Genomic DNA, 60,948 nt, shown 5'->3' with positions numbered 1-60,948 from the left:
AAGCCAAAAGAGCAATGAGCAAGAAAAGATAGACATATATATTTACATAACATAGGCCCTTGGCCGAATTGTCGTGTAGAGGTTCAAAATACACCCCGCGGGTGGAATTGTGCGAATTAACAAAGTTCTTCAAAGACTACTGAAGCAGACAAAACAAAGATACAACGGCAGCTTAGGAAGCAGCAGACGGACTCGGAGGGTCGGAGGAGGCGCCAGCGCCAGGCGTCGGGGTGACCGACTGGCTAGTCTCGGCTTGATCGCCTCCGGCAGCAGTCGGGTCGGTTGCACGCGGCTCGTTGCTGGAGGCACGGTCGAGCTGAGGCTGGCTGTCTGCTCTGTCTTCTGGTGCCTCCGCCTCGCCTCCGTCCTCCACCTCGCCCTCTTCCTCGACGCTGGAGCCAATCACCTCCGCCGAGTCCTCGCCGTAGTCTGGGTTCATCCCAAACCACTCCGGCGGTACCTCCTCGCCATCTTCAGACCGCTCGGGGACGAATATGCTGGTGTCGGTGTACTCGGCGATCGCCGCAGCACGCTTGACGAGGGCGCCTTCTGCGGCCGCTAGCTCCGGCTGGGCCTCCGACCGAAGCGTGGCCAGCCGGTCTAGGTCCAGCCCCAGATACCATGCCTTGACGAACTCCAAGGCCTGGCGCGCTCCAGCTCAGGCCGAAGAGCCCTTCCAGGCCTCAAGACGACCAGCCGCGACCTCCAGCCAGTCGGCCGTCAGGCTGGGGGTGCGCGGAGCCTGCATATCCAGCCACAGGGTGGCAATCGCCTGGGCACCGACACGCTGAAGCTGGCGCAGCATCCGGTGAGCCGGTCGGAGGCGAGCCTCGATGCTCAGGATGTGCTCGTCAAGAGTTCGAGGGGCATCGGCGGCAATCTCTGTGCCCTCCGCCCTCCGACCTTCACGGTCAGCCTCGATGGCTTGGATGGCGGCCTGCGACTGCCCAGGGAAGAAGTCTGCAAAGACGCGAAGAAATGAAGAAGCTAGTCAAAAACCAGGAGTCGGCACGACTTAAATCGGCAGCTCGAAGAAAGAAAATAAAGAGACTCACCATCAATGATGTCTTTAATCTCGTGGAAGCCGGAGGACAGCAGCGCCTCCTTGTCAGACCAGGAGGAACGCTCGCTCGCAAACTCGGCCAAGAGGGCGGTTTCCGTCTCCTCCGCCTCCCTCTGCGACTTCACAAGCAGCTCCTTCTGCTCTGCCAATTGAGTGGCCAGCAGATCACACTTTGTGGCGAGCTTGCTGCACTCCTCCTCTTTGGCGCGCAAAGCGGAGTTGGCGTCGCTCAGCTGCTGTTGAAGAGCAGCGTTGGCCCCTGACAAAAAGAAAGAAAGAAGGCGTCAAGCCACCAGTAAAGAAGGTCGCTGGGGAGATCCGGCCCGACTGCTCAGCAGTCGGCCCGAATCTCGGGAACTACAGCCCGCGGGTGCACCAGCGCGCCCTCGCGAAGAAGGAAAAGGACTTACTCCGGCTCTCCGACAGATCGGCGGTCCGCTTGCCCAGCTCTTCAACGTTACGGTTGAAGGCAGTGACACGGAGGTTATGGTAATCCTGCGAAGAACGTTTCAGACAAAAAGTTAATACCCAAAGTTCATCAATTGAAGTTCCGGGCTGCCTGCTTAGCAGCCAGCCCGAAACTCGGGGACTGCACTGTCGGATTTCGGGTTCCGGCAGACCCTTGAGGTTCGAACACTGGGGTGCGCGCGGAGATTTCACCTCCTACCTTCCTGCACCCCTCGGCCACGCTAGGATCATAGCTATGAAAAGAACAACACAAGGGACACAGGGTTCATACTGGTTCGGGCCACCGTTGTGGTGTAATACCCTACTCTAGTGTGTGGTGTGGTGGATTGCCTCTTGGGATGATGATGATGGACAGTACAAGGAAGAACAGCCTCGCGAGGGTCTGTTCTTGGCTGGGGCGATGAACTGCTGGGGGGAGTTCAGCCACCTTTCTCTATCTCTCTCTCTCTCTACCACCTCTCTACTTGTCGAGCCCTTCGAGGAGACTCAGCCGAACCCCCCTGCTACGCGGGTGGCCGGTCCTATTTATAGTGGCCCTGGTCCTCTCCCCAAATATTGAGCGGGAAGGGAGCCAACAATGGCGGGCTAATTTGAAAGGGGACAACAAATATCAACTATCCTGACAAAAGTAGTCTTCGCCTGCGCAAAGCTCTGGTGATGACGCCGTCTTGGGCTCCATGGTGACCTCTGTCTCGTGGTTCTCCTGGTCTTGGTCTCGTTGCACCGAAATGGCAACCTTTGCCTGATGCCTCGGTACTCCACGGCTGCGCTTGCCCCCTTTGCACCAAAGAGGAAAGGAGGACGCTGCGCGGGCTGGCACCCGCCTGGCACCCTGAGTCGTCATGGCTTGCGTCACGGGCACCTCGCGAGGTACCCCGCCTTGATCTCTCCGCCTCCTCGCGAGCCAGCCTGACGAGGCCATGCCTGAGGAAGCTCCGTGTCGTCCGCCCCGCGAGGCTTGGTCCCTCGCGAGGGTCTTGAGTTTGTGTTGGTGAAGATGGGCCGTGCTGGGCCCCCCTTTGAGCCACGCCGCAGGCCGCAGGCAGGCAAGTCTGGGGACCCCCATTCCTAGAACGCCGACAGTAGCCCCCGGGCCCAGGGCGCGCCTGGACTTGGCCATGCAGGGAGGCGGAAGGGCAAGAGCGAAGCGCCACGGGCCCTAACAGCCTGCGGCCTTGGGCGCCGCGTGGCGGTTGATTGGACGTGGGCATCTCCACTTCCCCACGGCGCCTTGGCAACTGCACGGATTGGACAAGTCCCTGCATGCAAAGCGGGTCATAATTACCTACGATCGTGGGGGCCGTTGGTTGGCCATCGCCAGCCATAAGTACGGACCGGCGCGCTCCCTTCCAGTTCACCCCCTAGCTTCTCCTTTTTCTTCATGGCCTCGTCGAGGAGGTTCTCAGCCGCCGAGAAGGGGAAGGCTTGCCGGGTTGAGCCCGCCTCTCCCCCACCCAAGCGCGGCCGAGGGCGCCCTCGCAAGCATCCTGTGGCCACCACGGTGGCTCCCCGCGGCCATGGAGGCGATCTTCAGCACGGCGACGGGCGGATTGCTGCAGCTGGGGGGCGCGCTCCGGCTGCGCGTCCCCCCAGGCCGCGCGTTCGTGCTGCTGAAGTGCTGCCGGAGTTCATCGTGTGGTCGGCGGAGCCGGCTAGCACCCGGCTTCCGCTTCCTCGCTTCCTCCTCGGCGAGCTCCCGGCCGGCGCCCCGGGCGGCCTCTGGCTCCAGGCCGACGGCTGCTGCAGCCGGGCCACATGGGTCTCTCTGGAGGTCTCCGCGGCCGGGAGCCTGTCCCTGGCCCGCGGTTGGCAGACGTTTGCCCGCGCGCATGGCCTGAGCCGTCGGTGCACCCTGCACTTCAAGTTCGACGGGGACGCCACCCTCTACGTGAGGGTGTTTGGGGAAGATGGTCGCCGCGCAAGGTGTTGCCCCGAGGGTGACGACCGCGGCTGGGAACCCAGCTCCGGTGATGATGGAGAGAGCAGCGCTCGCATGGCTGGCGGCGTTCGGGATTCCCCAAGCTTCTCCAGTTCTTCTTCAGGCGGCGACTCCTCTAGCGGTGGCCGCGATCAGCCTCCACGTCGTCATGTCTGCTTGGGGGGTGGCAACGTGTCCGCCCGCCGCCGCGCCCTGGTGAAGCGCGAGAGGGAGTCCGCCTGAGCTCCGGAGGCAGCTCGGGCCTTCCCTGCGGGCCGGTGTGAGGCGAGCCGTGCCGGATTTGTTCTTCCTTTTCCCTTTTTCCTGCGTAACAAAGACAATAGTGTGGAGCCCCGCGGGGGCGTGTTTGGGTTATTGCTTGTTAATCATCGTTTTTCTTTCGTTACCATACCTTCCGGCTATGTGCCCGAGCGTGGATAGTTCCCGGCCCCGGCCGTGGGGGGGGGGGGCGACCGACCTAGGCCCTTTGTTTGTGTTGCGGTGCCCGTGGGGCACGGACTGGAGGGGTGCTCCTGTAAGGTGCCCAAGTCGTGAACTCTTTGAGTGACTAGGATAGGAACACTCGCGAGGGCGCTCGGCTCTCCCCCTCGTGAGGCCTTGCACAAGAGAAACTGAGGCAGGAGAGCGAAAAGCCAAAGAACCGCAAGCCAAAGACGGCAGCAACTTCAATAAAACCCCAAACGAAGAGGAACAAGCCAACTGCGGAAAGCAAATGAAAAGCCGCGTCCGGCACCTAGTCTAGTCTTCGACGTCTTCTCACCAGCGCGGAGCTAAGTGCCGCCACTGGGCGTGGGAGGGAGCCCCAGGGCTGAGGCCGGCGCTCCTGAGACTCCGGGGCGTGTACAGCCCCAACTCATTATTACGTGAGAGTGTCACGGGCGGCGAGCTTCACAGGCGTTGGCCTTCTTCACAGGCTCCGGGCCTTTTCCAAAACGCGATAGCTTCACAGGCACTCGCCTTGCTTCACAGGCTCCGGGCCTTTTCCAAAACGCGATAGCTTCACAGGCACTTGCCTTGCTTCACAGGCTCCAGGCCTTTTCCAAAACGAGATAGCTTCACAGGCACTCGCCTTACTTGACAGGCTCCGGGCCTTTTCCAAAACGCGATAGCTTCATAGGCACTCGCCTTGCTTCATAGGCTCCGGGCCTTTTCCAAAACGTGATAGCTTCACAGGCACTCGCCTTGCTTCACAGGCTCCGGGCCTTTTCAGGGGTAGAACCTCCGGAGGTGCTGGATGTTCCATGCATTCTGGACCGGCACTCCCTCTTGAGTCTCCAAGCGCGTGGAGCCGGGCCTGGAAACATGAACAACCTTGAACGGGCCCTCCCACATGGGAGAGAGCTTGTGCAATCCCTCCCTGGAGAGAACCCGCCTGAGCACGAGGTCTCCTACCTCAAGAGTCCTGGGGCGGATGTTGCGGCAGTGATATCGCCGCAGTGCTTGTTGGTACCTCGCCGCTCGCAGTGCGGCTTCCCGGCAACGCTCCTCCCCTAGCACGAGGTCCGTCCCCCGCATGGCGTCCTGCTGCGCCTCGTCGAACGCCAGGACCCGCACGGAGCGACGTCTGACCTCGTGAGGGAGGACTGCTTCTGCTCCGTAGACCAGGAAGAACGGGGTCTCTCCAGTCGGCTTGGTCACGGTGGTGCGGATGGACCACAGCACAGACTGCAGTTCGTCGTACCAACCTCTGCCGCAAGCCTCCAGCTTCTTCTTGAATGTCCTGGTCTTGAGGCCCCTCAGGACCTCCGCGTTGGCTCGCTCGGCCTGGCCGTTGCTTCGGGGGTGCGCCACTGAAGCGTAGCATATCTGCGTTCCAAGGTTAGCACAGTATGTTTTGAAGAGGTTACTGGTGAACTGCGAACCGTTGTCTGTGATGATGCGATTCGGCACCCCGAACCGGCTCACAATGCCCTTGACGAACTTGACTGCAGAACCCGCAGGAATGGTGCGGACAGCCTCCACTTCTGCCCACTTGGTGAACTTGTCCACGACAACGTAAAGGTAGCGGTAGCCCCCTGGCGCCCGAGGAAACGGACCCAAGATGTCGAGCCCCCAGACTGCGAATGGCCACGAAAGGGGGATAGTCTGCAAGCCCCCTGCCGGCTGATGGATCTGCTTGGCGTGGAACTGGCGGGCCCCACAAGCCTTCACTAGTTCAACGACGTCATTGAGCGCGGTGGGCCAGTAAAACCCACTGCGGAACGCCTTGCCAAGAAGGGTCCATGATGACGAATGATGTCCGCAGTCTCCGCCGTGTATATCTTCCAGTAGTTCCTTCCCTTGCTCCCTGGAGATGCAGCGCAGGGATACATCATTTGGTCGCTTCCGGTAGAGCTCTCCATCTTTGATGCAGTATGCCGTGGCCTGGCGCGCCACTCGCTCTGCTTCCTCCTCCTTCTCCGGCAGGGTCCCTTGTGTTAGGTAGCTCCGGAGCTCCGTGATCCAACATCCCTCCTGAGGTTCCATCTTCAGGAGCAGGCGTGCTCCCGAGGCCGGGCCACAAGCCGGAGCTCCTGAGGCAGGTGACTGAGGGAGCTCCTCCCTGGGCTGAGCCATGTTTGATAATGACGGTAAGGCTGAAGGCTTGAAGAGCTGCTCCTTGAAAATGCCAGGCTCCCGAGGTAACCACCTGGATGCACGTTTGGCGATGTCATCGGCTTCCTAATTGGTGCCACGGGGCACATGCTGCAACTCCAACCCCCAGAACTGCTTCTCCATCCTGCGGACCTCTGCAAGGTAGGCCTCCATGTGCCCATCCTTTGGCTCGTACACCTTGTTGGAGAAATTGACAAGGAGCTGCGAATCGCCCTTGATGGTGAGGCGTTTCACCCCCAGGGCAGCTGCGGCCTTCATGCCTGCTATCAAACCTTCATACTCCGCTATGTTGTTGGAGACCTTTTCGCCTTGCTGGAAACAAAGCTGCACGGCGTAATAGAGCTTGTCCTGGGTGGGCGATATAAGCACCGCCCCAGCCCCTGCGCCGTGTCTGGAGAACGCCCCATCGAAGTACATGACCCAGCCTTCTGGCGCCTCGCTTCCCGGGGACAGGGACCGATCCTCGTCGGCCTTGAGGCCTGGCGCCTCCGTCCATTCTGCCACAAAATCTGCCAACGCTGCTCCCTTGATGACTCTATTCGTGCTGAATTCGAGCTGAAACGCTTGCAGCTCTATGTTCCACTCAGCGACCCTCTGAGCTGAATTGGGGCTCCTGAGCACCCTCTCCAGGGGGTATGATGAGACGATCTTGATGGGGTGACCCTGAAAATAGTGCCGCAGTTTGCGCGAAGCCACCAGTAGCGCGAGGAGGAGTTTTTGAGGCATGGGGTACCGTGCTCTTGCATCCCGCAGCACTGTGCTGACGAAGTACACTGGGTGCTCAACGAGGTGGAGTGCGTCAGTGCTGGTGGCTCCCTTCGGAGACCGTGGCGCCTCTTGAGGCAATGGGGCCTCCTGAGACTGGCCATTTGGAAGAGGGGCCTCTTCCACCTCTGGTGCGCCCCTCTGCGGCGGCTGATCCTCCTCAGCCGTGATGGCGGTTTCTGTGGGCCTTCCTTGTCCCTGTTCTGCCTTATCCCGGGCTGCTGCCGTGGTTTTGATCCGGCGCTCCTCTCTGACTGCTACCAAGGCTGCGCTGACGGAGTAGGGAGTGGCGGCGAGGTAGAGCACCAGGGGCTCTTGAGGGCGCGGGGTCACCATGACCGGTGGGCTGGTCAGGTATCTCTTGAGATCCTGGAACGCCTTGTCGGCCTCTTCAGTCCACTCGAAGGGCCCCTTTTTCTTCATTAGCTGGAAGAAGGGCAGGGCTCGTTCCCCGAACTTGGAGATGAAGCGCCCTAGCGCGGTCACGCGCCCCGTGAGCTTCTGCATTTCTCTGAGGGTCTTTGGCGAGCTCATGTCTTCCACCGCCTTGACCTTCTCCGGGTTAGCCTCGATGCCTCGGTGGGACACGAGGAAACCCAAGAGCTTGCCCGAGGGGACTCCGAACACACACTTCTCTGGGTTGAGCCGTAGGTTCACTGCGTTGAGGCTCGCGAAGGTTTCCTCCAGGTCTTGTATCAAGGTCCTGGCCTCCCGAGATTTTACCACGATGTCATCGACGTAAGCTTCAACATTCTTCCCGAGCTGCTGGCCCAAGGTGATATGCATCAGCCGCTGAAAGGTCGCCCCTGCGTTACGCAGCCCGAATGGCATGCAGGTGTAGCAGTACACCCCGCACGGGGTTAGGAAGGCCGTATTCTCGACGTCTTCCACCGCCATCTTGATCTGGTGATACCCAGAGAAGGCATCCAGGAAGCACAGCAGGTCGCATTCCGAAGTGGAATCAACGATCTGGTCGATGCGGGGGAGCGGGAACGGATCTTGCGGGCACGCTTTGTTGAGGTTGGTGAAGTCGACACACATGCGTTCCTTCCCTCCCTTCTTCAGCACAACAACAGGGTTGGCCAACCAATCTGGGTATCGGACCTCGCGAATGACCCCAGCGGCCTCTAATTTGCGGGTCTCTTGGACGATGAAGGCCTGCTTTTCTGTGGACTGCCGCCTGGCCTTCTGCTTCACTGGGCGCACGTTGGGGCACACGTTGAGGTGATGCTCGATTATGCTCCTGGGGATCCCTGCCAACTGGTCCGGCTCCCAAGCGAATACCTTCTTGTTTGCGCGCAAGAACGCGACCAGGGCCTCCTCCTACTCGGGTTTGAGGTGGGCGCCTATGGTGAAAGTGGCGTTGGTGGACCAGTCCTCATCGACGGGTACCTGCTTGGTTTCTGCCTTGTCTTGGGTGAACAACTGCTTCTTCTTGGCGGGCGCAGCCCCCTCGGGCTCGGGGGCCCCCAAGTCGGCAGGCTGTGCCGACGCTGCTGTCCTGAAGACGAGCTTGAGCACCCGCAGAGCGTCACCGGTATCCCCGTGCACGGTGAGGATAGCGCTGCTCCCGGGCATCTTCATGAGGTTGTACGCCGGGTGCGTCTCGGCCATGAACTGGGCCAGCGTTGGGTAGCCGAGGATGGCGTTGTAGGGGAGGCCGATGTGGGCGATGTCGAAGTCGACCAGCTCCGTGCGGAAGTTGTCGTAGGTGCTGAAGGTCACTGGGAGCCGGATCTGCCCCAAGGAGCTGGACGACCTGCCCCTAGCGCCTGAGAAGGGCCGGCTGGGCTGCAACCGTTCCAGGGGTATGCAGAGGAGGTTGAAGGCCTCGACTGAGAGCGCACTGGGGCCCGCCCCGCCATCGATAAGAGTTCTGGTGACGGCCACCTGGCAGATGGTGGGGGTGCATAGCATGGGGAGCGCGCCCGAGCTGGCCGAGTTGGAGGGGTGGTCCTCCGGGCTGAAGCTCAGGCCGGTCTCGGGCGCCGCCCGACCCAGGGGAGCCCCCTGCCGTGTGGGAGCGGCGCTGACCCGGCGGATGAACGACTTGACGTGGTAACTTGTAGGCGGCGCCTGTGAGCCGCCCAAGAGGGCCGCGACGACTGGGGGTGTTGGTGCAGCGCGATTGGCGAGGAAGAGGTTGCAGGGCTCCGTGGGTGCGCGGAGCACGCGGGACGAAGAACCAGCTGGGGTGAGCGAGTGAGTTGCGGTGCGGCCGTCTTGCCGCATGGACAGATGCCGGGACGATGCTTGCCGCTCGTCCCCCGCCGGGCCGGTGGCGGCGTTGACGGCAGGTGACGGGGAACGGCGAGGGCACCCGCCGACAGGGGCTGTCTGGGTGACGTGGGAAGCGAGGGCGGCCCGACGCTCCGCGCGGGCCCGACGTGCGTCAGACATGGGATCGATGGTCGGAGGAGAACGGAGCGGTGGAAGACGAATTCCGGCGCACCCCTACCTGGCACGCCAAATGTCGGATTTCGGGTTCCGGCAGACCCTTGAGGTTCGAACACTGGGGTGCGCGCGGAGATTTCACCTCCTACCTTCCTGCACCCCTCCGCCACGCTAGGAGCATAGCTATGAAAAGAACAACACAAGGGACACAGGGTTCATACTGGTTCGGGCCACCGTTGTGGTGTAATACCCTACTCTAGTGTGTGGTGTGGTGGATTGCCTCTTGGGCTGATGATGATGGACAGTACAAGGAAGAACAGCCTCGCGAGGGTCTGTTCTTGGCTGGGGCGATGAACTACTCGGGGGAGTTCAGCCACCTTTCTCTATCTCTATCTCTCTCTCTCTCTCTCTCTCTCTCTCTCTTTACCACCTCTCTACTTGTCGAGCCCTTCGAGGAGACTCAGCCAAACCCCCCTGCTACGCGGGTGGCCGGTCCTATTTATAGTGGCCCTGGTCCTCCCCAAATATTGAGCGGGAAGGGAGCCAACAATGGCGGGCTAATTTGAAAGGGGACAGCAAGTATCAACTATCCTGACAAAAGTAGTCTTCGCCTGCGCAAAGCTCTGGTGATGACGCCGTCTTGGGCTCCATGGTGACCTCCGTCTCGTGGTCCTCCTGGTCTTGGTCTCGTTGCACCGAAATAGCAACCTTTGCCTGATGCCTCGGTACTCCGCGGCTGCGCTTGCCCCCTTTGCACCAAAGAGGAAAGGAGGACGCTGCGCGGGCTGGCACCCGCCTGGCACCCTGAGTCGTCATGGCTTGCGTCACGGGCACCTCGCGAGGTACCCCGCCTTGATCTCTCCGCCTCCTCGTGAGCCAGCCTGACGAGGCCGTGCTTGAGGAAGCTCCGTGTCGTCCGCCCCGCGAGGCTTGGCCCCTCGCGAGGGTCTTGAGTTTGTGTTGGTGAAGATGGGCCGTGCTGGGCCCCCCTTTGAGCCACGCCGCAGGCCGCAGGCAGGCAAGTCTGGGGACCCCCGTTCCCAGAATGCCGACATACACCCAGTGGGTGCGCTGGCGCGCCCCCACAGAGAGAAACAAGAAAAACAAAGGCCAAAAGGAAAAACATACCCGGACGGCTGCCCGCGACGCCAGGTCCGCCTTGGTGCAATTCTGGAGAGCATCGCCCTCGGCACGAAGCTTCGCCTGGACGTCCAGAAGCGCTTGGTTCAGCGGCCCTGTGCCGCCTCCTCGCACCCACCCAATGGGCGCGGCGCTTGTCACCTCGGCGTCTGGGATCGCCGAGCTGGCAGCACCGATTTCCAGGGGACGGGGCGCCGAAGTCGCCTTCTCCAGACGGCGGCGCGTTGGCGAGCCGACTTGGAGGAGTAGCCTCGCCACGGCCTCGTCTTCGGTCGGCGGCACCGGAGGGCCCGCCGGCTGCTCGCCCTGCGCACCTTCAGACAACGGCGGCGGCGGAACGTTCGCATCCGGCGTATAGGGGTCGCCGCCCTCCCCCTCCACGACGGGGCTCTCCCCGCTGGCTTCCCCAGTCTGCCCCGTGAACTCTAGAGGCAGCGGCGTAGAGTTCAACGGGGTGACGAGCACTGCCGACTGGCGGCGTGCGGCTTCCTCAGCCTGCTGCTTCGCCGCGGCGGCGGCTTCGGCCTCCGCTAGTTTTTTCTTAGCGGAGGCCTCCGCCCTGTCGGCCTCCGCCTTCTCCAGGCGGAGGGCCTCTTCTTTGTTGCGCTTCTCCTGCGCATTCCGCTCCGTCGCCTCCCGGAGGTCAGCAGCAGGGTCAATCCGCCGAGTGGTGGCGGACGTCTCCGCTGACCCCATGACGGAGGCAGCGGTGACCCTCTCAAGAGAGAGGGAGCCCTGAAGCAAGAGGGGCAAGCAGAGACTCAGACAAATCACGAAGAAAGAATAAAACTTTGAAGACAGAATTCTTACGCGGAGACCAACGGCGGCTTCTTCACTTCCTTACGGAAGCGGATGGCCTTCGCGACTGCCTCGTCCCGCCGGGTCGCCACAGCCGAACCCTTGGGCTTCTTAGGCCGACTGCCGAACAAGGTCGGCACGGCCCTGCGCTTCTTCCCTCCGCATGGAGCGCCCGGCGCGGCAGAAGAACCCGCGCCAGGCTGGCTGGCTCCTGGCCGATGGCGAGGGGCGACTTCTCCCTCGGCGTCATCGTCAGGCCAGTAGGCGAAAGTGGCCGAAGGCCTGAAGTCGCCCACTGTTCCTCCTCGTCCCTCGGCGTCATCTTCCAGAGCCGCCGTCCCCAGATCGGGGTCGTCGACGTCGCTCTCCACCCGGTCGGCGAGGAACTCGCGGGCCGGCCCCGAGGTGCCGGCTGGAGGGTGAAGGAGGGGATTCTAACCAAAGCCGACCGGTCAAAACAAAACTAGGCAAGAAGAAGACAACCCAAAGAAAGAAAAGAAAGGCGACTCACCACGGGCGGGGGGTTGGCGCGGGAGTACGGCTCCTTGCCGAATTGCCAGTCCTCCAGGAGCCTGCTGTCCGAGAGGTAGTTCACCATGATGGCCACCTCTTCGTGAGGCATGTCCTTGGTGCACATCCGACTCGGGTCGCGGTGCCCGCTCATCAGGCATATCATATGAGGGCGACCTTGGAGTGGGAGAACTCGGCGCGAAACGAAGGCGGCCAGCATATCTGGACCAGTCAGACCCTCCGACTGCGTCAGCACTCGGAGTCGCGTGATGGCGCCGGCTCCCGAAGGCGTCAGCGACTTGGCCCGGTATGACCAGTTGGGCAGTCGCCCAGCCGGTGGGCCGGTTTCGAAAGCCGGCAAGTTGACCCAGTCTCCCCTCGCGGAGGCGTTCTTGACGTAGAAGTAGGATCTCTGGCACATCTTTACCGACTTGATCAGTGAGATGGAGGGGAAGGGATTGTCGGCCCCCGACCTTCGCACGACGATGAAAGCGCCGCACTGAGCTGGCACGCCCGCAGCCTGGGTGCCGAGCTTGGAGAAGAAGAACTCCCCCCAGAGCTCGAGGGTGGGGAGGACTCCGAGGAAGCCTTCGCACATGGCCACGAAGGCGAACAGCAGCACCACTTCGTTGGGGGTGAGGTGGTGCGGCTGGAGGCCGTGGAACTCCAGGAAGGACCGGAAGAAACTGCTCGCCGGCAGCCCCAGCCCGCGCAGGCAGTGCGAGCGGAAGATGACCCGCTCGCCCTCCTGCGGTGCGGGGGAAATCTCCCCCTTCGGCGCAAGACGCACCTGCACGCGATCCTCGCCGGGAAGCCGACGGGTCCGGCGGAGGAACTCAATGTGGTCTTCATGAACTTCGGAGCCGTCCCAGGTGCCGGAGCGCACTGGGGGAGGCGCGGCGGCGGAGGAAGAACTCATCGCGAGCTGTCGCCGCAGCGTTCGCCGGAGCTTGGGCGTGCGGCGGAGCGAAGAAGAGAAGAGGAAGGAGGAGAGCGAGGAGCAGCAAGGAGGAAGAGAACGAGGAGTAGTGGGAAGGAGGGGCGCGCGTGCCCCCCTCTTCCCCCTACTTATAGCCTCGTGGGCTGCGAAGCCGAGGGGGCGGACGTGGGGATTTACTGCGCCCACAACCCCACGACCCCCACAATCCATGATAAAGTTACTGCGCGCAGTAACTCCACGAGAATCCCAACCGTCCACCGGGGCCGCAGCGGATCCGCTCGGGCGCCGAGGAGCGGTAGTGGCAGGCCCCGCCTATGGGCCTATCCCGTCGCGCGCGTAGGCTGGCAGGACGGCCTAGCCACGTGCCCTCGCGTGACAGGCCAAGAACGGGCGGCGGCCTGGAGGCTTAGCTAGCACGCCACTTAAATCCTGCCGCGACGTTCGAAATACTGAGCGAGTTGGAATTGAGTGAGTCCGAGTTGAGCAAGTACGACTCCTTCTAGTCGGCCCGGCGGAAGTCAATCAAAGACCATGTGTTGAGCACCCAGAAAGAGAAACTGCTGAGGCTTCTCAGCCGATCATCCACGGCGCCTCACCAGCTTCGGGGACTACTGTCGGAGTAATGGGCCACGGGTAGGCCAACCCGAGTCCCATAACCTTTCAAGACATCGGGGCAGGTGCGCCCCTCAAGACCCCAGGACAAAGAGCCGCCTCCTGAGGAGTCGACGGCAAGGCGGCCGACTGCCCGCTCACGGCCGAGTCCCAGGGATGACTTCCAGAGAAGCCGGCTTTGGGGAGTCGGCCTGTGACTCCAACGAACCCCATGACCTCATCAAAGGGGACGAGGCAGGGGCATGGCTATAGCAAAGCCCACCCCCGCCCCTCACCAAGGGCAGGCATGGCCACAGCACGCCGTACCCTGGAAGATCTCCGTGCGGCGTGGCCCTGTTGCCATGCCGGCCCTGACATCAGCACCACAGGGCCGAATCCTGCACCCACGACGGCTTGTCTGTACGGCCTGGAGGCAGCAGGGCCCACCGGTCAGTGAGACCTCGGGAGACGGCGGGAGAACCACCAGTCGGACCCGTCGGGAGTCGGCCCGGGGGAGTCGGCCGAGCCCTCCCCCGGGGCCCACGCGCCATTAATCAAGATGAGATGGGGAGTGGCAACAGTGATCGCCCGCCAGGAGGCGGGGCTGTTGCCACGACCTCATGATCAAGCCCGCGTCATCGGAAGTACGGCTACAGTAATCAGCAGCCGGCAAGACCCGCCCGCGGCGGACGTGGCCTGTCGGCTCCGTACCCGGCCAGTCGGCGGGGCCCGCCAGTCAGCGGGCCCCAGCGGTCAGCAGAGAAGACGGAGGCCAGAGACACTGACGGCTAGGCCCGCGCCCAGCCGGATTACCATTGTACCCCTGGGGGGTAGGCCTATATAAACCCCCCAGGGCACCCATGCAAAGGGTTGGAACCCATTAGCTCTAGACCAAATCATATAGGAGGGAGAGAGCTAGTCTTGCCCTCTCCTACCACCAGAAAACAGCTCAAGGAGCAACTGTGTAAGCACTTTGCCATAGTGATCATGCGGAGACCCCGTAGAGCAGCAATAGGGGTATTATCTCCCTGGAGAGCCCCGAAGCTGCGTAAGATTCGCCGGTGTGCATGTCTTCGCCTCATCCTGTTTCCAGGCACCAACGACGTTCTACTCGCCCCCACCATGATAAGCCATCCGTTGGCATATGTCGCACCAAACCCCCGACACCGATCAATACAATTCTAGCATGAATAATAAACATTTATCATGAATAAGGAAACATAAAATAACAGCTTTATTATTACTTCTAGGGCATATTTCCTTCAGTCTCCCACTTGCACTAGAGTCAATAATCTAGATTACATTGTAATGATTCTAACACCCATGGAGTCTTGGTGCTGATCATGTTTTGCTCGTGGTAGAGGCTTAGTCAACGGGTCTGCTACATTCAGATTTGTATGTATTTTTCAAATCTCTATGTCTCCCTCCTTGACTTGATCACGGATGGAGTTGAAGCGTCTCTTGATGTGTTTGGCAATTTCTCCAGTATTGTCACAAAATATTTTCATTGGACCCGATGCACTAGGTATTACACCTAGATCGGATATGAACTCCTTCATCCAGACTCCTTCATTTGCTGCTTCCGAAGTAGCTATGTACTCTGGTTCACACGTAGATCCCGCCACGGCGCTCTGCTTGGTACTACACCAACTGACAGCTCCACCATTTAATATAAATACATATCCGGTTTGTGATTTAGAGTCATCCGGATCAGTGTCAAAACTAGCATCTACGTAACCATTTACGACGAGCCCTTTGTCATCTCCATAAACGAGAAACATATCCTTAGTACTTTTCAGGTACTTAAGGATGTTCCTGACCGCTGTCCAGTGATCCACTCCTGGATTACTTTGGTACCTCCCTGCCAGACTTATGGCAAGGCACACATCAGGTTTGGTACACAACATAGCATACATGATAGAACCTATGGCTGAGGCATCGGGAATGACTTTCATTTTCTCTCTATCTTCTGCAGTGGTCGGACATTGAGTCCTCAATTTCACACCTTGCAACATAGGCAAGAACCCTTTCTTTGACAGATCCATTTTGAACTTCTTCAAAACTTTGTCAATGTATGTGCTCTGTGAAAGTCCTATTAAACATCTTGATCTATCTCTATAGATCTTGATGCCTAATATATAAGCAGCTTCACCGAGGTCTTTCATTGAAAAACTCTTATTCAAGTATCCTTTTATGCTATCCAGAAATTCTACGTCATTTCCAATCAACAATATGTCATCCACATATAATATTAGAAATGCTACAGAGCTCCCACTCACTTTCTTGTAAATACAGGCTTCTCTGAAAGTCTGTATAAAACCATATGCTTTGATCACCTCATCAAAGTGTATATTCCAACTCCGAGATGCTTGCACCAGTCCATAGATGGATTGCTGGAGCTTACACACTTTGTTAGCACCTTTAGGATCGACAAAACCTTCTAGTTGCATCATATAGAACTCTTCTTTAAGGAATCCATTAAGGAATGCAGTTTTCACATCCATTTGCCAGATTTCATAATCATAAAATGCAGCAATTGCTAACATGTTTCGGACAGACTTAAGCATCGCTACCGGTGAGAAAGCCTCACCATAGTCAACTCCTAGAACTTGTCAAAATCCTTTCACGACAAGTCAAGCTTTGTAGATAGTAACATTACCATTAGTGTCAGTCTTCTTCTTGAAGATCCATTTATTCTCTATGGCTCGCCGATCATCGGGCAAGTCCACCAAAGTCCACACTTTGTTCTCATACATGGATCCTATCTCAGATTTCATGGCCTCAAGCCATTTATCGGAATCTGGCTCATCATCGCTTCTTCATAGTTCGTAGGTTCGCCATGGTCTAGTAACATAACTTCCAGAATAGGATTACCGTACCACTCTGGTCTGGATCGTGCTCTGGTTGACCTACGAGGTTCAGTGGTAACTTGATCTGAAGTTTCATGATCATCATCATTAGCTTCCTCTCTAGTTTGTGTAGGCATCACGGAACATATTTCTTTGATGAGCTACTTTCCAAATTGAGAGAAGGTACAACTACCTCATCAAGTTCTACTTTCCTCCCACTCACTTCTTTCGAGAGAACTCCTTCTCTAGAAAGGTTCCATTCTTGGCAACAAAGATCTTGCCTTTGGATCTGTGGTAGAAGGTGTACCCAATTGTTTCCTTACGGTATCCTATGAAGACACACTTCTCCGATTTGGGTTTGATCTTATCAGGCTGAAGCATTTTGACATAAGTGTCGCAACCCCAAACTTTAAGAAACGACAGCTTAGGTTTCCCAAACCATAGTTCACATGATGTAATCTCAACGGATCTAGGCCCTATTTAATGTGAATGCAGTTGTCTCTAATGCATACCCCCAAAATGATAGTGGTAAATCAGTAAGAGACATCATAGATCGCACCATATCTAATAAAGTATGCTTAAGATGTTCGGACACACCATTACGTTGTGGTGTTCCAGGTGGCGTGAGTTGTGAAACTATTCCACATTGCTTTAAATGAAGGCCAAACTGATAACTCAAATATTCACCTCCATGATCAGTTCGTAGAAACTTTATTTTATCGTTACGATGATTCTCCACTTCACTCTGAAATTCTTTGAACTTTTCAAATGTTTCAGACTTGTGTTTCATTAAGTAGATATACCCATATCTACTTAAATCACCTGTGAAGGTCAGCAAATAACGATACCCGCCGCGTGCCTCAACACTCATTGGACCGCATACATCGGTATATATTATTTCCAATAAGTCATTGGCTCGCTCCATTGTTCCAGAGAACAGAGTTTTAGTCATCTTTCCCATGAGGCATGGTTCGCAAGTATCAAATGATTCATAATCAAGTGATTACATGAGTCCATCTGGATGTAGTTTCTTCATGCGCTTTACACTAATATGTCCTAAATGGCAGTGCCACAAATATGTTGCACTATCATTATCAACTTTGCATCTTTTGGCATCAATATTATGAATATGTGTATCACCACAATTGAGATTCAACAAAAATAGACCACTCTTCACGGGTGCATGACCATAAAAGATATTACTCATATAAATAGAACAACCATTATTCTCTAATTTAAATGAATAACCGTGTCGCACTAAACAAGATCCAGATATAATGTTCATGCTCAACGCTGGCACCAGATAACAATTATTTAGGTCTAAAACTAATCCCGAAGGTAGATGTAGAAGTAGCGTGCCGACGGCGATCACATCGACCTTGGAACCATTCCCGACGCGCATCGTCACCTCGTCCTTAGCCAATCTTCTTTAATCCGTAGCTCCTATTTTGAGTTACAAATATGAGAAATCGAACCAGTATCAAATACCCAGGCGCTACTACGAGCATTAGTAAGGTACACATCAATAACATGTATATCAAATATACCTTTGTTCACTTTGCCGTCCTTCTTATCCGCCAAATACTTGGGGCAGTTCTGCTTCCAATGACCCGTCCCTTTGCAATAGAAGCACTCAGTTTCAGGCTTAGGTCCAGCTTTGGGTTTCTTCGCGGGAGTGGCAACTTGCTTGCCATTCTTCTTGAAGTTCCCCTTCTCCCCCTTGCCCTTTTTCTTGAAACTAGTGGTCTTGTTAACCATCAACACTTGATGCTCCTTCTTGATTTCTACCTCCGCATCTTTGAGCATTGCGAAGAGCTCGGGAATTGTCTTCCCCATCCCTTGCATATTATAGTTCATCATGAAGCCTTTGTAGCTTGGTGGCAGTGATTGGAGAACTCTGTCAATAACACTATCATCTGGAAGATTAACTCCCATCTGAGTCAAGTGATTATGATATCCAGACATTCCGAGTATCTGTTCACTGACAGAACTATTCTCCTCTATCTTGTAGCTATAGAACTTGTTGGAGACTTCATATCTCTCAACTCGGGCATTTGCTTGGAATATCAACTTCAACTCTTGGAACATCTTATATGCTCCATGACATTCAAAACGTCTTTGAAGTCCCGATTCTAAGCCGTAAAGCATGGCACACTAAACTATCGAGTAGTCATCAACACGCGACTGGCAGGCGTTCACAACATCCGCAGTTGCTGGAGGGTGGCACACCTAGCGGTGCATCAAGGACATAATTCTTCTATGAAGTAATGAGGATAATCCTCAAGTTACGGACCCAGTTCATGTAGTTGCTACCATCATATTTCAACTTAGCTTTCTCTAGGAACGCATTAAAATTCAAGGGAACGGTAGCACATGCCATTGATCTACAACATAGATACGCAAATACTATCATGACTAAGTTCATGATAAATTAAGTTCAATTAATAAAATTACTTAAGAACTCCCACTAAGATAGACATCCCTCAAGTCATCTAAATGATACGTGATCCAAATCAACTAAACCATGTCCGATCATCACGTGAGATGGAGTAGTCATCAATGGTGAACATATCTATGTTGATCATATGTACTATACGATTCACGTTCGAAATTTCGGTCTCTAGTGTTCCGAGGCCATGTCTGTACATGCTAGGCTCGTCAAGTTTAACCCAAGTATTCCACATGTGCAAAACTGTCTTGCACCCGTTGTATGTGAACGTAGAGCCTATATATCACACCCGATCATCACGTGGTGTCTCAACATGACGAACTGTAGCAACGATGCTTATTCAGGGAGAACACTTTTATCTTGAAATTTAGTTAAGGGATCATCTTATAATACTACCGCCGTACTAAGAAAAATAAGACGTATAAAAGATAAACATCACATGCAATCAAAATATGTGACATGATATGGCCATCATCATCTTGTGCTTTTGATCTCCATCCCCAAAGCATCGTCATGATCTCCATCATCACCGGCTCGACACCTTGATATCCATCGTTGCGTCGTGGTCGTGTCACCAACTATTGCTTCTACAACTATCGCTAACGCATAGTGATAAAGTAAAGCAATTACATGGCGTTTGCATTTCATACAATAAAGAGACAACCATAAGGCTCCTGCCGGTTGCCGATCACTTACAAAACATGATCATCTCATACAATAACATTTATCACATCATGTCTTGACCATATCGCATCACAACATACCCTGCAAAAACAAGTTAGACGTCCTCTACTTTGTTGTTGCAAGTTTTACGTGGCTGCTACGGGCTTCTAGCAAGAACCGTTCTTACCTACGCATAAAACACTACTAGGGAAAACCTTAGACACAGAATCTTAGCAGTAGCGCTGGACAAGAAGGGGCGCTACTACTTATTAGCTGTAGCGCGGGCCATAAACAGGCGCTACTGCTACCAACTTAGGAGTAGCGCGGCTCGGTAGAACCAAGTGATACGTCTCCAACGTATCTATAATTTTTGATTGTTCCATGCTATTATATTATCTGTTTTGGATGTTTAATGGGCTTTATTATATACTTTTATATTATTTTTGGGACTAACCTACTAACCCAAGGCCTAGTGCAAATTGCTATTTTTTTTGCTTATTTCAGTGCTTCGCAGAAAAGGAATATCAAACGGAATCCAAACGGAATGAAACCGTCGGGAGAGTTATTTTTGGAACAAATGTGATCCAGGGGACTTGGAGTAGACGTCAAGAAAGAAGCAAGAAAGCCACGAGGCAGGGAGGCGCGCCTGCCCCCTGGGCGCGCCCCCCATCCTCGTGGGCCCCTCGCAGCTCCACCGACATACTTCTTTCTCCTATATATATATATCCATATACCCCGAAAACATCCAGGAGCACCACGAAACCCTATTTCCACCGCAACCTTCTGTACCCAAGAGATCCCATCTTGGGGCCTTTTCCGGAGCTCCGTCGGAGGGGGAATCGATCACGGAGGGCTTCTACATCAACACCATAGCCTCTCCGATGATGTGTGAGTAGTTTACCACAGATCTTCGGGTCCATAGTTATTAGCTAGATGGCTTCTTCTCTCTCTTTGGATCTCAATACAAAGTTCTCCTCGATCTTCTTGGGGATCTATTCGATGTAATTCTTTTTGCGACATGTTTGTCGAGATCCGATGAATTGTGGGTTTATGATCAAGATTATCATGAACAATATTTGATTCTTCTCTGAAATCTTTTATGTATGATTGGTCATCTTTGCAAGTCTCTTCGAATTATCAGTTTGGTTTGCCCTACTAGATTGATCTTTCTTGCAATGGGAGAAGTGCTTAGCTTTGGGTTCAATCTTGCGGTGTCCTTTCCTAGTGACAGCATGGGCAGCAAGGCACGTATTGTATTGTTGCCATCGAGGATAAAAAGATGAGGTTTATATCATACACTACTGGAATCAGCAGATTTGCCGTCTGCCGACACTTTGCCGCCAGCTAGCGGATGACAAAGAAAGGCTTTGCCATCAGCCACCGGAGAACAGACGACAAAGAGGCATCAGACGACAACGAAAGGCTTTTCCATCAGCATATCTTTGTCGTCCGCTAGTGGACGACAAAGACGCTTTGCCGTCTGCTAGCTGACGGCAAAGAGGATGGGTGGCGGGCTTACGAGGATGACCTAACGGCCATTTTCTTTGCCGTCTGCTGGCTGACGGCAAACTTCTTTGCCGTCAGCCAGTAGACGGCAAAGAAAATGGCCGTTAGGTCATCCATTTCCCCCTGGCCCCACCCCACTAGGTACGCTCTTTGCCGTCTGCTAGCAGACGACAAAGAGCTGTGACCTACTAGCAGAAAAGGGGTCGTGCCCGCACCTGTGCCCCCCTCTCTGATCTGTCCGTCCTCTTCCCGAGCCGCCGCCACCCCTAACCCCTGCCGCCGCCCCTAACCCACACCACCACCGCCGTCGCTGGCCGCCCCACGCCACCCCCGTCGCCGGCCACCCCGCCCCGCCCCGCCTCGGCCTCATGCCTGAGCCGCCGCCGCCCCGCGCCACCCCCGTTGCGGGCCGCCCCGACCCCGTCCCGAGACGTTGCCGCCCGGCCGTGTCGCCGCCCGCCCCGCCCTGCCCGTCCAGCCGAGCCGCCGCCTGCGCCACCCCGCCCGCCCGGTCGCGCTGCCCCCGTCCCGAGTCGCCGGCCGCCCCACACGGCCCCGCCCCCGTCCCGAGCTGCCGCCGCCCGACCCCGCCCCGCCGCCGCCCTGCCCCTCATCATGGTGAGTTTTTTCCTTCTGTTTTTTAGATTTAGTTTATGTTTGTTTAGTTTAGGTTAATTAGGTTAGTTTAGTTTAGGTTATTTAGGTTAGTTTAGGTTAATTTAGTTTATTTTAGGTTACATTTAGTTTATAGTTTTGTTTAGGTTTTTTCCTGTTTTTAAGAATAATCAAGAAAGATGAAATAAAAAGAAAAATTAGAAGAGGAGGAAGAAGAAGAAGAAGAAAGAACAATAAGTAGTAGTAGAAGAAGAAGATGAAAAAAGAAGTAGAAGTTGAAGATGAAAAAAGAAGTAGGAAAAGGGGGCGCCCGGGGACGAGCGGGTTAATTAGGGGGTTCCTCGGTGTCGATGGAACCCTAAATAGCAAGTATATCATCGGTGCGAGATACATGTGGCCGTCGGTGTCGAACACTACATCCATGTCCCAAAAGTGACGCCGATGTCCGGCGTCCCAAAGCAACTGTTCTCGGCGTCGATGGCGGTCGAACACCATCGCGAATTTGTCTGGTAGCGTCTGCGATGACGATTAAAAGGCAAGTGTTGAAACTTGAAATACCCAAACTGACTCAAGTCGGTTTGGTTGTTTGAAATTTCAAAACTTGGCTTTAATCCTCATCGCAGAGGCTGCCAGACAAATTCGCGATGGTGTTCGACCGTCATCGGCCACCAGAACTATTGTTGTGGGACGCCGGGCACCGGCTTCACTTGTGGAATGTGGATCTAGTGTTCAACGTCGAGCGCCACATGTATCTCGCATCGATGATACTTGCTATTTAGGGTTCCATCGACGCCAAGGACCCCCTAACCCGCTCGTCCTGTTGTCAATATTTAGTTAGGTCGACGGAAGAAACAAAATTGCTATGTTACTCATCTTTGGATTTAAATGTGCAGTTATTTCGTTGCTGCGAGGGTCTAGTGTTCGACGAGCTCCGCCCCTGCGTTCGTTGGTGAGCACAAGTGACATCTCCCGATGAAACTTGCTAGCTATAGGTGTCAATCATTAGTATGCGTAACCACTATGCGTCTCCCATTCGAAAGGGTTACATCTATGAATATGCATGCATTTGCATATTATAATCATGATTCTTTCGAATTATCCAACGTTATCCATGGATAGCCCGAGCATGTGTAGATTGGGTTCGTTTTCCATATGCTATACTCCGGATTCGATGTAGAATTTCGTCTGTGCCTCCCTGTTGTTCTCCGGGTACACATCCTCTCTGCTTATTGCCGAGACGTGTGTCAGGAGAACATCGGGGAGGTGCTGCCAAAATTTTGCGTCGGATCCGGAGTAGCGCATGGGAAAATGAACCCAATCTACACATACTTGGGGTGGGCTTAGGACCTATCTTTACCTATTAGCGTGTAGGTTGCATGGACGTAATAAAACTGACAAACTCCATTAACTGATGGATATGGTTTGCTTAATTATGTATATATTTCTTGTGTGTCCAGTAGGAAGTCAATATGAGTGATCGTGCATGGATGTACACCGGTTACACTAGTCAGAAAGTATGGACCGAGGAATGGTTAACAGAAACCAAGGGGTTTGTTAGAGCCGCATTTGCAAATGGCCAGGAATTAAGCTGGTGCCCCTGTGCCCGTTGCGACAACTATAAAAAGAGGGACGAGCTTGAAATGAGTAAAGACCTGCAGAAGTTTGGTTTTACGCCTGGTTACACGGTCTGGACATTACATGGTGAGTCTGCCCAACGTGCTAGAGCCGAGGTGGTTCGTCGTCGCACTGACGAGCATGGTACCGGGACCGCAGACATGGTGCAAGACTTTGACGATGCTCGGGACTCAGACGAGGAGATGGAGGAATCTGCAAAGGCCTTCACTGAAATGTTGGAGTCCTCAAAACGTCCTCTCCACGAGCACACTGAGCTTTGTCAGCTGGATGCCATCTCACAAATAATGGCTTTGAAGGCTCAATTCAACTTGGGCAGATAATGCTACGACGCGATGATGATAGTATTCGAATGATTTCTACCCAAAGGCCATGTGCTACCTCCAAACCTGTACCAGTCAGACAAAATCCTCTGTGCTCTTAAGATGCCCTATGAGAAGATACATGCCTGTGAGAAAGGATGTGTCTTATTTAGGCTTCAGTATGAGGACTTGAACTATTGTCCCATTTACAATTCTTGCAGGTATGTTGTGGTAGACAACGGTATGGGTGAGAAGACGCAGAACAAAATACCCATTAATGTTCTTCGGTATATGCCAATCGTACCAAGACTTCAATGTCTTTTCATGGTCGAAGAGACGGCCAAACAGATGACATGGCACAAAACGGGCAAAAGAACCGATCTAGATGCAGATGGGAATGTGATGATGGTGCACACATCGGATGGTGAAGCGTGGAAGCGCTTCGATGCATTACATAAGGAAAAAATGACAGATCCAAGGCACCCTCGAGTCGTCGTCAGCACAAATGGGTTCAGTGTGTTTGGTCAGATGGCAACCCCATACAGCTATTGGCATGTGTTTGTCATTCCACTCAATCTCCCCCGGGCAGATTATGCAAAGAAAGAACATTTTCCCGACGTTGATAATTCCAGGGCCCAACTATCCAGGGAAGAATATGAATGTGTACATGCAGCCGCTTAAGGACGAATTGCAAGAGGCTTGGGATAATGGGTTCAAGAGATACGACACCTTTAGCAAAGAGAACTTCATAATGCGTGCCTGGTACATGTACTCAACGCATGACTTGCCGGCGTATGCGCTATTCGTTGGCAGGTGTGTGCATGGAAGGTTCCCGTGCCCCACATGCAAGGGAGCTCTTGAGTTTCATTGGCTGACGGCAGGGCGGAAGTATAGTTGCTTCGACTTGCATAGACCGTTTCTACATCCTGGCCATAAGTTCAGGAAAGACAAGAAGAACTTCATCAAAGGTAGAGTTGTCAAACACTCTGCACCACCTGCGTTGACAGGCCAACAGACCCTAGATCAGTTAAACGCTCTCAAGCCAGACCCAGAGTGTCCAGGGTATTTCAAGGGGTATAATAAGGAACACGCTTGGACTCACAAGACATGCTTCTGGGATCTGCCTTACTTCAAAGACCTCCTTTGCCCACACAACATCGACGTGATGCACACTGAAAAGAATATCGCCGAAGCCATTTTTGGTACATTGTTCGGCATAGAGGGGAAATCAAAGGATAATACTAAGGCTAGAGTCGATCAAGAGGAGCTATGTGATAGACCGTTACAAAACATGAAAGAACCGAAAGGAAAGGGGAACTGGACGAAGCGAAAGGCATGGTTCAATCTTGGAAGGCCAGCTATGAAGGAAATTATTTTGTGGGTGAAAATGTAGTTGATGTTCCCCGATGGGTATGCAACAAATCTAAAGAGGGGAGTGAGTTTTCAAAAGTTTAAAATATTTGGTCTAAAAAGTCATGATTGGCACATATGGATTGAGCGGATAATGCCGGTGATGTTGCGTGGCTTCATCCATGAGGATGAATGGCTAGTACTAGCAGAGCTAAGCTATTTCTTCCGTGTTCTTTGTGCAAAAGAACTATTGCCTGGCCTCCTAGAAGAAATGGAACAGTTGGCGCCGGAGTTGATCTGCAAGTTAGAGATGATATTTCCGCCAAGCTTCTTTAATCCAATGCAACACTTGATTTTGCATCTCCCGACTGAGGCACGATTGGGGGGGGGGGCGTGCAAAATCGTTGGTGCTAATCAACTGAGAGGATGCAAAAGATGCTTCGAGCAAAATGTAAAAATAAATGTAGAATAGAAGCATCGATGGAGGAGGCATTCATCACTGAGGAGGCGGCAAACTTCGTGACATCACACTACGAAGCCAAAAATCGTCATTTGCATAATCCGAAGCCTCGGTACAATGCTGACGAACCTCAAAAGGGTCAATCCAACCTCAGCCTATTCAAAGGGAATCTCGCACTAGCCAGTGATTGGAAACCAGTAAGGTTGGATGTTGAAGAATGGCAGACCATTTCGCGGTATGTCTTCAACAACCTAACAGAAGTGCGGCCGTACATCGAGTAAGATCTCGGTACATTGTTTCACAACTTCTAATTCCTTTGAACTTCTCTTATTCCTGGATATTAGATGCAGTCGATACGTCGCCATATTCTTGTATGGAGCGGTGATCCAAAAGGATTCTGTCGAAGAGTATGAGCTTTTGGCAAAACAAGGAGCCGAATATCCCGGTTTCATCTCTTGGTTCAAAAAACGGTAATTTCCATTAGACCCTTTCATTTCTTTGGCTAATTTGCCACTAATGCAACAATCCTTTCGTATTAAACTTGTAGGCTAATTCAGAGGTTATGGATGACGAATTGAGACAAGTAGCTAATGGTTTTGACTATAAGGTACGTTCATTTGACAAATATGACATCAATGGGTATCACTTTCGTACCTATGGCAAAGAGCTATCTATGGCCGACCGAAAGTCTACAAATTGTTGTGTCTCTGCTATCGGCGAAGGAGGTATCGAGTATTATGGAAGAGTTAAAGAAATTTATGAACTTGAATTCTATGGTGAAAACCCACCAAACGTCGTAGTCTTCAGATGTTATTGGTTCCAGCCGAGGGAGACTAGAAGGACTCATGAACATATAGGGCTAGTCAAAATCAAACAAAGCACCCATTTGGATGTTCTCGATGTCTATATTACGGCTCAACATGCAACCCAAGTTTTCTATCTACCGTGGGCCTGTCAAAGTGATCCAAATCTCAGTGGTTGGGACGTCGTTTATGAAGTGCCGCCGCATGTTAGATCACCTCCCCCCAATGAAAAGGATTATGAACCTCACATTAACCAAGACACATATGACGAAGGAGAATTCTTCCAAGAAACACGTCTTTCCAAAAAATGTTTCAAGAACCGCTCTACTCCATCCTAGAACATTGAAGTAGACAACGATAGTGAATCCGACTTCACCCCTGAGCCGGAACAAGAAGAGCTGGAAGAAGAAGAATTTACTGCTGTAGATGACCTGTCAATGCTTGAACGATTACGTAAAGGTGGCCTTCCACATGATGATGCATTTATTAATGATGATGATGATGAGCACGTCATTACCGATGCTGATGATGATGCTTTATTAGTGATGATGATGATGATGAGCACGTCATTACCGATAGTGATTATTAGGTATTCAAATTTTATGTTGTACTTGATTTATATAGTTATTTGTATGATTGTATGATTTATATAGTTGGTATTTATAATTTTCTTACTTTGTATGATTGTTTCTTATACATAGTGCCATGGTATTGATGTCCGCCCCGATCGGCCCTCGCCCGCTTTATGATTCGGATGTGGTAAATTCTCTTTCATAACTATTTGTTGCATTTCGCATTTATGACAATTATGGCCATCAAGTTTACATAGAGATATTTTAATCTAGGAGGTATGTGAACCGGAATTTGAAACGGCCCCTCTTGTCGAGAAGTTAAATTTAGTTGAAAAAGAAAATGAGTATTTGAAAGGAAAAATTAAAAGAATTGAAGAAGAGAAGATGACATTGGAGTTGTATGTTGCCGATGTCATCGATGATCACAAGATGAAGGTGAATGCAATGCGCTTGAAGATGGATGCAATGCGCCTGAAGCTTAAGAAGATTAGAAAATATGCCGTTGATAATGAGGCTTGGTATCATTATGCCGTTGGATCAATTGTTACCTTAGTTGCGATCTTCATCACATTTGTTGTGATGAGGGTAAGTTTTCTCTAGTGTTTTGCTTTACAAATGGATACTTAGCTTATTTTCCTCCTAAATGGCATAATTACCTAAGTTAGATAAAAAATGAGCTATACTTAGCATACTTAGGTAAAAAAATGGCATGATAATCTTTGTTAGCTCCAAAATGATATAGACTTAGCTTATTTTCCTCGAAAATGACATAATAACCTTACTAAGCTCCAAAATGACCTATTTACCTAGCTTAGCTCTAAAATGACCTACACTTAGCATTTTTACCTAGCTTAGCAATAAAATGACATTTTTACCTGCCTTAGTTAGAAGAAGAAGATAAAGAAGAGGAGAGGAGAAAAAGAAAGAGAAGAAGAAAAATCTTCTTCTTCTTCTTCTTCTAACTAGTCTTCTTCTTCTTCTTCTTCTTATTCTTCTAACTTTCATCTTTCCCAATTTGCAGATTTGCTTTACATGAGGAAGCTTGGATTCATGGAGTGTACTATTCTTCTGGTGCTTCCTTGTTGTTTATGAAAACTTGTTTGGATATGTATGTCTATATGGATATGTTGTTGGAAACTTGTTTCTGGTTTTGTATATATGGATATGTTGGACTTTGTTGAACTATGTTGTTGGATTTGATGAAATATGTTGTTGGACATGTTGGATATGTATGCATGTATATCTGTGTTTGAAACCATGCCTAATTGATGGGATTTAAATAAAATCAGGGGATATATAGCCTCTTTGCCGTCTGCTAGCAGACGACAAAGAGGACACGTGGCAGTCACCTGTGCAAACTGGGAACACTGGCTGCCTATTTGGTCATTTTGCCGTCTGCTGGCAGGCGACAAAGTGACCAACTATGCCGTCTGCTGGCGGACGGCATAGCTAGACACGTCGCAGCTTCCAAGTGCTGCCTAGCTGAGCTCTTTGTCGTCTGTCAGTGGACGGCATAGAGCTTCGACTCTTTGCCGTCCGCTGGCAGACGGCAAAGAGCACCGTTAACCCCCTAATGGCTCTCACGCCACCGCACTGCCGTCTGCTGGCCTCGGATGGCGGATGGCATAATCCTTTACCGTCCGTTTCTAGGAAGCGAATGGCAAAGAAGGCCTTTGCTGGCACGTGTTCATCCGGACAGTTTGCCGTCCGCTAGCGGACGGCAAAGAATTTTGCCGTCCGTGATCTATGCCTTTGCCGTCTACCATGGCGGACGGCAAAGAAGCTGATTCCAGTAGTGATATTGCTTGAGTTTATCCCTCTACATCATGTCATCTTGCCTAATGGGTTACTCTGTTCTTATGAACTTAATACTCTAGATGCATGCTGGATAGCGGTCCATGTGTGGAGTAATAGTAGTAGATGCAGAATTGTTTTGGTCTACTTGTCGCAGACGTGATGCCTATATACATGATCATGCCTAGATATTCTCATAATTATGCACTTTTCTATCAATTGCTCGACAGTAATTTGTTCACCCACCGTAATACTTGGTGGATTGTTCCGCAATATTCCTATCATGCGCCCATTCTCATATTCATTTTGATAATGTTCAGTACCTGACATGCATGAAAACAAGTGAGATTATCTTTGTAATGCAGAAGTGATTCTAATCCAATACTGCCTCCCTGTAAACCCCTTTGTGCTATCTCTGCAATTCTTCTAAGAGATGCCATGCATGCTGTAACTCGGTGTGTGCATTAATATAATGTGGCCTACTACTTGAAATATGAGATCTCCAGAAGTGATGATACTTCGCAGATGATAGCTTCAACATATAGTAAAGAAGAACAAGTTGACCTGACCTGACATATTCAAAATATACTGAGGGAGAACAACTCGACCTGACCAGTCGACTGCAAATGTATCAGACACTCTTCCCAACAAGGAACATACTTATTAAAGAAGAGAAGAGGATCATCTTAAAGAAGAGCAGAAGATCAAGCAGATTGAAGATATTACAAATCTTTCTATAGAATGTCGGTTGCCCACCCATGATGAACCAGAGCACATAGAGAAATAGTATTCCTTCCGGTCTCTCCATATGTGGCTCACATGCATTTCGAAACTAAAGTAGGAACATTTAGCTGACCAATTAAACATCTCTCAGTTTTACTAATATCAGCATAATATCAGATTTGAATTTGTTCAACTAAGCTTGTTTAGCTCGATGGGTGGAGAAGTGATATTACGACACAGACCACGTAGGCTGATTGTGGTCATCATAAAATGGGGAAACTGTAAGCATTATGAGTATAGTGTTGACTGTTGAAAGGGCATTTCCCTACTTTATGTTTTGGATGATGATGACAACCCTTTGTGGTCTAATCGTGTGCTATATGTTTCAGGTTCTCGATGCTTAGGCTTACATCGGATTGCTATTGCCTCTCGAAGGAAAAGATCAAAGACGTGTCCTCCACGCTTTTATTTTCTTTGGTCGTAGAGTACCCGTACTATCAAGAGGGAATCCTCATTAGGAAGCTCTGGGGGAATCAGTTCACGTACACTTTTCTCACCCTCTCTTTGCCTTCCTCAGGTGTGTGTGGGAGAGAGAGTTTTTCCTTGCCTCTTCCCCTCTTTTCTGCTCACTGTCTCTGCCCAGCGGTTGTACCGCTCTCTGGAGCGGTTGTACCGCTGGGTCTTGTCGCTCACCAGCTTTGCTCGAGCGGTTGTACCGCTGCCTCCGGGCGGTGGTACCGCCACCATGCTCTGCAACAGCTGGGGCGGTGGTTCCGTCCATGCACCGCTCAAGTACCGCTCTCGCTTCTGGTTTGATGCGGTTCTTGGGCGGTAGTGGCCCGGTTGGTCCGGTCGTTCCACGATGACCGGTACCACCGGTGGTCTGAGCGGTTCTTCCGCTCAGTACTTAGCCGCCCAAGAGCTCAAGGCCATGCGGTTGTTCCGGCCAGGCACCGCCCAAGTACCGGTCAAGCTCCTGTTTTGATGCGGTGGTTGTGCGGTAGCCAGGCAGTTAGTCCGGTTATTTTTATTAGCCGGTACTACCGCCCGCCTGTCCGGTTGTACCACTTGGTAGGGTTCTGCAGTTACACCGTGAGTCCCGGTTGTATCGGGACGAGGACCGGTTGTACCGCTGCAGTGCAAAAAACACAGTAACGGTTGGAAATGTGGGGTGACTATTTAAGGGGGCTTCTCCCACATACCACTCCCACCTTTGACCTCTCTCACTCCACCATTAATGCCCTTCAAGCTCTCTTGCCCGATCTCTCTCTCTCTAGCCACTCAAACTTGTTGATTTGCTAGGGATTGAAGGTGGAGACCTAGATCTACACTTCCACCAAAGGATATTTGCTTCCCCCATACTTTCTTGTGTGGATTTTGTTACTCTTGGGTGTTTGAGCACCCTAGACGGTTGAGGTCACCTCGGAGCCACATTCCATTGTGGTGAAGCTTCGTGGTTTTGTTGGGAGCCTCCAATTAAGTTGTGGAGAGAGCCCCAACCTTGTTTGTAAAGGTTCGGTCGCCGCCTTCAAGGGCACCAATAGTGGAATCACGGCATCTCGCATTGTGTGAGGGCGTGAGGAGAATACGGTGGCCCTAGTGGCTTCTTGGGGAGCATTGTGCCTCCACACCGCTCCAACGGAGACGTACTTCCTCTCAAAGGGAAGGAACTTCGGCAACACATCCTTGTCTCCACCGTCTCCACTCTTGGTTATCTCGTGCCTTTATTTGAGCAAGCTTACTTGTTTCATATCTCTTGCTTGCTTGTGTACCTATCCTCGTTGCATCATATAGGTTGCTCACCTAGTTGCATATCTAGACAACCTTCTTTGATGCAAAGTTTAAATTGTTAAAGAAAAGCTAAAAATTGTTAGTTGCCTATTCACCCCCCTCTAGTCAACCATATCGATCCTTTCAATTTGTATCAGAGCCTCGTCTCTTTATTAAGGACTTTACCGTCCAAAGAGTATGGTTGATACTGTAGACAGTGTGGAGGAACACTCCGGTGTGAATCCGATCTCGTCTACGGGAGATGGGGGAACTTCGGTCTCTCGTGAGGAGTTCAATGTGTCCTTCGAGACATTGAAAACCTCCATGACGACCGAAGTCGAAAGCATGTTTACTAAATTTCTTGAGGGTCTTAAACTATCCACCACACCGTTGAAAGTGGGTGATCCCGCCAACAAGGTGACGGATGCTATCCCCGACAAGGGGGAAGCTAGTAGTGAAAAGGCTCCTTCTTCTAGTGGCAAGAATGGCACCGGCATCTTTGCCCATGTGGAACCACCACTTGTTTATGGTGGACCGGTTCCTTCCACTCATTTGAATCATGCCGGTCCTCCCCCTAAGATTGTGAAAAATGAGGATTTTGATTCTTGGGTTTACCGATTTAAATGTCATTTAAATCATGTGAACACTAACCTTTGGAGAATCATTGAAGAAGGTTTCTATCCACATGATCCAAGCAACTTCACTCCTTGAGAAGCCGCGGACAATCAATTCAATGAGAATGCTCTCTTCATCATTCAAGATGCAATTCCACCCGAAGACCTACCTCATCTTCGTCCTTTCGCCTTGGCCAAAGATGCATGGCATTGTGTCGTGTCTCTCTACCGGGAAGCGCAAGCATTCAACGCTCCAACTATAAAGTGGTACAAGATGAGGCCGATGAGTTTGCAATGAAGGAAGATGAAGAACCTCGTGAGCTCTATCGGAGAGTAACCAAACTCGCGGTCTCACTACGAGATCACGGGAGCAAGGACACGGATGACAATTGGATCAAGCGCAAATTCCTCAAGGCAATGATGCCCTATCACAAGGCCATGTCCTCCGTCATTCGTCAAAGACCGGACTTCCACACTTTGACCTCAAGCAAAGTGTTGGATGAGTTTGTGGCCATGAACATTTTGGACAAGACCACCGACAATGCGGTGCTCCGTTGTCAACGGGCAAAGAAGCCTAACCTTGCATTGAAGGCCAAGCTCATCGTGGAAGACGAAGAAGAGGAAGAAGAGGAGAGCAACCCCGAAGATACGAAGTATGCATATCATGAACACATGGCACTTGCTTCAAGGCAATTTTGGAGCAAGAAAAACTCGAGGCCAAACTTTAGCAAAAACAACTCGAGTGGTACAAGGGGCAAGCAACGTGTAAGGACTTGCTACAATTGCAGCAACGTGAGTCATTTCATTGCGGAATGCCTGTATGAGAAGAGGGAAGACAATGGTGGCAAGCTCATCCGAAAGGACAAGGCCAAGTTGTTCCCCAACAAGAACAACTTCTCCAAGAAGACTCCTCCCAAGGCTTTGGTTGTGCAAGAAGAGTACAATGAGGATGATGATGATGATGAAGATGATGAGTCGGTTGCCATGGCCTCCGTTGCCATTGCAACAACTTCACGGGTGTCTCTCTTCGACTCACCCAACTAGAGCATCACCGCCAAGTGCCTCATGGCTAAAGCAACCAACAAGGTAACCTCCAACATCAAAACTACCATCATTAATCATCCTTCCCCGACGGATTGCATTAATGAACTTGAGGGAGCTAATGTGGAGGCTAACGAGTTTGAGGCCTTTATGGGCAAACTCAAGGGAAAATCCAAGAAGCACTTTGTTGCTCTCTTGGAACAACTTGGTGAAGCCAATGACATGCTCGAGGCTCACGAGGACACCATCTCTAAGATGGAAGGGCATAGTCGTGACTATGCCGATGAGATCTTGGATCTTTCCAATGCTCTTGAGGAAGAGCGTGGTCTTCGTTTGGTTCTTGAGGAGTCACACAACGTTGATCATGCTAAGTTAAAGAAAGATTATGATCATGACCTCATTGTTTCTCGTGTGCTAAATTCCGAGAAGGCCAAACTCGGGGTTGATCTTGCTAGACTCAAAGAGGAGTTTTATATACTTGACAAGGCCCACAAGGCCTTGAAGGGTATTCACGCTAGTCTCAAGGAGTCTCATGATCAATTCCAAGTGAAGCTAACTAAGGAGAAAGCAACTTTTCCTCATATGGTTTTAATTGATAATGCAAATGTTACTAACCCGTGTTGTGAGCATATACATCTTGTTGAGGAAAATGCTAAGTTGAAGGAGCAACTTGAGAGAGGTCTTGCGACTTGCATACAAGGCAAGAAGAACCTCAACGATCTCTTGATCAACCAAAAGGGAGTTGTGGCCAAGGAAGGGGTTGGGTACGTGCCCGACTCCAAGAACAAGAAGAAGAATGACAAGACCAAACGACCTCCTCCTCTCATGCAAACCTTTGTGAGGGAGGGAGAGAGTGCCCCCGAGGAGAAGAAGAAGAACAATGTCAAGAAGGGCAATGTCACCCCTCCCAACAAAGCCGGCGATTTTAATCCTTCTTATGTGTTATGCCGTGCTAGTGACGGGCATGTTTATGCCAAATTTGTTGGTTCTCTTCATGAATACATTGAATGGTCTATTTGGGTTCCTAAGACCCTTGTTACTAACATCAAAGGACCCATTACAAAATGGGTACCTAAAACCAAGCATTGATCTCTTGTAGGTGTTTGCTTCCGGTGGTGGATCATGGTTGCTTGATAGCGGAGCTACAAATCATATGACCGGAAGCAAGGACTTGGTGGTGGACGTGCACAAGGTTCCATCTATGCCCACCAATGTCGAGTGGGGTGACGCCTCATCTTCTAAGGTATTGGGACTTGGCAAGGTGGTCATCTCTCATGATCTCACGATCGAGAAGGTCATGCTTGTTGAGTCCCTTGCATACAATTTACTTTCCGTTCGTCAACTTGCAATCATGGGCTTTGCCACTTTCTTTGATATCGATACCGTGGCCCTCTTGTGGATCAAGACTCTTAAAGTAGCCTTTGTTGGGCATGTCGAGAACAGTCTATATGTGATTAACTTTTCGGAGCGACCCACTAAGACCGCGACATGCCTAATGGCTAAAGTTGATGTGGGATGGCTTTGGCATCGCCGTTTATCCCATGTCAATATGAGATCTTTGCAAAGTCTCCTCAAGGGGGACCATGTCCATGGACTAACGAATGTTAGTTTTGCTAAAGATCGTGCGTGCAGTGCCTGTATTGAAGGAAAGCTACATGAGAAGGCTCACCCTCCCACGACTATCATTTATTCAAAGAGGCCTTTGGAGCTCCTTCACATGGATCTCTTTGGGGCTCCATCCTTCGATAGTCTTGGAGGTAGGAAGTATTGCTTGGTTATTGTGGATGACTACTCAAGGTACACGTGGGTGTATTTCTTCAAGAGGAAGAGCGAGACCCAACAAACCGTCATTGACTTTGCAAATGAAGCACAACGTCAACACAATGCAAAGATCTTGACAATAAGAAGTGACAACGGCACCGAGTTCAAGAACTACACCTTGGATGAATTTCTTAGTGATGAGGGAATCAAGCATCAATTTTCCGCACCATACACCCCTCAACAAAACGGTGTTGCGGAAAGGAAGAACCAGACGTTGATGGATGCGGCAAGGACCATGATGGCGGAGTTCAAGTCTCCGTACAACTTTTGGGCCGAAGCCATCAACACCGCGTGTCATGCATCCAATCGGCTCTACCTCCGCAAGGGCTTGAACAAGACTCCATATGAGATACTCACCGGTAACAAGCCCAACCTCAAGTACTTCCGGGTATTCGGGTGTAAGTGTTTCATTCTCAAGAAAGGTGTTCGGTTGTCTAAATTTGAGGCTAGAGCTCATGAGGGCATATTTGTTGGTTATGCTACGAACTCTCATGCTTACCGTGTCCTCAATAAATCCACGGGACTTATTGAGGAGACGTGTAACGTGGAGTTTGATGAGAATAACGGCTCCCAAGTGGAGCAAAGTGGCACTTGTGATGTAGGTGATGAAATTCCTCCTCAAGCCATAAGAAGAATGGGTGTTGGTTTTATCCTACCCATTGAGGAACCCCTTGTGGCCGAAGGAGAAGGACAATGCTCCACTCAAGTGGAGCCATCACCAACGCAAGGCCCACACGCTTCCGAAGAACAAAGTGAAGGCCCTCCACCTCATGAACAAGACCAAGGGAAAGATCATACTCAAGACGGTGTTGACACACCAAGTGATGCCCAAGGTCAAGTTCTCTCCCCCGAGCAAGTTCAGATCAAGAACAAGTTCATGACGGCGCTCAAGATGATCAAGTAACCGCTCCTCAACTCACCACCGAGGAGGAATTAGAGCGTCGTGCCGCCAAGATTGCATCCAAGCTCTCCACCAAGGATCATCTCATGACGAATGTGCTTGGAAGCTTAAGAAAGGGGGTAAGCACTCGTAGGCAATTAGCAAATTATTGTGAGCATCACGCGTTTGTCTCTTGTGTGGAACCCCACAAGGTCTATGAGGCGCTAGAAGATCCGGATTGGCTCAATGCCATGCACGAAGAACTCAACAACTTCGAGCGCAACAAAGTGTGGAGATTGGTGCCAAGGCCAACGGGGAACCATAATGTCATTGGAACCAAGTGGATATTCAAGAACAAGCAAGATGCCCATGGGATTATCATTCGCAACAAGGCTCGTTTGGTAGCACAAGGCTACTCCCAAGTCGAGGGTATCGACTACGGTGAAACCTTTGCTCCCGTTGCTCGTCTTGAATCCATTCGCATGTTGATTGCATATGCTTCTCATCATAACTTTAAGTTACAACAAATGGATGTGAAGAGTGCTTTTCTTAATGGTCCCATTAATGAATTGGTGTACGTCAAGCAACCCCCCGGGTTCGAGGATCCCTACTTTCTCGATCATGTGTATCAACTCGATAAGGCACTCTATGGCCTTAAAGAAGCCCCACGTGCGTGGTATGACCACCTTACCGAGTTGTTACAAGACCGTGGTTTTGAAGTTGGGCTAATCGACCCCACTCTTTTTACTAAGAAGGTCAAAGGGGAGTTGTTTGTGTGCCAATTATATGTTGATGATATTATCTTTGGTTCTCCTAACAAAGCTTTCAATGAGGAATTTTCCGCTCTCATGACCTCAAAGTTCGAGATGTCCTCCATGGGAGAGTTGAAGTTCTTTCTAGGGTTCGAAGTGAAGCAAAGAAGAGAAGGAACCTTCATCAATCAATCCAAATACACTCAAGACATGCTCAAGAGATTCAAGCTAAGTGACGTCAAGCCGGCTTCCACTCCAATGCCCACCAAGTGCCAACTTGACTTAGATCCCAATGGTAAAGTGGTGGATCAAAAGGTATATCGTTCCATGATTGGATCCTTGCTTTACCTTTGTGCATCTAGACCGGACATCATGTTGAGTGTGGGAATTTGTGCATGGTTTCAAGCCGCACCTAAGGAAAGTCACTATGTGGCGGTCAAACGAATCTTTCGATATTTGGCTCATACCCCAAATTTTGGCCTATGGTACCCTAGAGGATCAAACTTCAAGCTTGTAGGGTACTCGGATTCTGATTGGGCGGGAGACAAAGTGGATAGGAAGTCCACTTCTGGAGGGTGCCAATTCCTTGGTTGCTCTTTGGTAAGTTGGTCTTCCAAAAAGCAAAGTTGTGTGTCTCTCTCGTCCACTGAGGCGGAGTATGTTGCCGCCAGTAGTTGTTGTGCTCAAGTCCTATGGATGAGGCAAACTTTAAAGGATTACGGTGTCACTTGTGACAAAGTGCCTCTTTGGTGTGACAATGAAAGTGCCATCAAGATCTCTCTCAATCCGGTGCAACATTTCAAGATGAAGCATATTGAGATCAGGTATCACTTCATCCGGGATCACATTAGACGAGGAGAGATCGAGCTCAACTATGTCAACACTCATGACAACCTTGCAGATATTTTCACGAAGCCCTTAGATGAAGCAAGATTTCTCGAGTTAAGGCATGAGCTAAATATCATTGATTCGAGCAATGTGGCTTGAACCCTTGCACACCCTACCACGCTCAATTTGTTGTCTAGTTTAGGTGTAGGCATGGACATAGTGGGAGTGTTGTTCTCTCAATGAACTCTCCCTCCCCCCATTATGCATAAATTGATTGTGTCTTTCACATTAGCCATTTTTGATGGTACTTGTGCTTCAAAGACGAGTTTTGGTCATGGACCCAAGGATAATTCTTCGCGGTGCCATACCAATTGACTCAAACATAGGTGGCCTCGGCCACCGTCCTCTCTTCGGGAGGTTGGAGTTAGCCTTGTTGTTCTCGTGTTGTTTTCTCTCTTTCTCTCTTTGCTCTTTGTGTTAGGTTCTCCTAGGGTGTTTCTTCTCTCCTGTTTTGTGCCCCTTCTTCCTCCCTTCGGATTGCACTCTTTTGATCTTGGCTTGGGCTTAGGTGGTCGGGCGGTACAACTGGTACCACGAGCGGTTCTACCGCTGGTACCGGGTTGTGCCGTCCCAAGGGTCTCCGCTCGGTGCTTGGGCGGTTCCACCGCACAAACCCATGGTAACCCACATCCGGTACTACCGGTTGATGCCGTGCGGTACTACCGCTGCCTCCCAGGCATCGGAAGTACCGCCTCCATCCACCGGTCTGTACCAGACGAGCGGTACAACCGCTCCCCTAAGCGGTTCTACCGGGGCGTGTGTACGGGCCTATATATACTCGACGGGGCTGAAGGGTTGTCTTTTTCCCTTCGTCCTCGTTCCTCTTTTTTTGCCCTAGCCGCCGGCCATCTCTACCCCTGCCCCGGAGTGTGTCTCGTGCTTCGGATCCTTGGCTCTCCGTGGATTCTCTCCGTGGAGGCCTCCCGATCTCTTCCCATGGATGGTGGTAATGCCTCGTGTTCTTTGCCTCTAGATTTTTTTAGGGTTCTTCCTTGTCTAGGGCTTTACTTATCTTTCTGCGTTTAGTGTTCGATCTATGGCTTAGAAGAGTTCTTTGTTAGCCTCCTGTCTTGTTTGCAGCACTTAGAATTCAGAATATTACTTGTGTGATTCGTATGCCTCGGTTAGATCTATCTTCCTTGGTAGTGCCACTGTCAGCGGTTCTACCGCCCCTACGGGCGGTACAACCGCTGGAGCGGTACTACCGGCGGAAGATCCGGTACAACCGGAGTATATCAACCACTAAGCACTGTTCTATCTTCTCTGTTGTTGCAACTTGTTCCTTTTCTGCTAGTGGGTGCAATCCTCTCATCCTTGTTGGATTTTTGTGTGTTCTTTTTGTGTGTGTGTTCAGGTGGCTCTAGTTCTCGCTCTGCTCCTCGCAAGACCAAGAAGAGGGCACGAAGGACCTTGTGCCCGGTTGTGTCTGATGAAGAAGAAGAAGTTGTGATTCCCACCAAGCCCACTCGCCATGAAAAGTCTGCAGCTGCTAAGCAACGTGTGGTTATGCCGTTGCATCGTAGGAAAGCCAAGGATTGGGAAGCTTTTCGAAACGAATATAGGAACATTAGGTGACCAATTAAATGTTCTCTGTTTTAGTAATATGAGCATCATATCAGATTCGTATTTCAACACTTAAGCTTTGGAATTATGAGTGGCATGTTGTTTCACTTGATGGGTTGAGGTCTTGAGGAGTAGTGCTAGCACGACATGAAGCACCTACGATGATGGTAGTGAATATAAAGGGGAGGAAATAATAAGCTTTACGACTATAGTGACCGTTCCATGGCAGATCTAAAGGTGCAAACCGGACAAAGCTACTTCGCAACCAATGTTTGCTTTCAACTAGCCACTACGATTTGGTACGGACAAGAAATGTACAGTAAACAATTTACGATCTATTTTCCGGGTGAGATCAATTACTTAAGCACATATGGAAGAGTACCCCCTCTCTTGCGATGCTGTGTAGGCCCTTGATGATACGTTGAGGGTGCTGCGGGTGCGATGGCTATCAGCGGCGGGGAAGAAGACTCTAGACGACAGACGGCCGGGTCAGGGGATAAATCATGTTGCCGTGGACAAGGCGGTCGTAGGAGTGGCAACGGAAAGGTGGACTATGATACGTCTCCATCGTATCTACTTTTCCAAACACTTTTGCCCTTGTTTTGGACTCTAACTTGCATGATTTGAATGGTACTAACCCGGACTGACGTTGTTTTCAGCAGAATTGCCATGGTGTTATTTTTTGTGCAGAAATAAAAGTTCTCGGAATGACCTGAAAATCAACGGAGAATTATTTTGGAATATATAAAAAATACTGGAAGAAAGATCCATGCCAGGGGGCCCACACCCTATCCACGAGGGTGGGGGCGCACCCTACCCCCTGGGCGCGCCCCCTGCCTCATGGGCCCCCTGACGCTCCACCGACCTCAACCTTGAATCCATATATTCACTTTTGGGGAGAAAAAGAATCATAGAGAAGGATTCATCGCGTTTTACGATACGGAGCCTGTCGTGGAATTGTCACGGCAGATGTCCTAAGGTGAGGATTTAGTCGTGAGGCCAACGCATCTATGTGGTAGCTTGAAGGGGTTGAGCGGAATCGAGAGACGCAACACACAAGACGAGGATTTAGACAGCTTCGGGCCCCGGGAAACATCGTTCGGTAATAACCCTACATGCTGTTTGAGGCTAGGTCTCATTATGATCATGAGAGAGTCGCCGTAAACCGGCTCCCCTCTAGTTATGTCTAGCCCTAGAGATTGTTTCTTGTTGATTGTCCCTTCCCCCTCTTTGGGGAGCCCTGCCCCTCCTTATATATGTTGAAGGGGCGGTTTACATGTGGAGTCCTATTAGGATTAGGACTAGTCTATCTCTAATACAAACCGGATACAAGTCCTGGTCTTAACTCCTTGTAAGGTAAATATTCCTCATGCCTTTCCTCTTAAACCGGCCCACCATTAAACGTGAACCGGCCTTCTGGGTCTTGGGCCTTGTCATCCGTCTGTCCCGCACGCCGGATCACCAGTGAGTCATAATGACCAGGTGGGTTGCTTGTAAACCGCCAGGTCAGGGCGGGTCGCCAGTAACTCGCCAAGTATCAGCGGGGTCTTCAGATAAACCGCCAAGTCCGGCCGGTTTACACTGTATATCCCCGACATTAGCCCCTAGTTTAATTTGGATTTATCCATGTTAAACTGATCCTGTAAAACAAATACAAGAACAAATTTGATAGATTATGCTCCAGGTTAAGAATTCTTGTAAACCGGCATCTGATCATCCTTAATTCCTTGCCATTTCCTTCTTCTAGAAAATCCAAGTCAATAAGCCAGCTTCATACTCAATTTGTTGACATTGGTTTCTCACAGAGAAATATTATGAAGAATAATCCACTTGAGTCGGCTTCCAAAGCGCCAGATTAAGAAATATGGGTCTTGAAATACTCATCTGATATTCAACTGGTTTGAAGATGCCGAACTTGCCGGTTTATCATTGCCAAAAATTGCCAGGTTATATGACTGATAATTCCGTGTCATGATTGTTGCTAACTCCGGTTCCTGATTGTTGCCAACGCCGGTTTATGATTATTGATGATGCCGGGTTGCAAACACAGGGTCATAATAATTGGTGACGCCGGGTCAATCTGGTTTGCTCAAAACAGAGATTTTGAAAATATTTCTCTGATAATAATATAATACTTGTAGCCCCCAAGTATTGAGCAGAACAAAGTGATGGCTTAAGACTTGCTTCAATATAAATACTGCCACTTTCGAAGAAATCCATGTTGTTCATCCCAGTCACTAGTAAAAACTGAATACTCCATATTATGTAGCCCCCAAGTGCCGGGTTGTCATGCTTGCAGCAACCTGGGATTTGTAATTTCCTGATGCTCATAAAAATTTCGACCAGTGTAGCCCCCAAGGGCCGGGTCATTATGCAATAATGAGCAGGGACTTTGTAGATATGATCATGTAGATTTTGAATCAGCAATGTGTAGCCCTCAAGGGCCGGCTTAGTAAGATAATACTGAGCTGGGACTTTATATATACTTCATTGACAATAATATCATATGATGTAACCCCCATCATGGGGCTTGAACCCACGTCCACAAGGTTAAGAGCCTTGTGCTTTATCAACTGAGAAGTGGATCCTATAATATAATGGAATAAAACCTGTGTACCTTGAATTGTTGACAGGAGAAATTGGTAGCCCCCAAGGGCCGGCTCATTATGATATGATGAGTCGGGTCTTCAATAAGGCCAATAAAAATGACTTTGCATTAGCCCCCAAGTGTCATGGTGCATGCTTGCAGCGACATGAGACTTGCATATTTGATATAATCTCAACTTGAATAGTGTAGCCCCCAAGTGCCGGGTCGTAAGCCTGCAGCGACTCGGGACTATTCCTTCCATTGCAAAATAAATCATATTCATCGACAAAATAATATCCATTGCGCTAAAGCGACTTTGAAAACCTCAATCATAATATTAATAACCATAATAAAAATCCAGCCATGTTGGCTATTCAAGATAATATAATCCGGTATGAAAATCTTATTCATCCAATATCATAATGAAAATTCAGCCAAGTTTGGCTATTTGAATAATATAACCCAATCATTTATAAGCGCATGATTCCTATGGCGCAATCCAAATATATACTGGCGACTTATAGTCCGAAGCCAGGCCGGTTTAATAAACACCGGATAATTTCTCATCATATACTGGCGACTTATAGTTGAAAGCCAGGTCGGGTTAGTAAATGCCGGTGATTTATAATCATGCTTTATTCAACTTGTTTCTGCATACAACAAGTTTAAAGTGTCCGGGCGGTTTACCGTTGGACGGTTCATAATGCCCAACATATAACCCAGGTTTATAACCAAGGCTGCACTTAAAAATAATCAAATATGAAATATATCATACCTGTGACATTGAATCACATCGTTGGTTTACCAACTTTTTGTAATAGGGGTAATAACCCAGATTTTGAGTACTGAGAACTCCTGCCATATTGTGTCGGTTTATGATAAAACCGTACCAGGTTGTAATAAACGCCGGTTTAACCACATATAATACTGGCGACTCGTAGTCAAACCAGACCGGGCTAATAGTCTCTGGATTATAACTTGATCGTGTACTAACAACTTGTAGTTGAAAGCCGAGCCGGGTTGATAAACACCGGTTTACTCCATAATAGGATGGTAACAGAAAATCAAACCAGGCAGATAGCCTCCGGATTAAGATTTGACCGTGTTCCGTCAATTTGTAATTTGATAGTCGAACCAGTTTAAGAATTGTCAGTTTAAAAACGCAACAAAAATAAAAGAAACAGTTATCAAGGAAAATATTGAAGCAAAGGCAATGATAAAACCATTTGCAAAAAGAGGCTTATTGAGCCAATCAGATGGTGTTACCATGGTCGGACACGACCAAGCTCCCCAATGGTGTAGCTATGGTTCAAGTCAGCCAGGTCCCCAAATGAAACCGTGGCATTATGCCGATCAAGAGGCGTGGCAATGGTTCGGGTTCGACCAAGCCCCCAAGTGATTCTATGGCCTTAGGCCGATCAAGAGGTGTGACTGGTTCAGACTTGACCATGTCCCCAAGTGATCTGGTGGCTTTCGCCTATCAAAAGGTGTTGCATCGGTTCGGACACGACCAAGCCCCCAAGTGATGTTTATAAAATTTTCAAGGGATAAACCGGAGGCCGCTTTAAGACAGAACAACTCCGTGTAACCACGCATGATGTAAAAGAACAGAGACCCCGCTTTATGAAGCAGACGCCCCATGTGATCAATAATATGTCAGGCCAGTAAGGCGGGATACCCATGTTTGAACCGCGCATCGTGGCAGCAGGTCCTCTTCGGCAATTTTTAACTTTTTGCAAGAGATAAATTCTTCTTGAACCGGGATCTTGAACCGGATATTGAGAGCTTCAAAGCTTTGTGGGAGACATCTTTCCCTTGAACCGGATTTTAAACCCGAATCTTCATTTTTAGCCGGAAATTTTCTGATGGCCTTTAAATTCGAACTTGCGAGAAGTTAATTCCTTTTTGAACTGGAAATTCTTAAACCGGATTTGAGAGCTTCAGAGCTTTGTCAGAAAACAAATTTCCCTTATACCAGATTGTAAACTGGAGTCCTTTTCTGATGACCCGAAACTTCTTCATTGAGCCGGGATTTTGTAACTGTCATATACTTTCTAATCCGGAAATCTTCTGACAGCATGATGTGAATCCGGGACCGGGTTATCTTTCCCTCCAATGTATTGGGGTTCTTGACTTCACTGAAAACCGACAATGTTTGCTAAGTCATATCATTGTAGCCCCCAAGTCTCAAGGTGACTCGAGGAGTTGGCTTGAGATTCTCCATATTTGACCGTGATATAAACCGGCATAACTTGTATATCATTGGTGTTGATAGCACGATGTGAATCCACAGAAGGTTGAGGTGACTGCGGCGGGTTGTAAATGATCCCGTATGAGCCGTGTCAGCAACTCGGCCAATGGTTCCTTCCAACTGGTGATTTGAAGTTAAGCAAACTGTAGTGGCGGTGATTTGTGCGCCTGCCCATTGAACCACCCAGTGCAGACGGTGGTTGATAGTATATGATGATTTGCCTCCATTTTGTTGAAAGAAAAACTGGGCTACCCAAGCTGTGACTTGCTCATACTCAATAAACAGCTCATGCAGACAGGTGCGGCCCGGTATGTTGATGTAGACCAGGCCGCGAGAGACGGACGACAAGGACGACCGCAACATCAGAGGTAGATCGGACAGATGAGTCGGCCGCGGCATTGTAAGCTGGTGCGGACGGGGAAGATCGGCACCGGTGTCGTAAACCGGCTCGGACGGGCGAGTTAATTGCGGGCGCGGTCCCGACAAGCTGATGTAAACCGGGCCATAGGGACGGCGACCTTCTCACGTTCATTCACCAGGTGGTAGGACACGGATGAAACGCCAGTCCAGAACGTTGCTAGCGCGTGCTCCATGCCCGTAACATAGCGCCTCATTTGTAATGAACACTTGTCCTGCATAAACAGTATTGCAGACCAAGGCAAAGATAAACTGTTCTTTGATAAAAATAATATGTGCTAATAAAATATATTTCATATGGGTATCACCTGATGTGTTTAGGCCGGAAATAACCCGCCATGAAGTTGATGATAACTGTATGAAGCTGAAATTAATCACGGGTAAACCGGCTGCAGTGTGGTAAACCGGTGCGGACGGGTGAGTCGGCCGTGATGTTTGTAAACCGGCACGGACAATGAGTCGGCCGCATGCGTGGACGGATGTAAACCGAACAGCAGGGGCGGTGATTTGCATGTGTATCCATCGAGCAGCATGGCCCGGAAGAACGCCACTGCAGAACTATGCTGGCATGCGCTCCATGACCGCGGCATAACAATACATTTGTCATAAATAATTATCCTGCATAAAAACATTGCAGCAAAGATAAATTGTTTTTTGACAAAAAACAATATGTGTTAAAAGTAGACTCGGATGAATATCACCTGATTTATCCGGACGACAAATGATCCGTGCGCAGGTTAGAATTTGATCGTACCAAACATTAGTGTAGATGTGCCAGTATTTTAGTTTTCATGGAGTACTACCAGTACCCCCAATTGATTCCTTGACCATGTGATCCTCCTAGCGCCACGCGATACTAGTACTGTAATACTAGTTGCTTTTGCTTCTGTCTTTTTATGAGAAAATGGTGGTTCTCATGGCTGACTTGACCATCACAGTAGCATAGCACTTTCCTTTGATCTTTGTTTGTTTCCAACAGCAGTTCTGAGGCTAGTCTTGACATTGTAGTTCAACGAGCTACGGCCGAAGCACGCATGGCACCGGCGATTCAGAAGTGAAAACGAGCAACGGCACAGACGGCGGTTCAGAAGCAGCAACTCAAGGTCACGATAGCAGCTCAAGGCGTCATTGCCGCGGCAGTGGAGAAGCGCTGGTGAACCGGCGGGTTGAGGCAAACACCTTGGATGCATCAGACGGCTCATCACTGCGGACACGAGCTCGCGCGGTGGTGGCTCGGAGTAGAACTTGGCGATCGACTTGATGGCGCGAGAGGCAACCAGGGCCGGAGCAGGCAAGGCATGAAGGCGACTCCGGAGTAGTGAGGCTCGACGGCGACTCTCTAGCGGCAGCTTGAGGCAGGACGGTCCAGAGGGCAACCGGGCGGCTCACGGTGTTGTGCGGAAGTGAAGGCCAAGGCGACGGCAGGGGCGGACGACCGTGAGGCCGTGTGGGCAGGACAACGTAATAACGTAAATTGAAGGTCACATACGGCGGCGTACAGGAGCTGGAGCCAGCGAGGGGCTTGGCGACTTGAAGGCCGAAGCGGACTCGGTGTCGAAGCCAAGGTCGTTGAATCATTGGTCATCCGGCAGCAGCAGCGAAACCCACGGGGTAGGAGCAGAGGCTCCTCGAGGCCGGGCGACTCACAGACTTGAAGCAGGCCGACCATAGCCGCAGCTCGGCACACCGGCGAGGGCGACTCGGAGGCGGACTCACAATCCAGCCATTGCAGAAGGCGGACTTGGTCTGACGGTGATGGCGGCAGGCGGGTTAGAGGCGGACGCAAGGCCGTGACCTGAAGGAAGGAAGCTCGATGAGGTTGGCTACGGCCAGAATGGCAGCGAGGCCGGCTCGCGGCGGTGGAGGTGCCCCGGCGAGGCGGTTCAGTGAGACGGGGCCGCAGACGCATGAGCCTCCAAACGGGTCAACGGTGGTTTCCGACAGGGACGCTGTAGGTTGCCTCAAACACCAGTCCAACTTGGCAACTTTTTCTCAATTCTGGAATTAATCTCCTCGTAGCCTCTCTCCTTATCTTCTAGTGGCATACTAGTACTTGAAAACACCAGGTTGATGCTTAATGCGATGTAAACAATGCGCGTGTCTGCACTCTTTGATTTAATCAAAAACAACAACTCGGCAACTCTAACTGCAGAAACGTGTGCAACTTGATGGCTTTGGCGGATAAACATCTGCAGCCGTCGTGGTGAATCCTATTGTTTTCCGGATGGCTTGAAAACATATGACTTGACGGCGGCGCACCAAACAATATATCTGCCTTCCGGGTCGTGCGCGGCTGCACGTACGAAACCCTAACCTCTCAAACTTAAACTTGGATTGATGACTCTTTTTCACCGGATGATCGCAAGATCCTCGATCCCGGGGAGAAATCCCTTTAAGAACTCAACACCACCGTGCGCTAGCCCCACAGTGGGCGCAAACTGTCATGGAATTGTCATGGCAGATGTCCTAAGGTGAGGATTTAGTCGTGAGGCCAACGCATCTATGTGGTAGCTTGAAGGGGTTGAGCGGAATCGAGAGACGCAACACACAAGACGAGGATTTAGACAGCTTCGGGCCCCAGGAAACATCGTCCGGGAATAACCCTACATGCTGTTTGAGGGTAGGTCTCATTATGATCACGAGAGAGTCACCGTAAACCAGCTCCCCTCTAGTTGTGTCTAGCCCTAGAGATTGTTTCTTGTTGATTGTCCCTTCCCCCTCTTTGGGGAGCCCTGCCCCTCCTTATATATGTTTAAGGGGCGGTTTACATGTGGATTCCTATTAGGATTAGGACTAGTCTATCTCTAATATAAACTGGATACAAGTCATGGTCTTAACTCCTTATAAGGTAAATATTCCTGATGCCTTTCCTCTTAAACCGGCCCACCATTAAACGTGAACCGGCCTTCTGGGTCTTGGGCCTTGTCATCCGCCTGTCCCGCATGCTGGATCACAAGTGAGTCATAATGACCAGGTGGGTTGCTTGTAAACCGCCAGGTCAGGGCGGGTCGCCAGTAACTCGCCAAGTGTCAGCGGGGTCTTCAGATAAACCGCCAAGTCCGGTCGGGTTAACTTCTAGCCGGTTTACACCGTGGGGTATATCCCCGACAGAGCCGCCGCCAATCCCTAAACTCTCTCGGGAGGGCTGATCTGGAGTCTGTTTGGGGCTCCGGAGAGGGGAATCCGTCACCATCGTCATCATCAACCTTCCTCCATCACCAATTTCATGATGCTCACTGCCGTGCGTGAGTAATTCCATCGTAGGCTTGCTGGACGGTGATGGGTTGGATGAGAATTATCATGTAATCGAGTTAGTTTTGTTAGGGTTTGATCCCTAGTATCCACTATGTTTTGAGATTGATGTTGCTATGACTTTGCTATGCTTAATGCTTGTCACTAGGGCCCGAGTGCCATGATTTCAGATCTGAACCTATTATGTTTTCATCAATATATGAGAGTTCTTAATCCTATCTTGCAACTCTATAGTCACCTACTATGTGTTATGACCCGGCAACCCCGAAGTGACAATAATTGGGACCACTCCCGGTGATGACCGTAGTTTGAGGAGTTCATGTATTCACTATGTGTTAATGCTTTGGTCCGGTACTCTATTAAAAGGAGGCCTTAACATCCCTTAGTTTCCAATAGGACCCCGCTGCCACGGGAGGGCAGGACAAAAGATGTCATGCAAATTATTTTCCGTAAGCACGTATGACTATATTCGGAATACATGCCTACATTACATTGATGAACTGGAGCTAGTTCTGTGTCACCCTAGGTTATGATTGTTACATGATCGATCGCATCCGGCATAATTCTCTATCACCAATCAATTGCCTACGAGCTTTTCATATATCGTTCTTCGCTTATTTACTTTTCCGTTGCTACTGTTACAATCACTACAAACACCAAAAAAATTACTTTTGCTACCGTTACTTCTGCTACCGTTACCACTACTATCATATTATTTTGCTACTAAATACTTTGCTGCAGATATTAAGTTATCCCGGTGTGGTTGAATTTACAACTCAACTGCTAGTACTTGTGGATATTCTTTGGCTCCCCTTGTGTCGAATCAATAAATTTGGGTTGAATACTCTACCATCGAAAACTGTTGCCATCCCCTATACTTGTGGGTCATCAGACGACGACACCGATGAAGCGAGCGGACGCGATGAAAGGATCCTGGTCCGGCGCCATGGATGAGAGACGTCCATCTCTTGCAGTGGACGACGGGGTAGCGGCTCCGGCAAGGTGGAGGATGGGGTGGCGGACGGAGGAGGCTGGCCGCAGTGGGGAGGTTGTTGTGGCGCCGACGGTGTATGAATGGGGAAATGGAGGGGGGGGATCTCAAACTTTGGGACGCGCTTGTCTGAAATGTGGGAAAGCTACGAACTTATCCCCCGTTTAAAATTTCGAACATCACGTCGGTTGGGGATAGGACGGTAATCTCGCATCTCCCAAATATTTGCCGGTAGCGATTTCGGGCGAGGAGAGGGTGTTTTGCCGCCCACGGTTGGTGCCCACGGTGTATGAACGGGGCTGACAGGTAGGGCGGTTGTGCCACGTCTGAGGGACGTTACACATCTGCCCCTATTTAAAATATTTGCCTACATCGATTTCAGGCGAAGAGAGTTTGTTTTGCCGCCCACCGTGTATGAATGGGAAATGGGAGGGAGAGACACATGTATTTCGGACGAGCTTGAATCAAATGTGTTTTGCCGCCCACGTTTGGCGCCCACCGTGTCTGAATGGGCTCAGAGGCGGCCGTGTCACGTCTGATTGAAGTTACTAGTCTACCCCTATCAACAGCAGTGTAAATCCGGTCGATAAGGATGTCAAAGTGTCAGGGGTAGATAGCAATTTCCATCTCGCAAACACTTGCTTCGGGCAGCCCACAACTGATAGTGGGTGTTTAGCCACTTCATTCAAAACTTGGAGAATTAGCATTCACGTTTTCCCTGGGCCCTGGCAACTAAATTCAAATCCAATTTGTATTCGATTGCGAATATCCACCGATAATTCTATGTTTTGCTATTTGTTTCTTCAAAACCACAACAAAGATTTATTCCACCTTTATATATGATTTTGATTTAGAAATGCCGTGATCTTCGAATTCAGTAGGTTGGATACACTTTGAGTCAAACAGTTATTTCATCCAATGCAATATGCTCACACGAAAAACAGTTCACCTTATGTCAATCATACAAGTACTGAGGATTACCTCGCCTAAAAAATTCAGATCATTACAACACATGGACAACATAGGGGGTCTCTTACAACATAATCCATTCAGAGACATGACACAACATGCAAGTACAATAATCTATTGACAATTTCAACTGGTATCTAAAGAAGAACTGGGATTACCTTGGGCTTTAGATAGCAGAAACAGCAGGACCTCCTCCGTCTTCAAATGCAGCATTCATACTTCCTCCACTTCTTGGGTTGCTTGCATAATGTGAGCAGCTAATTGCATAATTTCCAGCCTCAAGATCAAGATTACCTCATTCATGGCAGCCACACCATCTCTTTTTGCCTCTAGTAGAGCCTCAAGAACTATAATATATGTGCTTAGACTGCTCTCTGGCGGTGTTTCCTCTGAACTGCTACCATCTCGTAACATGGATGGCGCACTGCCTCCACAAATAGATTCTGGGGTTGTACATTGTGTCCTAGTGTGAACGGCATCCTGAAAGGTTTCCGCTGGACATAAGTAAGAGATAGTTATCGCATGATCCAGGTAGTAAGCTTACATGGTAAATGACATACGGATTATTGCCGAGCATGGCAAGCTATATTTAAATGGTTCAAAGGAGCATTAGCCGAAAATAAATTAAAATGGTAACATGAAACTAGGGATGTAAGTGGCAAATAAACGACATCCGTCAGTCCCATCTAGTTAGTTTTTGCTAGCTCCCTAGTTCATTTTCCTGAAAAAAAACAAAAACTCTTTTGAAGTATCATACCAGTAGTGGACTTTAATCGGGATTAAATGGGACCCAGTTGACATCCCTAGTTGAAAGGGAGTGTACCACCGCTATATTTAAGTTGCCAATGCATCTAAGCATTTCAAATAATCTGAGAAAGCACTTAACAATGTGGCCTCATATAAACTACGAAGATAGTCTTGTGATGAAGTTCAGAGGAAAAGTGAAGGACTCAAATGAACTAGGCATGCATTTCTTTATGATAGTGCAGCAGGCACTGCTGACATATTGGCCAACTCAGGTATAGCCTAACAGGTTACAAGCAAGCATTGAAATCAAGCAATACAACAAAGCAGACAACTGAACTATTTGCAATTCTGTAGGATTACAGGTTGAGGCCACAAGCCAAGAAAGCAGCCCACACACATTACATTTCACATTTACTAAAACACACTGGCTTACCATATGTTGCTGTGAAGCCTTGCTGCTGTTGCAATGTTCTTTGAAGATATCGTCAGCATCCCGTGGTTGCAAATCTAGTTGTTGTAGTTTATTCTGCACCCTCTATTTAGGTAAAATTAATTTTAATCACATGCACTGGTTCGAATTGATCATCAATGGTTCATCTAAACAAATGAAAGAAGGGTGTGTGCTTACACAACAATATATATGCTTCTCTATTTTTATGCTTGTTTGAGGTGCCAGCCCCAAAAGAACAAATATTTTGCTTGATGGGGTTGGCAGCTCCATAATTAATAGAAGCATCAAATTAGTCATGCAACTTGGGAAGATCAAGAACACACATAAAAGTAATGAACAGAGGCTCGGAGCAGTGATGTAATAGCTAGCATCAGAAAATGTAGGGTAAAATGAACAAAAAGCAGCAGAACCACATGCTAGTTTGCTGATGTGTAATTAAGTATAGAGAACATGAAGCGGTCTGATGGAACCAACATGTGGCATTAGAACAACACAATTATCATAAATATAGCATGCAAGAAGTAAAATAGTAGGCAGTGATATCTAGGAAGTACAATAATACTTAGGACAAACCTAAAGCATATGTAATTTAGCACATGTAACATGTTTACTGCTAGAAGTATGGCCCTACAGGTACAAGCAGAATAATGCGTCTCATGAAAAATTGAATGATGCCCTAAAGAAATTCAAAGGTGCGGTGCTTATGCTAATAAAGTGAACGTAGGCGCCTAGCGTTGGATAATAGTACCTGATTCTCGGTGGTGTATGGGTATCGTTGTCATACTTGATAGCTAAGGATCGTCGATTGTGCTTGTGTTGTGGTTGAGTTTGGGCCAGCTGTCGCCGTCGCTGAAGCGGCTTCGGTTGCGGTGCCCGTCGACATACAAGAAAGCTCATCTGTGGTAAGTGAACAGTTGCACGATAAAGAAGAGAAAAACCGAAGGAGTACAAATCGAAATAACTTGATGAGGCTACGGCGTTAGTAAAGTAGGGCCGGTGGAGTTGAATATGGCGTCCGTGTAGCGGGTCCGGTGCAGTGGACGGAGGCTTCGGCGGGCACGGTGTACGGTGCATTTGGTGAGGCGGATCTGTTGCGGCGGATAAGGGCTTGTATGAAGGGCCAGCGATGGGGTGGACGAGAGAGTCAGTGAAGGGCCTACATTGTGGTGGACGAGGGTGCCAGTTAAGCAGATCCGGTGGGGTGGACCATGATGGTGGTCAAGGAGATTTGGAGCGGTGGACAAGCCAGTCGGTGAAGCGGCTTCGGTGAAGTGGTGAGTTGGCAGTTGGGGGTTCCAAGGTGCGGAAGGTAGATCCGGCAGGGTGTGAGGTCCACCGCTGCGGCGGAGGACTAGATTCGGCAGCTTGCCGTGGTTGGGGGGCAGTCTGGGAGGGGAAGGGGAGGGGCTCTGGGGAAGAATGTTGGGGGCAAAGAGGGGAAATAATGGAGTTACCAAAGCAACCCTTTTCTGTTCATGTGGCAGGGGTAAAACAGGAATATCGCAGGGCTAAACTTTTGGGCGCGAGATATTTCGATGTGAGCGGGAAGTTTGAAAGCTTTTGGCGCCTGAAACTATAAGTGTTCTGCTCTTGTACGACCGACTATGATGTCATGGCCGAGAATTTATTTGTTTTGCATGCAAAAAAGTGCAAGTTTTGAAAGTCAATGTCTCCAACTCAAAACTTAGATTGTCCATTCAATTCAAATATTGAGCTAGTACAAGCAAATACCATCATACGGTCAAATTCAAATGAAATTCCAAATGTGTTTATCCTAAATATGATGACAAAAGCAAAAATGTGTATGCGTATGAATAAAGTGGATGATTATAAAGTTTGAACATGCATGTATGTGTATATCTCTAGGTTTGATATATGAATTTGAAATCACGAAATCCCAGCTTAAAAAATGCACCTCCGTTTAAATTAATTACAAAAGCTAATGATGGAGTCGAATTCCAAAATTCCAATCTTAGGTTTGTAATTCTGGTACATCAACGTATTTCACGCATGTTCAAAAGTATTGTTATCTCATAGTCCAAACTGTGAAACAAATTGATCAACCATGAGTGCACACACTATTGACCATATATATCTCAATTACACTAAAGTCCCTCATATATAGACACCTAACTCATTATCTGAAGCCAACCCCCTACCTCCACCCCTTTTGTCACCCCCCACCCCCCGACACACACGCCATTCTCTCCCCCAGACACGAACACACGAGCACATTAACACCCCCCTCTCTTCTAAAGTCTGAACCCAATATAGGTCTCTTATCACTTTGTCTCTCAGGCATGCACATATCTCTTCCCCCACTCTCCAAGTCTTCCGGCATATCTGTTTACCAAGCACACACACTATGTAGAGTGTATCTTTCCCATACACACACAACATCGCCCCCAAACATCTATCTCCCTAGTTATGTGGTCCTCGCACACTCACCTCACACACCACCCCCACTGCAAACAAGCACACTTTGTCTCCTTGTGCACCACTCTCCTCTTTCTATCTCTCCCACATGCGGACCCGCCCCAGCTCCTTCCCTGTATACATATATGTCGTGACTCTTTCCATAGCTCCCTAACGTATCATCGTTCTCAATCTCACACGTTGTTCTGTACACCATCTATTCTAGATCTCTCATGAAGTCCCTATCACACACATGATGACTCGCTTCCCTTGCATCTCCGTACATAGGCCAATTTCGAACAACATCAACATTGTCTCCCTATCTATACGCCACTTATGGACACAAACGACCCCTCTCTCCCCCCTCTTTTCCCCTCTCTCTCTCTCTCTCTCTCTCGCTCTCACACCCTCTCCCACACACACTCGATGTCTCTTCCAAATAGTCTGCTCCCCGTCCGCAACCATGCTATCCCGCTACTACACATGCCTTTGTCTCTCTTTGACACACATGTCACACCATTCCCCCTTCACTTATACTAAGTTTACATCATTAGTGGTCTCTCTACTCCACATACACACACTCCTTCTCACACACAAACGCGCGCACAAACACACACAGACACACACAAACACCCATCTAGCTATCTGGATCCTTCTTTTAAGACACACACCCTTGCATATTCTCCACAGCTCTAGATATGTATATATACCCCCCTCTCTAGCTCAGATGCACACCAAAATTCTCCATCTCTCTAACTCACACATCTCTCCCCATGTCCACATGTGTATCTCACACACTCACTCTCTGATTATGTCTATGTGTCTCCACGTTACACAACACAAAGCCCCATGTACATGTCTCTCTCTATCCTCCACACACATAGACACAAAGAATCTCTTATCATTGCCTCAGTCTCTAGACATATCACACACGCACTCTCTTTCTCTCTCTCTCTCTCTCTCTCTCTCTCTCTCTCGCAAACACGCTTAACAAGGGTTTCCCCGTGAATAACTTACCATCTATTCATCAACAGTCCTGGCAGTATGGCGAACACGAGACATGAAAAAGAATAGATCTACATGTGCGTAGACCACCTAGTATTACTACTAGGACTAGAGCAAGCCGAAAGCGTGCCGCCGTCCCCTCTCCTTATCGGCGACGGGAAAACCGTTGTTTTACACAGTCGAGAAGTCATTGTGCTAAGGCCCCACATGCTGAGGCATTGAATAGAATGTAGATCCTAGTTTACGGAAACAAGTATCGATAATACATTTGTATCTCCATACTTATATTTCTTCTCTTATAAAAACCCCGAGTTGGTGATGATGGTATGCGTGCCATCTTGCAATAGCCTGTCCGATCTATATCTGACAGATGGAAATTAAACTAAAAGATACCCGCACCTCTCTCCACATTTGTAGACAAGGCCTTCCCTCGTTCATCCTTATCTCCAACAACCTCATTGTTGAGCAATTAAAAAGGAAGCCTCTGGAACAAACTGGCCTGGTGGCCGCTGCCGGCGTCCTCCATCCCCTTGCCTCCGCTCAGTCCGATCACCAATCACCACCATGCCCCACTCCTCTTCACCTTATCTCCTCTTTCTCGAGATAACATTAGTTTTTATGCATGGGATTACTCCTGCATGGGTCAATCACAACAAGTGTTTTATAAAAATATGCATCTTGATGTTCCGTGCAATGCACAGACATCTTGCTAGTACTCCTACAGAAGACTAAGTTGGTGATGATGGTGTGTGTGCCATCCGTCATTTCTGACCATTAGATCTACATCTAACGACTGTGAGGTAAGTTGTTGCCTTTTCTCACCAACATCCCACTTCTCTTCCAATTTGCAGAAAAACCCCATAATTAGTATCTTAAAACCAACCACACCCCTCCCCCACCTCACCAAAACAGCCCAAGGAATATTTTCTGATTGAAACACAACATATCTCTAGTAATGTATGTGTATCAAAATTAGAGTGTTTTGTATCAAGTTTGTGAATAAGTATTATTCTAATTATGATCTGTTGCAACGCACGTGAACATTGCTAGTATTTCCAACCATTCCAAAAAATGCTAGTATTTCCATAGTTTCGAGTTTTCCATCAAGATATTAGTCACTCATGGTTGATATTTACTTTCAATCATGTACACATAGGAACTATGTAACTAGCCTTGCTTATTGGCTTCCAAAGCTTAACTTTCACTCCTACTTACAATATGTAGAGTATTTAACAAAAAACTACCACTTTCAACCAGCCCTAGGAATAAACTATTGTACAAAAAATAGCAAAAACATACCCAAAATTTCTTAATCCGTGCCAAAAAGTACTACCTAGTGCCGATTAGGCTCGTTTAAACCCGTTTATGACAGGGTTGGCCCACACGTCCGTGCTGACGAGGCAGCTTAAACCAACACATTTTGTTTGACCGTTGACACGAGGGACCCACATCTGACCTTCTATCCTGTTATATTCCCCCTCAAATCATTATTTTCCTCAACATTACTTCAAACAGTACTGATGCATGTTCGTCGGTAGCACCGGTGATGAGGGAGTTGGCCACCGCTCCGCCGGACGGGCCGGACACCGCACTAGCCTCCGCACGGGTTGGCGGGCTGGCCCGAGCGTGACTCACGCGCGAGCAAGCCACCGCGCTGGCCTTCGCTCGAGCCAGATGGACGGCCTTAGAGCGACGGGCGTGAGCAAGCCGCCGCGCCACCGTGCCAATCTAGCTAGCAAACCTTGCAGACAAGCAGCTGGACAGAGCTATCTTGGCGAGCGAGCGGCCGCGAGCGCTGGACGGAGCTGGCATTTGGGCTGCCGCAAGATGGGCTCCGCACCGCCGGTGATTTTAACCCCGCCTTCTGCCAGCGGCGCTGCGTCCCATGGCCGAGGATGACTAGGTGGACAGGCCGGAGGTAGGAGGTCACTCGGGGATTTTTGTGCATACTGACATGTAGGTCCCACAAGTCATAACGCCTAGTGTAACACCCTCGATGCGACTATATCTCCCACGTGTCAAGGCACGACTTAGAGGCATGATCGCATTGAAGGCATATGTCGCAAGTTAGGCAATCTTCACAACATCCCATGTAATATATATGTAATAAAAGGGGAGATAACATAGTTGGCTTACACTCGCCACGTCAATCAAGTACATAAATAACATTACATCATCCAAACACTCATGGCCCGACTACGGCGCCAAAATAAAAGCTAACCCAACATGCGACACGGTCCCGATCACCCCCAACTGGGCACCACTACTGATCATCAGGAAAAGAAACATAGTATCGTTGAGAGTCCTCGTCGAACTCCCACTTGAGCTCGAGCGCGTCACCTGGAGCGGAATCATCAGGCCCTGCATCTGGTGTAATCGTAATCTGTGAGCCACAGGGACTCAGCAATCTCGCACCCTCGCGATCAAGACTATTTAAGCTTATAGGTAAGGCAAGGTAAAATATGTGGAGCTGCAGCAAGCGGCTAGCATATATGGTGGCTATCCTGTTCGCAAAAGAGAGCGAGAAGAGGAGGCAAAGCGCGAGCGAGAAACTAGAGAGCAGCCTGCGTAAGCATTACTCCAACACCATGTCCACTTCCCGGACTCCGCTGAGAAGAGGCCATCACGGTAACACACTCAGTTGATTCATTTTAATTAAATTAAGGTTCAAGTTATCTACAACCGGACATTAACAAATTCCCATCTGCCCATAACCGCGGGCACGGCTTTCGAAAGTTCAAATCCCTGCAGGGGAGTCCCAACTTAGCCCATGACAAGCTCCCACAGTCAACGAAGGAATAGACCTCCTCCCGAGACGTTCCAATCAGACTCGGTACCTCGGTTCTTCAAGACACTTCGACAGGTTAAAACAAGACCAGCAACACCGCCCTAATGTGCCGACAAATCCCGATAGGAGATGCACATATCTCGTTCTCAGGGCACACTCAGATGAGACTAGCTACGAGTAAAACCAACCCTCAAGTTTCCCCGAGGTGGCCCCGCAGGCAGCTCAGTCGGACCAACACTCAGAGGAGCACTGGTCCGGGGGGGGGGGGTTAAAATAAGATGACCCTCGGGCTCCAGAAACCCAAGGGAAAAAGAGGCTAGGTGGCAAATGGTAAAACCAAGGTTGGGCATTGCTGGAAAAGCTTTAATCAAGGTGAACTATCAAGGGGTTCCCATTATAACCCAACCGCATAAGGAACGCAAAATCCGGGAACATAACACCGATATGACAGAAACTAGGGCGGCAAGAGTGGAACAAAACACTAGGCGAGAGGCCGAGCCTTCCACCCTTTACCAAGTATATAGATACATAAAGATAACATGGCAATATAATGATATCCCAACAAGAAAATAATGTTCCAACAAGGAACGGCCTCCAATCTTCACCTGCAACTAGCAACGCTATCAGAGGGGCTGAGCAAAGCGGTAACATAGCCAATCAACGGTTTGCTAGGACATGGTGGGTTAGAGGTTTGGCATGGCAATTTGGGAGGCTTGAAAAGCAAGTGGTAGGCATCGTACCATTGGCATAGCAAAAGAGCGAACAATCTAGCATAGCAAAGATAGTAGTGATTTCGAGGGTATGATCATCTTGCCTGCAAAGTTGTCAGAGTTGACTGGATCCTAGAAAGCAAACTCAACGGGCTCCTCGTTAGCGAACTCGTCTCCCGGCTCTACCCAAACAAGACAAACGAGCAACAAGGACACAATCAACCACGTGCAAGGATCAAACAATAGGATGCAAGGATGGTATGCTATGCGAGATGCGATGCGGGATGCATATGCAAGATTTGACAAGGGATGCATTAACCTGGCCTCAACATGGAAAACCAAGTGTTCCATTGGAAATATGAGATGAAATCGCTTGAAAACGATATAAAGAACGCTGGAATCGGAGTTACGGTTTGGAAATGGCAAGCAATTCAAATATGACCACGGTCTGCGATTTACAGCAAGTAGCCATCTAAATGCAAAGAGATGAACATGCTACAGCACCCAAACATGACAACAAAATACATGGCAGGGATGCATTCAAGATGCTTAACAAAAGTCTAGCACTGAGCTACGGCCAATTCATCCATTAACAGGTTCAAACAAACATGGCAAAAATGCATATGGCAAACAGATTTCAGACTTGGTGAAATTAACACTTGTCTGGAATTTCATATCAGATAGCACTCTTCGGAGCAACAAGACTACATGCTACAAGACCTGAACATGGCAATGTAAAGAATGGCATGGATCTACTCAAAGAGCTTAACAAAAGTCCCTTAGTGACCTTGAGCCAAAAGGGATCAGAAAATACAATTGCAAGCATGTGAACATGACAAAAACATAATCAGTTCTCTGACTTAGTGAAAACTGGAGCATGCTGAAAACGGATATCAAGTAGGCATGTTTACGAGCTCGATCCACTCGCTACGGAGCAAGTCATGACAAGCTAAGTATACACCCATGAAGAATACACAAAACGCAAGCTAGACATGGCAAGAACAATAGCATAGCATGCACGGATCAACTACAACATCATCGGCAAAATCGCTAACAAGTAGACAATCTGCCCAGATTCACGAAGTAGCAAAAGTAGAACTCGATTGACTCAAGCTAGGGTGCTCCATAATTGCAAACAAAGACACGGATGGATAGAGCACTACAAGATTAACAAAACATCCTTACTGATCATCCTCAAAAGAGGCATGGCTCACTAGGAAACAACAAGAACATATGGCCATATGGAATAAACAGCTCAAGGACTTAGTGGAAATGCTAAGTCCCTGAAATCAGAATTACCAAGTGCCTCACTTTGCAAGCTTGTGCTAGTCACCACACACATCACAAAAATACATGGGTTGTACCTCTGGAAAGATGGCAAAACCCTTAACAAAACATATGTAGAGCTCATGGGCATATCATGCACACAATAATCATGGCAAAAATGACAAATATCTAAATGAAGCAGCAGATCTGACAATTATCTCAAGTAGCACTCTTCCAACAGCATTTCGGGCATCAAGATGAACTCAAATGAAAATGATGCAATGAGATGAAATGATGTACTCTCTGAGGCGAACATTTTGATATGCTATATGCCCAAAACGGAGTTACGGAGAGAGAGTTATAGCACAATGAAAAATGCCAAAAACTTTAGGGGAGTGGAGAGAAAGTCAACCCTCTCTAGGGTTTACTGTAGCACCGAATCAGATCTGGGTGCACGGACATCGAGGCGGCGGCGCTCTCGCCGGAGTTGACGAGGACGACGACGGCCGGAGAGGCGAGTTGGCCGCGGGCCGGAGGAGGGCTCGCCGGAGGACGGAGGGAGCACGAGGGGGCGACGGCGGTCGTCGGCGGCGACCCGGGCGGCGAGGTGGGCGCCGGCGACGAGGAGGCGGTGCGGCCGGCAGCGCAGCGAGGTGAGGCGGGCGGAGCTCGCCGGCTCGGGCAGAGGAAGAGGCAGGCGGCGGCGTTCGGCGGTTGGGCCGCGGGGGCCCCGAGCGGGCCAGGCGGGCCTCGGGCGGCGGCGGCGATGTGGGGCTCCCGCGCGCCACGTGTCGGCCTCCGGTTGGGGCGGCGGCGATGTCCGGCACGTCCGGACGTTGTCCGGCACGCAGAGAGACGAGGAGCTAGGGTAGGGTGCGAAATGACCCAGGATTTTCGGAGGGGAGGCTATATTTATAGGTAGAGGGAGCTAGGAGAGTCCAAATGAGGTGCGGTTTTCGGCCACACGATCGTGATCGAACGCTCTAGATGATGGAGAGGGTTTTGGTGGGTTTTGGGCCAAATTGGAAGGGTGTTGGGCTGCAATACACACGAGGCCTTCTCGGTCCCTCGGTTGACCGTTGGAGCATCAAACGAAGTCCAAATGGTACTAAACTTGACAGGCAGTCTACCAGTAGTAAACCAAGGCCGCTTGGCAAGTCTCGGTCCAATCCGGAAATGTCTAATCCCCACACACGAAAGAAAGGTAGAAATGACCACCGGAGGAGAACGAAGAGCCGGAATGCAAAACGGACAACAGGGAAAATGCTCGAATGCATGAGATGAACACGTATGCAAATGCAATGCACATGATGACATGATATGAGATGCATGACAACGAGAACAACACACGGAGACAAAGACTCGAACCCGAGAAAATAAAATAACTTAACGCCGGAAACGGCAAGAGTTGGAGTACAAATTAGGAAAGTCATATACGGGGTGTTACAACACTCCACCACTACGAAAGGATCTCGTCCCGAGATCTAGGACTGAAAGAACACCGGGTACTCAGAACGGAGGTGATCCTCGTGTTCCCAGGTAGCTTCACGGTCGGAATGGTGTGACCACTTGGCTTTGAGGAATTTGATTGACTTGTTGTGAGTCTTGCGTTCAATCTCTTCGAGAATAGCAACGGGGTGCTCACGATAGGAGAGATCATCTTGGAGCTCAACGTCCTCGAAGTTGACGGTGCACTCAGGAGTCTTGAAGCACTTTCGGAGCTGAGAGACATGGAACACATCATGAACATTTGCAAAGTTTGAAGGAAGCTCGAGTTGATAGGCGAGATCGCCTCTCTTGCTGACAATCTTGAAAGGTCCCACGTATCTGGGGGCAAGCTTCCCTTTGATACCGAAGCGACGAGTACCTTTCATAGGAGAGACGCGGAGGTAAACATGATCTCCGATCTCGAAAGCCAAATCACGGTGCTTACTATCATAGTAGCTCTTCTGGCGGGATTGGGCTGCTTTGAGGTTATCTCGAATGACTTTGCACATTTCCTCTGCCTCTGTGATTAAGTCATTTCCCAAAAGCTGACGTTCACCGGTTTCAGACTAGTTGAGAGGGGTACGACACTTCCTCCCATACGGAATTTCAAATGGGGCCTTGCCCGGACTTGCTTGAAAACTGTTGTTGTAGGAGAATTCAGCATAAGGAAGACAATCCTCCCACTTCATGCCGAAGGAGATCACACAAGCCCTGAGCATATCTTCAAGAATCTGGTTGACACGCTCGACTTGACCGCTAGTTTGAGGATGGAAAGCTGTGCTGAAACGGATGTTGGTGCCCATGGCCTTATGAAAAGAATCCCAGAACTTGGAGGTAAAGATGCTGCCACGGTCTGAAGAGATCACTTGTAGAATACCATGCAGAGAGACAATTCGAGAGTTATAGAGCTCCGCCAATTGAGCTGCAGTGATCGACTCTTTGATAGGCAAAAAATGAGCCACTTTAGTGAGTTTGTCGATGACAACGAATATAGCATCATTGCCACGCTTGGACTTTGGAAACCCAGTCACGAAGTCCATCTCAATGTGGTCAAACTTCCATTCTGGAATGGCAAGAGGTTGGAGGAGACCCGCTGGCCTTTGGTGTTCTACCTTCACTCTTCTGCGGACCTCACATTCATTCACGAATTGAGCAATCTCGCGCTTCATTCGAGTCCACCAATAAGCCTGCTTGAGGTCCTGATACATCTTCGTGCTCCCAGGGTGGATGGAGAGGAGAGAATTGTGAGCCTCGTTCATGATCACTTTACGAAGGTCACCTTTGGGCACAACAATACGATCCTCGAAGAAGAGAGTATCCTTGTCATCAAGGCGGTAGCACTTGTACTTGGGTTGACTCTT

At 49.7% G+C, this 60,948-nt stretch overlaps 1 pseudogene; it reads left to right on the top strand.

Annotated features, from left to right (window-relative positions):
- The first annotated feature begins 23,624 nt into the window (after positions 1 to 23,624).
- LOC147975182 (uncharacterized) lies at positions 23,625 to 24,612 on the top strand (annotated as a pseudogene).
- Positions 24,613 to 60,948: the final 36,336 nt, after the last annotated feature.

The sequence above is a fragment of the Triticum urartu genome, chromosome 4A (assembly GCF_056163025.1).
Source record: "Triticum urartu cultivar PI428250 chromosome 4A, HENAU_Tu73, whole genome shotgun sequence".
In the NCBI taxonomy this organism is placed as follows: domain Eukaryota; kingdom Viridiplantae; phylum Streptophyta; class Magnoliopsida; order Poales; family Poaceae; genus Triticum; species Triticum urartu.
This window is presented reverse-complemented; position numbering and strand designations above follow the sequence as displayed.